This window comes from Mercurialis annua, linkage group LG1-X (assembly GCF_937616625.2).
Source record: "Mercurialis annua linkage group LG1-X, ddMerAnnu1.2, whole genome shotgun sequence".
Classification (NCBI taxonomy): domain Eukaryota; kingdom Viridiplantae; phylum Streptophyta; class Magnoliopsida; order Malpighiales; family Euphorbiaceae; genus Mercurialis; species Mercurialis annua.
The window spans coordinates 9,223,855-9,295,485 of NC_065570.1; the positions used below are offsets into that span (position 1 = coordinate 9,223,855).

At 31.0% G+C, this 71,631-nt stretch overlaps 7 protein-coding genes and 1 long non-coding RNA gene across 12 annotated transcripts; 6 read left to right on the top strand and 2 right to left on the bottom strand.

The window, feature by feature from the left end:
- The first annotated feature begins 1,885 nt into the window (after window positions 1–1,885).
- On the top strand, window positions 1,886–4,556 carry LOC126678160 (uncharacterized). Its single transcript, XM_050373054.2, has 6 exons — window positions 1,886–2,446; window positions 2,823–3,026; window positions 3,118–3,793; window positions 3,893–4,011; window positions 4,096–4,152; window positions 4,261–4,556. The coding sequence occupies exons 1-6, from the start codon at window positions 2,029–2,031 to the stop codon at window positions 4,290–4,292; spliced, it is 1,506 nt and encodes a 501-aa protein (XP_050229011.1). The 5' UTR covers window positions 1,886–2,028; the 3' UTR covers window positions 4,293–4,556.
- A 2,343-nt stretch (window positions 4,557–6,899) lies between these two features.
- On the top strand, window positions 6,900–13,284 carry LOC126686372 (nuclear intron maturase 4, mitochondrial). Of its 5 annotated transcripts, none has more exons than XM_050380421.2 (4): window positions 6,900–7,145; window positions 7,248–9,737; window positions 10,367–10,502; window positions 10,587–13,284. In XM_050380421.2, the coding sequence occupies exons 1-2, from the start codon at window positions 7,013–7,015 to the stop codon at window positions 9,554–9,556; spliced, it is 2,442 nt and encodes an 813-aa protein (XP_050236378.1). In that variant the 5' UTR covers window positions 6,900–7,012; the 3' UTR covers window positions 9,557–9,737; window positions 10,367–10,502; window positions 10,587–13,284. The 5 variants fall into 5 exon arrangements, with proteins under 5 accessions (XP_050236378.1, XP_050236370.1, XP_050236375.1 ...); XM_050380413.2 differs by having other exon boundaries at window positions 10,367–10,450; window positions 10,536–13,284; XM_050380418.2 differs by having other exon boundaries at window positions 10,367–10,450; window positions 10,543–13,284.
- On the bottom strand, window positions 11,246–13,051 carry LOC126686412 (fructose-1,6-bisphosphatase, chloroplastic). The gene is made up of 4 exons (XM_050380453.1): window positions 12,614–13,051; window positions 12,081–12,305; window positions 11,481–11,987; window positions 11,246–11,395 (listed from the first exon to the last, which is right to left on the bottom strand). Exons 1-4 carry the CDS (start codon window positions 13,049–13,051, stop codon window positions 11,324–11,326), a joined length of 1,242 nt encoding a protein of 413 aa, XP_050236410.1. The 3' UTR covers window positions 11,246–11,323.
- An 8,196-nt stretch (window positions 13,285–21,480) lies between the features above and the next one.
- Window positions 21,481–23,695, top strand: LOC126679114 (uncharacterized). The gene is made up of 3 exons (XR_007640819.2): window positions 21,481–21,814; window positions 21,896–21,980; window positions 23,443–23,695. It is a non-coding gene; the product is annotated as an uncharacterized LOC126679114 (long non-coding RNA).
- A 4,491-nt stretch (window positions 23,696–28,186) lies between these two features.
- LOC126676360 (uncharacterized) lies at window positions 28,187–30,592 on the top strand. The gene is made up of 3 exons (XM_050370546.2): window positions 28,187–28,352; window positions 28,843–29,169; window positions 30,237–30,592. Exons 1-3 carry the CDS (start codon window positions 28,286–28,288, stop codon window positions 30,374–30,376), a joined length of 534 nt encoding a protein of 177 aa, XP_050226503.1. The 5' UTR covers window positions 28,187–28,285; the 3' UTR covers window positions 30,377–30,592.
- A 2,170-nt stretch (window positions 30,593–32,762) lies between these two features.
- LOC126664977 (laccase-7) lies at window positions 32,763–38,344 on the bottom strand. Its single transcript, XM_050357618.2, has 7 exons — window positions 37,911–38,344; window positions 36,714–36,865; window positions 35,903–36,147; window positions 35,618–35,746; window positions 34,606–35,097; window positions 33,237–33,707; window positions 32,763–33,052 (listed from the first exon to the last, which is right to left on the bottom strand). Exons 1-7 carry the CDS (start codon window positions 38,001–38,003, stop codon window positions 32,922–32,924), a joined length of 1,713 nt encoding a protein of 570 aa, XP_050213575.1. The 5' UTR covers window positions 38,004–38,344; the 3' UTR covers window positions 32,763–32,921.
- Window positions 38,345–55,300: 16,956 nt separating this feature from the next.
- LOC126665883 (transcription factor MYB1) lies at window positions 55,301–57,771 on the top strand. Its single transcript, XM_050358818.2, has 2 exons — window positions 55,301–55,657; window positions 56,235–57,771. The coding sequence occupies exons 1-2, from the start codon at window positions 55,345–55,347 to the stop codon at window positions 57,101–57,103; spliced, it is 1,182 nt and encodes a 393-aa protein (XP_050214775.1). The 5' UTR covers window positions 55,301–55,344; the 3' UTR covers window positions 57,104–57,771.
- Window positions 57,772–61,019: 3,248 nt separating this feature from the next.
- Window positions 61,020–63,856, top strand: LOC126669510 (uncharacterized). Its single transcript, XM_050362998.2, has 2 exons — window positions 61,020–61,789; window positions 63,279–63,856. The coding sequence occupies exons 1-2, from the start codon at window positions 61,377–61,379 to the stop codon at window positions 63,517–63,519; spliced, it is 654 nt and encodes a 217-aa protein (XP_050218955.1). The 5' UTR covers window positions 61,020–61,376; the 3' UTR covers window positions 63,520–63,856.
- The last annotated feature ends 7,775 nt before the right edge of the window (window positions 63,857–71,631 follow it).

The following is a 71,631-nucleotide window of genomic DNA, read 5'->3' on the forward strand; positions in this document are numbered from 1 at the left end:
AACACCGAGCTGCTTGCGAACGGTTCGGTTCATTTACACCCCTACATATGGCTTCGCCACTAACCGTGGATAGAGATATAAAGTACGATGAAGAAATAAAACGAAAAACTACCACACTCATCTTAGACTACTCATAATATAGCTAAATTTTAAGTCAAGGCCATATTTTAATAGTTATAGTTGCTGATGATTATTATAACGATTATTTGAATTTAGTTGCATTTGAAATAAACACTTGTATGAAAGTTTAGATTTATGAATGAGTTTGTCGTAAAAGTATGCAACAAAAATTCAATCCAAAAGTGACAAGGTAAACAAACTACACCTAAATGAGATTAATAGTGCAGAGTTTTTTCGTTTGCCAAAGATAAAATATCATTAATGATAAATTAACTATGAGTCTTTAATCGATTATAAACAGTAGTAAAAAACAATTTATTTTATTCTCAAATCCAGTCACAACATCGGATTAGACAAATACAATAAAATAGGGCATTTCGGCTACTTAAAGTGTCATCCGAACAGTCTATTACACTAAAAATGAAAAAACTAAATCATAAATAGATCCAATTTAATTGAAGAAGTACATTACATATTTAAAAATACACGATAAGAAAATTCTAAAAGAACGCAAATTGATTGTATAATTTCCAAATCTGTGACTGTTCTTTCAAAAAGAAAACACTATATATTATGAATTGTTTATCCAACAGTTGGAACAAGTTCGTCTAGTAAAAGCTTCAATATAACAAGAGAAAAATTATTTAATATAGAAAATTAAAGAAAGAAAAAGAAAATAACACTAAAATTAAAAATTTATGATAAAATGTCATTTATTTATAGTGAGATCAAACGGCTTTATTTATGATAAAAGTCATTTTTTTATAAATTACCTTCATTTTACCTCTCCATTATTAATATTTTAAAGGTTAAAATACACAAATACATTTTTTTCATCAATGCTCAATTAGCTACTATTGTGAACAAATTTAATTATAATGAGGTTCAATTTTTTATTTAAATGAATAATAAAAATAAATTAGATAAAAAAATTATGTAACAAATTAAGTAGTAATATTATTAACTAAAACTCTTAGATTCATAAAAATATTAGAGTTTTTTTGTAACCGGCTTAAACATTATAAAATTAAATTAAGGTTTGAAAAATTCAATTTGAAAAGGTTATTTTAGTGTGATAGAGACAAATGCAGTTAGGTAATTGATATATTCAAAATAAAATTTAATTTTTAGGTTAGACGAATCGATTAAAATATAATAATAAATTATTTATTTAAAATAACAAATTAAGTTGATTAATAATATTATTAGCTTAATTAATTTAAATATCACATAAGATGATGGCGCGATTTCATCTGCGGGAGACGTAACCGCAACAACATTAAATAAAAAAAAAGATGGTTTATCTTTTGCGTTTTCAACTTCATTTCATCCCTAACAGTCTTCTTCTCTAATGGAGAACATAGTTTCTGGGTGAATTCGGCAAACGAAGTGAAAAAAAACTAGCAACGAACATGCATTCAGTTAATTAAAACTTAAATACCTAATCAATTTTAAATTCAAAATACATAAAATTTTATTTTATCTATTATTTTATTCAATATATTATACTTTTCAACAAGTTTACCTTCTAAACATGAAGAGATTTTTGAATACTAATAATTTAAATTATTAAAAATATGATTTTTATTAGTTAATTAAAATAATCACTTTTCACAATCTTGTTATCTTAATTTATTTATTCAGTTAAAAAAGTAAAATTAATTTAATCAAATCTCAAACGTTTAACCTCCCCGCCCAAACCCATGGAGGGAAAATCAAAAGCAAAACCTCGATATTAAACCCAAAACACTAACCGCTCTAAATAATACTTTCAAAAACTGGCGCCATTTTCACTCTTCCGCCAAACAAAATCCCCCCTCTCTTCTGTCACTCCCAAAATTCCCATTTCCAATCGAAAAACCCTAATCCAATTTCAATCCCTAATTCACCTTCCATAGGAACCAAAAAATGGGGAAGCAAACCAAATCCCAAGCCTCCCAATCGTTCGGCAAAGGAGACGTAACCCCGATGCAAACCGCATTCATTGTAGACCGATATCTCGCCGATAACAATTTCTCCGACGCTCGCTCCGCCTTTCGAACCGAGGCGGCTTCCCTCATTGCCAAATCGCCAGTTCAAGAAGCGCCCAAGAGTTTGTTGAGCTTAGGAGATATGTTGAATGAGTATATCTTATTAAAAGAGCAAAAAGTTATGGTGGATCAAGAACGGGTGCGTTTGGAACAGGAAAAAATTAGGGTTCAGACGCTTTTACATGGTATGCAAGATGTAATGAATGCTTATAATGTCAATGCACCTGGACCGTTGATTCAGAATTCTGCTGTGAGATCTATGGTGGTTCCTCAGTCTGGTCTTAGATCGTCTGCTGGTAATTGTTTTTTTATATAAATTTTGTTCTTTATTTATAGTGCTTGATTTATCTGATTTGGGCATTGTGTTGTCTTTGTAGTCTAAGATCTACTGAATTGCGCGTTTGAATATTAACTAGGGTTTTGCATATGTAGGAATGTGTTTGAGAAGTCTAGCAATGCTGTATTTCAACTTAATTGAATTCTATCTAGTTGATTCTTGTGTTTGGTTTGAGCTACTCAACTTACAGAAACGCGAAGAACTTTGAAAGAAATGAAATTATGTCACGGAAATGAAACGATTTTGCGAGAATTTTATTAATTAATAAAGTATGTTTGAGTATGAAATGTTTAGAAAATGGCCAGTGATATCGTTTGTTGATGCTTTCTCTTTAGGTTGTTCTATGTACACATCATCACCGACTGTTGTGCCATTTCCGATGGGCACAAATATCATTAATCAGCATACAAATATGTCTTCATCGGTTAAAAACTTGACGAGGAAAAGAGTTGGCTCAATTGTTGGTTTGGAGCCGTCTTCTGCTAATAAGAAATCTCGAAGCAGATTGCCATTAAATGTTAAGAAACCAGCCAACCAAGGTACACTTCTTTTGGACTTGAGTATGTGTAATGTTGAATTGTTATCAACTCTTTCTGTTTAATTACATGTTTTATTATTTGATGATTGCAGCAATTACACATGAAGCTGCACAGCCTGATAACGCAGCTACGACAAATGTTACTGCTCAGTCTTCTATGATCAAATTATCACCTCATAACCATGTACGTAGTTTTACAATAGGTCAAGGATCAAGCGTTGCTAAGAGTTTATTCAATCAACCTTCGTTGCCTCCCCCTACTAATTCAACTGGTCCTAATACGCCACCACGAGCAATTTTCACTGACAATGATCGATCTGTATCTTCAATGGGTGTATCTTCTTCAGCGTATTGCAGCAATAGCATTACTTCTCAAGTGACTCCTACAAATTGTACTGTAATTACATCAGAAAGACTTACTGTAAGCCCATGTAAACATGTGTCATACACAATGGAGAGAAACCAATGCATTTCTTCGTCCTCACCGATCAAGACAACATATAATAGGTTGACAAAGAGGGAAACTGTAAAAGGAAGACTAGATTTTGATATTTCTGATGTGGCACCGAGTGTGGATAAACCAATTGTTGAAGAGCTATGTTCCTCTGAGTCTGATAAGGAAGGAGACCCTTTTGACATTGATTTGCCCAATTTAGATGCATTTGGAGCTAACTTCTCTTTCTCAGAATTGTTAATTGATCTGGATCTTGAATGTGAAGGGCTTGGTTGCCCTCCAGTTCTGGGTGCTTCTACAGACTGTTTTTCAGGGTATTTTCTATTTGCTCTTTGCTCTTTGCTCTTTGCTCTTTCCTTCTCATAACTTAAACCTATTATTGCATATTTTCTGATGTATTGTTAATCATACAGGTCCTCACCGGAGTCTGGGGATGGTAATCTAGGGGATGACCCATTGATTTCAGATTTTTCGTCAACTATGACTGAGGCAATCTCAGGAATAGATACGAACATAGAGACAAACATTCAAGGTGAAGAATCGAACTCAATAACATCGTCTCAATGAAACTAATTCATCATTGTGCATAAAATTGAATGATGATTTTTTGTTTCAGGCTCTGATGCTCCAACTGCTATGAAGACAATATCAAATAACATTATCTTAAGCCCAGGTAATTTTTCGTTATGCTTATTTCCTTCTGTATGGAGAATGCTACTCGTTTCCTTTGTTGGAGGGCATTGATTCATTAATGTTTGTTTTCATATATTTGCAATTGCAGCAAAAACCAACCGAAGTTCTCCAGAGCAGTAAAATTACATGGCAAGAAATTGGATTTTTTGAAGATTCTGATGACTCTTAATCTGACTTATTCCCAGTACAGAACTCACTGATTCTCTTAACTATTAGCATTACAAGAGGCGATTTTTGAGTTCTTTGTTTGGCTTATTGCTCGAGTCTGACAAAGCATTTGCTACTTTTACGATATTATAGTCTAACCAATGTCTTTCTGTCATATGAACATATGATCACCCATGCTGGATAATACAACACAAATATTGAGTAGGCCTTTGTCAATGCTTTTCTTGTTAACTATTGTATCATATGTGCATTGAATTCATGATTCTGAATGGTATCTCAGGAACAAGAATGGATTAATCTTCACATATCTTATTGCATATGCACTCAGCTGCAATGAAAAGACAGATTCTACTGCATACTATATTGAGCTGATGAGAAACTTAAATGACAATCTAAACATCAAGACATGTTTGTATCTAAGGGTGTAACTGAGGCAAGTCGAGTAGAAATATTGTCATGGTCAAGTTTGACTTGAACTCGATCGAGTGAACTCGAGTTTTTTTTTTCATTATCATTGAAACAAACAGTCCTGAAGTGAGATGGAAGTAATTGTGGAAGATTCATAACCAGGCCATAAACAAGGAAAATGGTTTGTTTCTCTAAAATGAACAAAACAAATGGGGTGAGTCATAGAACACATATTTTTTGTATGTTTCACACTACTGAAGTGCTACTTCATTTTTGTGATCTGTTAGCAATCAAGCAAACAAACATGACTAGAAAGTTTATAATCCTACTCTAAAATTGTAAGAATACCTTTCATAAAAAAAAAATAAAAAAAAAATTGTAAAATTACCAAACTAGAAAATTATCGCATCTTTAAATTTATTTTCAATTTAATCGCGTTCTTTAAAAATTGTTATATAAAATTAACACCTTTAATTTTTTTTTTCAAAACTACCACTGTTTTAAAATTCAGGGAATTTTAACTGAAGCAAATGGAAAATGATATGGCAAAAAAATTGTTGTTAGGGTCTTTTACATATTAAATCACTATATTTTTTTTTTCAATTTTATCATTACCTTTAATTTTTTTTCAAATATATCACGGGTTCTCATATGAAGGTCACCGGATTTAAAACAATGATAGATTAAAAAAAATTGAGAAGTGATGGTTTATATGACAACTTTTAAATATGATAAAAAAATAGTGATTTAGTTTTAATTAATCCCTAAAAAAAAAAAACAAAGTTCAGCTTAAAAATATTAGGGGTAATTGATCCTAAGAGTACTCAAAATTTTGTTTATTTCATTTTAGTTATCAAACTTTAATTTTTTAATTACCACATATCAGTTTTGCTTTTTCAACAGAAGATTTTTCGGTCAAAAATATTTGCATAGCAGCTGAAATATATTTACCTAAAAATTTGTCATATATGTAGAATTTAATCTAAAAAAACTCATTTCAAATGGAACTATACTTACATGATAAGTTTTTAAGAAAAAATTAATAAAATCCGGCTGCCATATAAACATTTTGGCCACAAAAATCTATGTGTTGAAAAAAATTAAGTATGGTAACCTAAAAAGAAAAAATAAAATATAATAAATATAAAGCTTAATGCCTTAAAAAACCCCGACCATTTATCCCCTTTCCAATCCTATCCTGATGTTGAAAAATTGTCAATTTTACCCCAGTTTGCATTTTTTCATTTCAATTGTACCCTGAAGCATAAAATTGACCTTTATTTATTTGACAAAAGTTCAATAATTTTTTTTAAAAATGGTCAATTTAATATAAAAAGTTAATTTAATGCAAAAAGAGTCAATTTAGAGAATTTTTGCCAAATAAAAAAAGGTCAATTTTATGTTTTAGGGTACAATTGAAATGAAAAAAAATACAAAATAGAGTAAAATTGACAGATTTGCAACGTCAGGGTAGGATTGAAAAGAGGATAAAAGGTCAAGGTTTTTTTAAGACATTAAGCCTAAATATAATGACACAAAATGAAAGTTTAGGTACCCTCAGGATTATCATAGCATTAGCTTTCGAAACCAAAAACATAAAAAAGAGAAAATATTGAGTCAAATTTGTAATTATGCTAAATTTTGTTACTTGAATAGATATTTTTTTTTGGATTAAGGTCTGAAAAACTACCGACCTTTCAAATATTTTTCAATTGCACCCTCACCTTGTATTTTATTCAATAACATCCTATTTCGTATTTTTGGCTTTCAATAGCACCCCGACCTTGTAAAACAATCAATTTTACCCTATTTTGTATTTTTGACTTTCAATAGCACCATAAATTATCAAATTAAACTCATTTATCGAAGACTTATTTGAACTTTTTTAAAGTTAAAAGACTTGTTTAAAAGTGTCCAAGTAGAAAAAAGTACGATTTCACCTTTAAATTTAGTTTTTTTTTGAAAATTTTCATCCTTATAGTAATCAAATCATCTAATTTTTTTACTTTAGAGTGCTATTGAAAGTCAAAAATACAAAATAGGGTGCTATTGAAAAAATTAAAAGGTGAGGGTGCTATTGAAAAAAATTTGAAAGGTCGGTAGTTTTTCAGACCTTAAGCCTTTTCTTTTTCAAATTGGGAGTTTGGCACCTTTACCCATCACCACCATAGCCAAATAATTAAAATCAATCAACCAACATTCAATAGAAAAAAACCCAAGTAATAGCAATATGATGTGTTTGTAACCCTGAATAACCCCAGAAAATGAAGCAAAAGATTAGCTTCATTAGAGCTCAAATTGGTTGCTGTCAGCGGCAGAGATGGCACTGCTGCAATTACCGATATCTATGCACGTCGCCGGCAACGGTAAATTCCTCCACCGCCGCACCCTTTTCAGGTATGTTCCTCTGTTTTGGCTTATAAAATGATAATTTCTATTTTTCAATGTTTAGTTTGCAGTGCTTCTGTGCTCATATGTTTTTAAATTAATATGCGACAGGAACCCAGATAGAAAGATTGCACCTTTGTACAAATTATTCTACTTTTAGTGATAGTAATGGTGATAAGGGTCCAGGGAAGATGACATTAGCAAAAGATTTAGCTTTTCTAGTTGAGGAATCTTCAAACCTTGCCGAAATTAAACCCAAAACCAAGACTCGAATGGAGCTCAAGAGATATCTTGAACTCCGCGTAAAGAAGAGAGTGAAGGAGCAGTTTTCCAATGGGAAGTTTCATGATTTAATGATGAGAGTAGTTGCGAATCCTGAAACGCTACGGGATGCTTATGATTGTATTAGGCTTAATGCGAATGTTGACATAGCATTAGGTGACGACAATGTTTCTTTCGAATGTCTGGCTGAAGAGCTTTCGGGTGGTAAGTTTGATATCAGTGCAAATACTTTCTCTATATCGACAAAGGGAGAAAGTAAAGGAACCCTTGTTCTTCCGAAACTAAATCTTAAGGTTATTCAAGAAGCTATCAGGATAGTTTTGGAAGTTGTTTATAAGCCTCATTTTTCTAAGATATCTCATGGTTGTCGTAGTGGAAGGGGTCACCATTCTGCATTGAAATACATTAGTAAAGAAATTTCAAATCCTGATTGGTGGTTCACTTTGATTGTAAGCAAAAAGCTTGATGCGTGTGTGATTGATAAACTTATCTCTGTATTGGAGGACAAGATCATAGACCCTTTTTTGTATGATATAATTCGAGGCATGTATGATGCTCAGGTACTGAATTTAGAGTTTGGGGGTTACCCAAAGGGCCATGGTCTTCCACAAGAGGGAGTGTTGTCTCCTATATTGATGAACATATATCTTAGTCTTTTTGACCATGAAATTTACAGACTTTCAATGAAATATGAAGCTCTCAACTCAAGTTTAAATCTCCATGGAGAGCAGTTCAATTCTAATCTGCGGAACTGGTTTAGGAAACAGCTTAAAGGAAATGACGCTAAGAATGTGCCTCAAGAGAGTTCCGGTCCAGTAATTCATTCTTGTCGCTTCATGGATGAGTTACTTTTTGCTGTGTCTGGATCCAAAGATGTTGCTAGCCATTTCAAGTCTGAAATTATGGATTACTTGCAGAATAGTTTGCTATTAGATGTTTCCAGCGAAAAAGAAATAGCTGGCTGTGCTGGACCTCAAGCAATTCGCTTTCTAGGGAGTTTGATTAGAAGACGTGTGAAAGACAGTCCTGCTTTAAGGGCTGTTCACAAGTTGAAAGAAAAAGTTGAGGTATTTGCTTCTCAAAAACAAGAGGCATGGGATGCTGGTACAGTTGGAATTGGAAGGAAATGGTTGGCTCATGGTTTGCGAAAGGTTAAGGAGTCAGAGATCAAGCATTTAGCTGATAGTAACTCTCTCTTAAGCCAAATTTCTCGCTTTAGGAAAGCTGGAATGGAAACTGATCATTGGTATAAATTTCTACTTAAAATATGGATGCAAAACATTAACGCAAAAGCAGCATACAGTGAGGATTTTATCTTATCTAAGTATGTTGTGGAGCCAGCCCTTCCACAAGAACTGAGAGATTCCTTTCACGAGTTTCAAAAGTGTGCAAAAAAATATGTGGATTCTGAAACTGCTGCAACTCTTGCTCTTTTTCCAAATTCCAGCTCCTACTCTGAAATGGTCACTGAGATTATTGCCCCTGTTGATGTTATCAATAAACGTTTGCTACGATATGGATTGATCACATCTAAAGGGCACTCCTGTGTAAATTCTAAACTTATTTTACAAGATAAAACCCATATAATTGACTGGTTTTCAGGTATTGTTCGTCGTTGGCATAGATGGTATGGTGAATGTGAAAATTTTGCCGACTTAGAGCTAATAGTTAAAAATCAAGTCTGGCAATCTTGCATTCGTACATTAGCGGCAAAGTATAGAATTCATGAGAGTGAAGTGGAGAAACGATTAGATTTAGATACGAGCAGTATCGTTTTAACTCAAGAGACGGACCAAGAAAACTTAATTGATAATTCAAACTCTCTAGCTTTTGAAAATGACGAGGCTTTGATGTATGGAATTTCTTATAGTGGTTTGTGCTTATTGTCGTTAGCAAGAATGGTGAGTCAGTCACGACCTTGCAATTGTTTTGTAATGGGGTGCTCAGCTGCAGCACCAAGCGTTTATACTCTTCATGTAATGGAAAGACAGAAATTTCCTGGCTGGAAGACAGGGTTTTCGCCTTGTATACATCCTAGCTTGAATGGAAGGCGAATTGGATTGTGTCACCAGCATTTGAAGGATTTTTATGCAGGTCGCATTTCACTTCAATCCATTGATTTCAGTTCATGGAAGTGAAAACACTGAGAATCAATGAATGCTAATATGAAGGCTTTTAAGATGCCAATAGCCAACTGCACATAAACTTTGTTGGAACGCGTCTATATAGATTTTAAGCGCACACGATGAAATATTTTTTTGTTGCCTGAACCGTTACTCGGATATTTACATGGAAAGCCTTCTGCAAGTCCATCTTCAGGTTAGAATTGTTTGTTTGTAAGCTTTAGATTTTTGCATATAACTAATAGAGTTTGATTTGACATTTGCCTTTTGGTAAAAGTTTATAATAGATTACAGGGTCTCTGGGTCTTGACTAATTTGACATAAGTTGATGTCAGTATGCTATATGTGTGTATTACCATATGAATATTTGAGAAATTAAATTCACGAGGGGAGGAGGATTTACATGGGTACGATCTCTCTACAGAATGGGAAGCATGAAAGGGTAAAGTAATACTATCAACTCCATCAGCAAAGATTTGCAAATTGCACTGAGTAATACAGTTCCCATCAATGTTTCGTTGATATCAGATCTACATTTTAATAATAATTCTATAAGTATGCACATAAGTATTTCAAATTTATGAAACACTTGCATGTCCTCTTTTTAAAAAATAATTTGAAAGAAACCAACTTAAGCAAGAATACACTGAGATTTTTATTCATCGTGGAATGGTTTAATCATTTAGCCCGTTTGTATTTGCACATTTTCGTCATGCCACAGTTGTCATTTTGTGTTTTATGTAAAAAATGCTGTTTTATTAATAATATATTGTTAGCAGTACTACTACTATAATACTATTGTTGTTGATTTTTTCATACAATCAGATGGTATTGCAGCATATCACATGGAAATACAAAAGAAAGAAATAAGAGAGCTGTTAGAAGAGGTTCAAAGAATATAACTTTCTGGTAGAGTAACCCAAGTTCCTCTTTTCAGCCATTTGATATCAAATATTGGAGTGTAAGTTCATTAATAGACGCTGCTTCTTTGTAGGACGCAGGGAATACTTACCTAATCTGAGTTTCAATTCTTATGTACCTGCAGATGAAGATGGAGGGAGCAATGCCCCAGGTCTACCTCTCTAGCTTGCTTCTCAGCTTCTACATATATGTTCTATGTGTAAAATTTACTCATGAATTATTTTAAGTCAACATATCTTTGAAAATTTACATTATAATGGGTCCCTGAATCCATGAAAAATATACAGTATGTTATCTGTCTTGGAGTTTTGGATAAGCTTCTCTAAACATTGATTCTATGTTACATTTTCAGATTATTTTTTTAGCACGAGAGTGTCTTTAGTTGGGTCACTTTCTCTCTGAGAACTTATTTTTCTTGGTTTAAAGATTTAATAATTTTTTAGCATATCCCGGTTTAGATGAAATCATTTCCTAAATATATCAGGAACTTGAGCAACACGGAAAATGAGTCACATTTGTCCTTTGTTTCTGTGGCTGGTGCTTCTCTTTGTATGTGCAACTGCTTGTTTATGTGATTTTCATATTTTTAACTGCATGTTAAAGTAACTCGCAGACACAAGTGCTCTGAGTTTCCGCGGGAGTATTAGAAATGCATTAATTCTTTTGGATTCGTATATGCGATTCTGAAAGGGATATGCTCAAATATTTTTTTGAATCTTTCCTTCTTAGCAAAATTCACAATGATAAAATCTGGCGTACAAAAAATAAATGTGTGAGAGATGCTAAAAAAATAGCTTCCCCTTCTCATACTTTCAGTAATATATTTCTTCAGAAACTATGAAATAGGCATTTACAATTCACTCAAGCCAAGTATTTCTCCAATTTGTCCACTTCCTCCTGGCTTCCAATGTAGAGCGGAACACGTTGATGTATCTGGTGAAAAAATGAAATCCTTGTTATCGACATAAAAAAAAGTTTGAAGCATATGAACTGAAGAATGTTTTTACATGTGCTTTACCTCAACAGGTTGGATGTCGAGTACTCTCTGATGGCCGTCTGATCCTTTGCCACCAGCTTGTTCAACTATAAAGCTCATAGGTGCGCACTCATACAATAGTCTAAGCTTCCCGTTTTTACTCTTCGCGTCTCTAGGATACCCATAAATGCCACCATATAGCAGTGTTCGGTGGAAGTCACCGACCAAGCTACCTATGTAACGAGCAGAGTAGGGTTTTCCGCTAGGACCAGGGTCTTTTAGGTCATCAATGTACTTCTTCAACTTATCATCCCACATTTGGTAGTTTCCTTCATTAAATGAATAAATTTTTCCAGCCTTTGGTATTTGAATATTTTCTTGTGTTAAAACGAATTCTCCATACATTGGATCCAGCGTGAATGAAAACACGCCGGTTCCAATAGTGATAACAAAAATAACCGAGCTTGAGTACATGCAGTAGCCAGCAGCAAGAAGGTTATTTCCTGGCTGGCAGACATTCACAATACATCTCTGTTCTTCATTGTCAAGCTGCAATTTACGAAATTGTCAAAGAGTTGGATATTATAAACTGTCTTATGATCTCATTATCATATTATTTGTTTTCTTTAAATTTTCTCTTACAGTGCTATCATCACCAATATCAGCTAGGCACTCATCATTTGGGCTGTAAATTCCAAAAATGGAACCGGTGGACACTGCTGCATCAATATTCGACGATCCATCAAGTGGATCAAACACCACAATGTAGTTTCCCGAGTAACTCTCCTCCACTGCTACCGGGACATCCTCTTCCTCGGATGCTATGATTCCTGTGCGTCCGCTTGATCTCAAACAGTAGGAGAACACCTGTAAGTGCAACACTAACCAATCTGAGTAATTCTACCGAATGATTCATGCAGAATATATGTTGCCATTGAAGAAAGATACTAAAATTATGTTAGCTACATTTTGATTCGTACCATAGTATTTTGAAGAAGAGGTTAAATATGATAGTTCTAGAGCAATATTATGGAAACTAATGTTTAGTAGCAATCAAGATTTGCTTTCAAGCAAAGCATAATTTAGAAACCACAGTTCCGAGAAAATTTCCAAAACTATATTTCTTATATATGTAGTGTTTTTAGAATTTATAAAGTTATTTTGTATCGACAAACCTCATTTGACACCACATCTAGCTTCTTCTGATCCTCTCCTTGAATATTAACAGCACCCTGAACACCAGTTAAGTTAGAAATCCCGGCTCTTTGAACCAAAGAAGCAATCTGTTTACACGCCATAGAAATGCTAGAAAGCACGATAGTTAGTTCAGCATCAATGACACCAGCTTGTTCTTGCTTCAAAAGCCAAGTAGTCAGTGCTTGAATCTCGAACTTACTCTTTGTTTTCGTCACTATCTCAGAATCCGTGCTCACCGCCATACACTTAACCCCAGAAGCAACATGCTTTTTCTTGCTGCTACCGGTATTAGAGAACGAGACTAGTGTTTTTGTATCAAAGACGCATGATTGAAAAGGAGAGAGGCGAGAAAGAGACCGCGAGCTTGAGCTCGAGAAGAGAAGCTGAGAAGAGGATGGTGTAGTAAGAGCAACCATAGCTAACTTCAATGTCAAGGTGTTCAAGTTGTACTCTTTGTTTTTGAAGTTTTTTCTTTGTGTAAGAGCAGAGCAGTAGTGTGTCTGTGCTTGGATTTTGTTATTGTAATGTGAGGTGGTGGCTAACGATTTCCGTTGCTTTTAGGGTCCCACTTATCATCCTCTTTGTACCAGTTTTCTGTGATCATGATTTTATGAAGGGTCCAAGTGGACAAGTAGAGGTTATGATACAATTGTCACACCTGATCTTTTTGGTGCTATTGTTAAGGTCAAATTGGGTTATATATTGTCCAGCCCATTAAAAATATAAGATGGCTTGGACTTGAATCTTTTCAAGGCCACAATGGTGAAGAATGGAAACCATGGCCTCCCTTTTATGGCCCTAACTATGCAAGGGAAAATAACACATATGTGCCAAAAACACCAACTCTTTAAAAAAACATCAGTGCTAAAAAATAATTCACTCAACAAATTTTTTCTTGTTACACTTGTATGCTCTCTATATGAGAGCGACACGCCTCCGACCCTGCAAAAATGCGATAGCCTTCAAAAACATTAGCTTGCAAACACATCAGCGTTAATCATGCAACATAATAGTCATGTAACTCGTCAATCCTGCAATGTTTAAGTATACTAGTGATTAGGGGTGTGCAAAAACCGAATTGAACCGAAAAACCAAACCAAACCGAACTAAAATTTTAATATTAGTTCGGTTTTTTGGTTAAAACAGTTTGATTTGTTTTTTTTTTCAACCTAAAAATTTGATATTCGGTTTTCAATTTAGTATTAGGTTTTTGCAAATCGAACCCACCAAAAAACCGAATAACAAATTATTATTTTTAAAAAAAAATTATAATTTAAATGTTTATTTATACTTTTTAGTAGTTATTCTTTAATTACATGTAATATATAAGTTAATAAATTTATTATAATAGATAAAATATACAAATAATATGTGTAAAATAATTTATATTTTTTTAATTTTTTATATTAAAAACTGAAAAATAATAATTAAAAAATTGGTTTTTAAATGAACTAAATCGAATCGAATTTTTTGGTTCGGTTCAATTTTAGTTTTTGGTCTAATTTGAAACCGATTCAGTTTTGAATTTTGGCCTATTTTCGGTTTTAGTTTTTTTGGTTCGGTTCACCAAACCGACCGAAACCGACCGATGTACATACCTACTAGTGATACATTTTAGATATATTTCAAAAATGTTTTTGACACATTTTAAAGATAGTTCATTTTTTTTTTAAATATTTATTAATTTATGAGATGTGTCCGAGATTGCATTTGAGCTATTATTGAGATCTAAGTTTTTTTTGCATAAAATAGAAAAATTATAAGTATTTTTTTATATATATATTCTCAAATATTGTATCATACAATTTTTTAATATTTTTTTCATTATTCAGTCCTATGAACACTTTATTTTTGTAGATAATTTCACCTATTGAAAAAAAATAATAAGTGTGAAGTTATAATATGTCTTATACATAATTTATACGTTTTTAGAGCACGCGACACGTAAATTTCAATTGAAATATGTTGCAAATACTTTCCAGATGCACATATATTTTTTCATATATTTGATAAATATGTATGAAAATAATATTCAGATATGTTGGAAATACCTTCAAGATACATGATAAATTTATAAAAGATACACAAGTTTGATTTAAAATATCTCTGACGAGCTGGCATATTGCACACTTGACGCGTTGCAAGCGTTGACGAGCTGACATATTGCAGACTTGACACATTGTATGGTTGACGCGCTAAAATGTTATAGCGCTAATGCTTTAACGCGTGCATGGTGGTGATCTGTTGGAATATATGGTCCGGTAGGAATAATTGGTGTGGACGAAGAATGGATGGACGGTTATGAAAGTGTTAAACTCGGCGGGTCTTCAGCTGTCTGCTTGGAGCTAATCCTCTCCAAAAGGTCCAAGCCAACGGAGGGGGTGCTGGAAAATAATGTAGATGCTAATTGTAGCTGTGGTTGCAAGATTATCAGAGTTGGGTGTACGGTGAGCGATAGCCGGGGTCAATTATTCAGGACACGAACATCATACATTGTGGGAAATTTCAAGCCTAAAGTTGCTGAAAGGGGCATAGAAGGTGGTGATTGAATCAGACGCGCCAAAGGTTATTTTTGGATGTTAGTGTTAAATTATGTCAAATAATCTTTATATATCTTTTATATTTAGCATGTAAATTATATCCTGTATATCCTAAAGTAATTACCTTTATTTGTAGCCTAAATTATAGCATAACGATTGGCTTGTTTAGAAGTATATTATGAGCCAAAATCTATGAGAAAGGCACATATGATTTCTTACATGGTATTAGAGCCAATAAATTCTAGCCGTACCTCTACTGAAAAATAAATCTCCGCAACTTTAATACCTTCTCCTATTATTTTCTTTCCCCCTCTTTATCCATATAATGGCAGAAACTAAATTTCATCCTGCTCTTGCCGTTAACAACGTCAAGAACTTTATCTCTGTAATTCTCAAGATGGAAAAGCCACTACTTTTCATGGGCGGAGTTGTTTAAAATTCATTGCCGTGCATATCAAGTCATCCACAACATCATCGCTCCCACTCAATGGCATATTGAGACAGCGAAGGAAAAAGCAGTTGCACATGATGATGAACTCTGTTCACGCTTGTATGCTATAGTCATTTAATAGATTTACGATACGATCTCAAATGATCTTGTGCACAAAATTTTAGAGCCGAATTCTACTACTCAACGAGCATGGGAGCGATTGCAAAATATTTTTCAAAACAACAAGGGTTCTCGAGCTGTCTACCTAGAAAATCAATTTACTTATGTCCATATGGAGGATTTTCCGAATGTTTCTGCCTATTGTCAAGAACTCAAAATGCTATTATTCAAAGTAAGACGTGGGATTTGGTCCCTCGTCCTCCTAATGTGAATGTTGTTCGTTCTATGTGGATTTTTTGTCATAAAAAAATTCTGACGGTTCTCTTAAGAAGTATAAAAGCCGTCTTGTAGGTGATGGCAAGTCTCAACATGTTGGTGTAGATTGTGATGAAACATTCAGCCCGGTATTGAAGCCTGCTATTACACAGACTGTTTTTAGTCTTGCTCTATCAAAATCATGGCCAATTCATCAGCTCAACATCAAAAATGCTTCTACATGGATAACTTCATGAGACAGTTTATATGCACCGACCTATAGGATTTAAAGATCTAGTATATCCAAATTATGTGTGCTTGCTTCAAAAATCTTTGTATAGCCTAAAATTGAAACACACATATTTGACTCAAATCCTAATATTGTTGTATGCTTATAAATACACACTTAAAAATAGGGTTGAGATACATGAAATTCGTAATTCACTAAATTCATAATTGCTTGGTGAAGCAATAATGCTAGCATGCAAACACTAGTTTTGGTAAAGGTCTGTTCGTGTGGATACTTGTAGAGTACGCATTCTTTTGAAGGCGTTTATGATCCGAGGTAAGATATCACCAAAGTGAACCACCTCCTTCCTTCCTAAATTGTTGTTTGAATTCGATATTCAAGAAAATTTTAATCATACAACCTGTCTTTCTATTCGTATTACATGGATTTTACTTGGATTTTGACAAATATTTTGAAATTTCTCTGCATTATAAACCTAGAAAACCAAATTCAATAATCTTTGCATATTTTGTGTATTTAGCTTGTAAATTATTTTATGTATATCCTAAAGTAATTACCTCATTTATAGCTTAGATTATAGCCCAATGATTAGCTTCCATAGAAAGATATTATGAGCCAAAATCAATGAAAAAGACGAATAATTTCTTACAATTAGATAATTCAAATCGAGATGAAGCCGAGTTTTTTTATGTTGGATTGTGTGAAGTTAGCAAAATAATTTTTTAATTTTAATTTTATTTTTGTAAGATGATCTGTGAATTAGGTAATGTATGTGTTAGCGCAGTATGTCCGTTTTATACCGAGTTATCAGAGCCATTTTTTTAAATTTCTTATGTCTGTTTGTTGCTTATGATTTGAGTTAATAATGTCGATCAATTATTTAAAAAAAGAAAAGAGTGGTTCGATAATTTAATGGCTTTTTGAAGACTTCTGTTGTTGACTGAATGTAAAATTATGGTCAATTTTTGGGAAAATCAGCCGAAATAAACTCCACAATTCTTAAAAATGTATTTAAGTCTGAATGTTTCATCTTTGGTTTAATCACCAAAAAATGCCAAACCTATACGTCTTGTGTCAATTATAGCCAAACCTTTAAAAATCACCAGATTTAGCCAAACTTTATATGTTTTGTTTCCTTTTTAGCCATTTTTGAATCGAACCGGTTTTTCTGACACCGTGTCGTCCACGTCACCGCCAACTAAGCAATTGGTTGACATGACAACTGAAATATTTAAATAAGGTTTGGCTATAACTGACACAAAATGCATAGGTTTGGTATTTTTTGGTGAATAAAACTAATTTTAAAATTTAAATAATTAAATGATTAATTATATTATAATAAATTAATATATATTTAAAAAATAATATTTTTATTTAACGCTAATTAAAATTAATTTATTTTTTTACTAAATTTAAATAATTCTAATAATTATTTTTTTCATATTTGATGGATATATAATTAATTTAAATTCTATTAAAAACAAAAAATGTCATATTGATCTTAAAATTTATTTTTTTAAATTCCAGTGGTCGGTTCTTTGACACCGCCGCCGTTTGAGATCTAATTGTTCGTCTTCCGACGAACAATCTGAGAGTAATATACACAACAAACATACGTTCATAATTCAACTATACACACATAAACATAAAAATAATCACTGAATAGACTGCTTATTTAAAGGACGAGTGTAATTATTTTTCTCATTTTTTTCTTTAAAAAGTGACTTATTGTGGTGTAATCAATATATATCATGATGTTTATAAGCATAAATGCATATGTCATTTTACTCGGTATAACCAAAAACTTATCTTAATTTACACATAACTATTTTATTTATTACCTAAACCCAGTTATAAAAAGATCTCAACAACATTAAAAATAATAAATTAAGTTCAAAATCATCATGAACATTAAGCCTTTTCACCAAATTTAATTCAACATTAATATCTAAGTAATACATTAATTCATTTTTTTAATTACATATTCATTAAAATATATTATAATATAAATTTATTAGATTTAATTAAGTTTAATAAAAAAATTAAAATTAATTTTAATTAGTATTAAATAGGAAATATTAATTATTTTTTACATATATATAAATTTCATAAATGATATAATTAATTTACTAATTTTAAATTTAAAAATTGGCTTGAATTTAAAATTAGGGTTATTCACCCAAAAAATACCAAACCTATTTTTTTTGTGTCAGTTATAGCCAAACCTTATTTAAATATTCCAGCTGCCATGCAAGTCAATTTCTTAGTTGGCGGTGACGTGGACGACACGGTGTCAGAAAAACCGGTTCGATTCAAAAATGGCTAAAAAAGAAACAAAACATATAAGATTTGGCTAAATCTGGTGATTTTTAAAGGTTTGGCTATAATTGACACAAAACATATAGGTTTGGCATTTTTTGGTGATTAAGCCTTCATCTTTATCTTATTTTTTTAGCATTTTATGCTTTTATTTTTACATACAAAAAATACATCACACTTACATATTAAATACCTCAATAATATGGAAAGATCACATAAATATCCATAAAACAACAGTTTTTTCTTAAAATATGCACTTTCAAAAAAAAATTATTTAGTACCCAAATTGTTTTCAAAAATACCTAAAAAACTTTTACTTTGTACATACCGTATCGGGAATGTATTAATAATGTACGTATAAAAAAAGTATTTATCTTTTATAGTAAAAAAATCAATATGTAAAATGTGAAAAGATTTTTAGGTAATTTGTTTTTTGATTTAGAACGTGTTTTTGAAAATTAAGTGATTTTTAGGATAGTTTTATAAATAACCCCAAATATATATATATTACTAGCACATCTTAGATATAGAACCCACAAAGTAAAAACTTTTAGGCTCACAATGAGGTTTAAAAACAAAATAGATGCCTTTTATTTTATTTTTTAATTTTTCGACCGCTTTTAGACTATTTTTTTATAGTTTTTCTTTATTTTTTGCTTGATGTAATTTTTTTTATTTCTTCTGACGAAAGTTTTTTTTCCAGAAAGTTGTTAACTACGTCATTTGTTGATACTAACAAAATTATTATACATTGTTAAATGATGTCAATTATAAACTAGAATATTTTAATATCCGTCATTTTAAAATTTATCCTTTTGTTGAGTACTTCACCCGATTTAAATTAATGAAAAGTTTATGACGAATACAAATATAAAGAATTTAGTTATCTAGACAAAATAAATTAATTTATATAAAAATATTGTAAAATCTATCTTTATTTAATGTAGTTGTAAGTATCTTTTAAAATATTTTATTTTCTTTTTAATACATTTATTATAATTAATGAATATATAGTTTGTGAAAAAAAAAAATGAAAACAATATTCATCAATTGGGGATAAAAGGATTGTTAGATAAATTAAATAATTATATTTTCAAATGTAAAATTTAATAGAAATAATATATTAGTTTCTTAATTAAAATCTCGAAAAGATTAATATATAATAATGAAGGTAATAACGGTTTAGATCGATATTATTCTTATGAGTATAAAATTAAACTTTTCCTATAAGTTCTAAAAAATTACTATCGTCCCCTCACATTTTAGATTTCTTCAACTAAAAACCCTTTTAGGGGATTTATTTTTATAAAATATAAAAACTATAGAAAAAAATAATATATTTACTAAAAGTTTATAAAGAAAATAACAATTCAGACCTAAATTCATAGAATAATGGTAATTAACTTCAAAATAAAATAGAAAACGTGATCGGGGATCAATTGTTAGAATAATTAGAAAAGTAAATTGTACAAATAAAAAGAAAGATTAATAAGTTGTACTCCAAGGAAAAAGTGAGAATTTGCTCAGAAGTTCTAGAACCATGACACAAGTATAAATGAATTACACATTTATATGACACTAATGATATAGTGTCAAATTTGCGTAGCGGAAACTCCGCGGCCATTTGTCTACGGAGGACGACTCCAACTTAGAAAATTCATAGGTCTGAAATGTAGTCACTCGTCTCTAATTTGCCACCTTCATAATTACTGTTCCACGTAGAAATAGATTAATTAATTAGCTACGATTTTCTTCTAAGATGCTTATTTACGTAGACCTTGTCATCTAGCAGTATGTATTTCCTTGACTTGGACTTCCTAATGTCGCGCATTTAATCACGATGATAATGAGCAAATTTATTACTGTTTTTTTAGTTTAATGATTGATTTAGACTTCTTTTACAGCAAAAAGAATTTTTTTTTTTTTGAGGGAAAAAAAAGAAGTTTTATTTGATTTGATCTGATTTCAAATTATGTATTGCCTATATGACAATTCACGTTGAATTAATTATAAAAGTATAATAATCAACATACATAACATCAAAATTCAATAATTTTTTATATATGTATGCCACGTCAATAATAGTTACTATAAGATCGGATAAAATCTTTTGTTCGAAGAATATTTAAATTCAGTTATTGAATTAAAATAAATTAAAATAACCAACGATTAATTAAGTTCATTAACATAAGATTAAAGTACAATCAAGAAAGTCATTTGATATAAAATTTCACAATATGATCTTTCTAATTCTACTCTATTAAAGATATAATAAATAACAAAAGCATCAAGCAAAATTAATCAAAAATGAAAAAACTCAAGCCGTGCATCTCGCTAAGGTTGCCATCTTCGGTCACAAACGATGAATTAAGTCCCGTTGCGTGCGAGGGTCTTTGAGTACGAATCACTTTCGATTTACACCTTGAAACCACTAGATCCGTTGAAGTTTAGTATTTCTGATCATCTTTATCCATGAGATTCGACGAGATTAGATAGAAAACTCTTCAAAATCTTAGATTTACAAGAAATTGACTCTAAAATCCAAACAATCGCTATAGATTCTTCATAGATCTAAAAAGACCAACCATAAATTACACTACCAGAAAACCTGCCTTTTGTGACGGAAATTTGTGACGGAAAAAATCCGTCACAAATTAGTGATGGATTTGTTACAGATTAGTGACAGATTGTAAAATATTGACGGATTTGCGACGGAAATTTCCGTTACAAATTTTGTGACGGAAAATTCCATCACAAATCCGTCACAAATATTTGTGAGGGACAAATCTGTCATAAATCCGTCACAAATTTGTGAAGGAAACTACTCCGTCACAAAATTGTGACGGATTTGTGACAGATTTGTAGCTGATTTGGCGTCACAAGTATTTGTGACAGACATATCCGTCATAAATATTCAAATTCCGACCGTCTGTCACAATTCCGTCACAAATATGTGACGGATTTGTGACGGCTATTTCCACCATAAATCATAAAAAAGAAACAAACCCTAATTTCCCTTTGCCAAAGCCACTTCCTGTGGTAAAAAGGGACATTTTGCCAAAATTAAAAACAAAGATACCAATCTCTCAAATTAGATCCTACCATCACATTATCATCGCTCCTCTTTCTTTTTTCCTTGACCTAATTTTCTCTTTTCTTTCTCAAGTGCAAACAGTTGTGCTCCTTCCTTTCTCCGCCGCTGTCCAAATATGAAGCTGAAGCTTTCTCTTCCGCCTCCTGATAAAGAATCTTTCGCTAAATTCTTGTGAGTTCCTTAATTTTCTGTATAATGTTAATTATTTCGTATTTTTATTTTGGCTAATGATTGAATCTGGATCGGTGACAGAACTCAAAGCTGTACTTTTATGGATGGCGATCTGCTTGTTAATCGCGATAGGGTTCGTATTGTCTCTCAAATTAAACCTGAAGCTGTAAGTTTTGTCCAATACTGAAATCACCGGATAATGTCGTTGCTACAGATGTCGTTTTGAAAATTAACGCGAAATTCTATTTAGAAATTTTTTCCTTTTTACTTAAATTTGGCTTAGGTTAAGTTATGGACCGACATTTTTGAATCTTGGATGCAAATATTTGCACATGTTTTTTTGTTATTTTGCTTTAGTTTACCTCTCAGATAATTTTATTAAAGTTTACATTTTTGAGCTTACCTTCATTGATATTTTTATCCAATGATTTAGCATTTTATTTGCTAATTCTTGAATGAACATATGGATTATCATACTACTCGTCCAACTCTGTAGCGAATCTTGCAAATAATGTTTAACTTTTTTATATTTTTTCTGAAATGAACATGTATTTATGTTGGAACACCGGTCATTTAGAAATTGGAATGGTTTATAATAAGCACTGTCAGTAATTGTTAGAAACTTTACATTGTTTATGGTTGCTGTGGAAATTGGAAACATTATAGAATTGCTATTATGGACTTTAAGTTTAGAAAATTGAAAATTAGAAACATTGGTTGATGTGTGACTTTAGTTTAGTATTTAGAAATGTTCTATGAAGACATATTTGTTGCTTTGTGAATAGCATTAACCTTTTAATAGTGGACTGAGTTTCTTTTTCTTGTAAGATTAGCATTAGTTAGCAATTTTGCATGAAAAGTTGATTAGTTAGCATCAAAAGGTACTCTCTGTTTTTGGGATCCTTATTAAATGTAAAGTAGTCTAAAATTATACAGTATGTACATACCAAGTTCATTTTATGTCACTCCTTTCGAAATGCCATTTTTTTGGTAGCTGAAATGTGATTGTGTACTTACTAAAATGTTCTTGCAGCCTCATTTATTGTCAAGTCCTAATGAAATTGCTCATAATAAGGATATTCTATGGATCTTTTTGATGGCATATGATGCTAGAACTGTTAAGTTGAGTGTACTTGGACTTTAATGTCTATAAAAACTTATATCCCATGATGCAATTGCTCCCTCATATGTGAAGGAGATATTCTTCACATTAAAAGTAAGTATTTTTATATTTGGCTTGAAAATTTAGTAAATGCTTGGACTTCATGGAAATGGATCTTCTAGTGGTTCCCAAATTCTTATCTTCGACAGCTATGGTGGTATGTTATCAAATTGGCTAGTTTAAAAATAGCTTCTCTAGCTGATTAGTTTATTTATTTTAAAAATGACAATCATGTTCTTTTGTTTCTCTTGGAGCTGGATTTATTGATCCCGTCAATTGTTTTATTGAGTTGTGATTTGTGGAGCCAGCTTGAATTGAAAACTGGACAGTCTACTTTCTGTTTGTTGTTATTTTATATGTTTGTTCTTATTTTATACAAATCTATTTTATACTTTCTCAATTGTGTATCGCAAAAACTCAAACTTAGGATACATATGCTATAACTTTTCTTTCTACTGTCTTGCAGCTATAAAACGTTCGGGTTATATAAAATCAACGAAACTATCACGAACAGTGAAAACAAAAGCTGGAAAAGATATACCCCCAACGTCAATACCCTCAACACAACCAAGAAGACCGCCAGCTGTAGCAGTAGTTTTTGCAAATTTTTCTATTATATAAGCTTCGTACTTGTAAGAATCCTTTTATATATGTATAAATACTAGTCTGTATAATTGATGAATAGCTATAATTAATTTTATTTTGTTCTTTTTCCATTATTTATAGAAAAATCAATTAATTAAATATCATTGCATTTACAATAGTAATAATTTAAATAAATGGAAATCTGTATCTATAATTCATGACAAGAAAAAATGTTATCCGTCTTGTGACGGATTAGTGACGGAAATTTCAGGATCCGTCACTAAGCCGTCATAAATTTGTGACGGAAATGGCCGTCACAAATCAGGGCCTTCACAAATCCGTCACAATTAGTGACGGATTTGTGATGGAAAATCCGTCACAAATCTGTGACGGATTCTTCCATTATTCTCATTAACATTTGTGACGGAATTTTCCGTCACAAATCCGTCACATATTTGTGACGGATTAGTTTTTCCGTCACAAGTTATTTGTGACGCCGATTTTGATGACGGACAACAATCCGTCACAAATCCGTCACAAATGACGTTTTGTGACGGATTTGTGACGGATTTTTCCGTCACAAATCGCCTGTTTTTTTGTAGTGAAATAACCATAAACCAAACAAATTTCAACAAAAAAAATTCACTAAAGTAAAGTTTAAAAACGAGAATAATGATTTAATAAAATTCACCATCCATCTCATTTTCTTATGAGAATCAGTTTTATTCTTATTTTTTTCATTTTGCTTTTGGTATATATACTAAATGTTCTAAATGAGTTTTAATTATAAGACGACATTTCTAAATTTTTTACATATGAATTAACCTTTTTCAAATTGAAAAACAAAACTCTAAACTTTAAACGACTGTATAAAAATATGACATATAATTGGAGGACTTTAGGAAGCTAAATAAATAGTGGTAAATATACACAAGTAATGTTGAAAGTTGAGCATCTAGGTCATAGACTGCTGAAAATTTACCAACAGTCAAATACTTATTTTTATAATTTAATTTTTATGAATCCATTTTTTCAAATAAAAAAAAAAAAATTACTCTCAAATACTCTACATACGTCATAATTTACAATTTCAACAATTTATTTGATAATTAAATGATATGATCCTTCATTTTTATTTTTGTTAATGTAGTTCTTCTGTTCAATTTTGATCTTAGTCTACTAAGTCAAAGGGTTTATTAAAAAAAATTAAGTTCAATTTAGTCTTTAAACCTATATTTATAACCTGTTTAAATAAAAATTATAATATTATAAAATCTAATGACTTAATGACTTCAATTAAAGTTTTTAAATATTTATTGACATTTTTTAATGTTTTAGTTTTAAAAAGTAAATGAAGTAAGAAAATAATTTTTTTAAGAAAACAAAAAATTAAAATATAAAAAAATAAAACAAACTAAATTGAATCTCATAAGGATATTATTTTTTATTCATATTTATGTCAAAAATAAATATAAGAAGTAAATAAAAATTAAATATTTTAGTTAATTTTTTTGACTTAATTGACTAAATCCAAAATAAATAAAAGAATTAAAGTGCTAACAGAAATAAAAATAGAGCAAAATATCACTTGATTTACAAATAAAGTGGACAAAAATGTGAATTATGATATGGAGAGATAAAAGAGTGATTTTTTTTCAATTTTTTCTGGTACAAAGTACATGAGGTGTTTTGAACGAGTCTCAACTATAAAACGACAGGCTTTCACATCTGGACTATTCACAACTCGAGTCGGATAGGTCCCTTACAAAAGGTAAAGATTTAGCCCAAGTTTTAAACGGTTGCATATATGAGTACGATTCGAACCTATGACCTTACTTAAATTAGAAGAGCGCCTTACGAACTCTTTTACGCCTTGAAATTCTATCAGTTATATTTGAATTGTAAAATGCATAATTTTTTTGAAACTAATGATTGTGCATTGTCTGGTTAAAAATATTTAGAGTTACTGAATTTCTACTTAATTTCGAAAAATGCATTTGTAATTGATTTATATCTTTAAAATGACTGAATTTTAATTAGTTGATCAGTAATTATTTTTTTTAACAGAGATATACAAAGAAACATACTACACTACTATACTATTACAATATAAACTATACACATACTACCATTTATACTTGTATGCAAATCCGCCATGCACGTCATCCACACCGTGTTACGTTGAATGCATCGCCTTAACGGGCTCGCCAACTTGACGGAACGATGCCGCATCCGCTGCTTCTGACGCTTCTGATGCTGCTCCAATACCTTCAATAATTCTTCAAATGTGTGCTCCCTCTTGTCCACATGAGGGGTAGAACCCAAGACCTCTTGGTCTTATGCCTCACTCCTTAACCAATTGTGCTAAGAGGTCATTGGCAGTTGATCAGTAATTACTTCTAACAAAATATGGCTCAAATACTGATATGGAATCGGAATTAGGACTATATCACTTCTTAATAAATAAAATATCCACGCCACACTTGTCATGTCTGATTCATACACACTGATTTTTTTGGTTAAATTTTATTAAAACACCATTCGATCAATAAATTAAAATCCACTAATCTTAAATAGTTTAATCAATTTTTAATATTTTTTATTAAGTATACTAGACTTTAATTAGTAATTTTTAAAGTTTTTTTACCCATGTATCGTCCTAAGTATAAAAGAGTTATCATCTTGTTAATAGGTGTGGGCTTTTGTCAAATTTATTGTAAAAGATTTTTCATGGATTGGTGAGTTTCACGATGATATGAACTTGCAAAATAGAATAGATAATTTATCACACGGTGGTGGTCTGATCAATTTTTCAATGCTTAAGTCAGTGCTGAATTTAAAAGAGAATATTATATTTAAATTCTGTTATATGTGTAGACATATACCTCAGTCCTTTATATATTGATGAGTGAAAATCTCATCGAGTTCTAATGAAAGTGCTTTATTTTATGAAGTTGAATCTGAATAGAAAAGTATTTATATTCAGCATTTTTCCCATTTTAGGAAATAGGATTAAGTCCTAAATAGAGTAATATTCTTATATTGCAATTTAATCCCAAATAGGAAATTATCATTAATTCATCTAAAAAATTTAAGTCTTCTAGAATCTCCATTATTTATCGCTGTCATAGTTGATTTTGAATTTAATCTCTTAATAAGTTTCGTATCCAGATAATTGATCTTCTTTAGCGGCCAGATTTTAGAGGATTTAATTGCATGTTATCTTTTTGAACGAACTCGTATCGAACTTCAATTTTTGGCTGACGAATCTCGTAGGATCGACAATTTGCTAATACTGTTCGTTGGTTGTTGATTTTTAACTTGGTTGTTTTGTGGCGAGTTCTAAGGTAGGCTTCAGCGGACGTATCCTCGTAAGACTCGACTTTATAGTATGTGGAAAATGAGTTTCCATCCGTTTTTATTGTGAAGCTGGAATTATATTTGGATTTCTTTCATATAAAAATACCACTTTTTCTCAAATTATTTGAAAAATATGCTCGTTTTAGTTTTCTTTTTACAAGATACGCTATTTGTATATTTTACAAAAATAAGTTTTTGATGAATTCTTTTAAAAGCATAATCTTATAAATAAAAATAATAAAAAAGCATATTTTTTTATCAAATAAATATACTAAAAAGCATTTTTTTAAAAAAAGAGAGTAATTTCCTCTTAATACTTATGCGTCTCGCTTGACTTTTAAAAAACTAAAAAAAGACATTGAAAATAAAATTGTTATAAATAAAATTGGTATAGATAATTTTTATAAATTTATAGAAATTTGTTTTAAAAAATAATAATTTTTGTGTTTGATTTATTTTATAATTTTACAAAATTAGTTATATATATGAATTCTAGAATTTAAGGAGTTATTTGAATAATAAGAATAAAATACTTTCAATATTTAAAAACAATATATTGAAAAATATAATAAATATAAAATATGTATTTGATAAAAATAAAATATTTGATTAAATTATAATTATTTTAAATATAATTCTTAACTAATTTCATTTCAATTGAATTACTTTTTAATAATTAAATATAAAAATTCATTTAAAAATAAAATTTACATCAGAATTAAACTAAACACCATGTTATGCGAAAAGTGTCACAAACTTTTGCGCCTCGAAACTTCTCATTGGAAAAAAAAAATTAAAGGTATATTATAGAAGCTAATCCATGGTGTGAATTAGGAAACCAATGAGTTTTGAGGTATAAGAAAGTCAAGTAAACATGATACAGCCAAACACGTTATAAACTATTCTTATTCTTCTTATTACTATCAATTAATTAATTATATTTTTAAAAATTAGAAAATTGAATTTTCTTTTGACAACCACGTATACGTATCAAACAGAAACAGTGATGAAACCCAAGAGAAAAATGGAGAGGGCCAAGCACTAAAAACTTGTCAACCAAACGCGTTCCTAAATATAGAGCAACGCGTATTTTTCTATTTTAAGTTAATACACCTAACACAATCGTATAACCAAAGAACGTACACCTTTTTAATTCATAACATAAAGTTTTTATTTATACTATAATTTTATATGAATTATATTTAAAACTTAGTTAAACCCAAGCCGTACCTCAATCTCTATAAATAGCTCAACCGTTTATATTGTCCTATAAATACAAATCCTCTCATTTTTATTCTCTCAAACACACCAAACTTTTTTGCCTATTCTTCTTCTTTAACTTCTCAACAAAGAAATCATCAATTATGGCTTTTTTTAGATCATTGGCTTTGGTTCTTTTTCTCTCATCCCTCTTCCTTCATGCAGCAATTGGTATGTATCTCATTCTTTGTTTTTGTTTTATTTGTTCATAAAATCTATTAATTTTTATATATTTATATATATACAACAATGTCGGAAGGGAACTAACGCGGTAAGATAGACATTCGTCTTGTTTGGCCGCTAGTTACCTATTGTTTTCGCTTATTTCTTTAATTAATTGTAGACCTTTCTTTTTTTATAAATCGTCTCATCTTGCGTTTCTTTTTAGATCACCAACCGTTTTTTTCCTTTCTTTCTCTATTTTTTCTTCATTTTTTGATTCCACCATTAAAAAATTGGATATTGTATGTCTTTCTTTTCACATTAATATTTGAAATATGCGCATTCAAAAATATTTTGTGAATATTTGTTACGTAAAATGATTTATCAAGAATACCCACTTGTTAAATTTTTTAATTATGAATATTTTTTTCTTTCATATATGTTATTTTTTGACAAAATAAATAATGGAATGCAATATTTTGTTTTGTTCTATAAATAGGTGAGCTTATTTGCGAAGATTTGCCACAAGATGTGTGTGCATTTTCCATAGCAACATCCGGAAAGAGATGCTTGTTGGAGACGAATGCGAAGGCCGACGGGAAGGTGGAGTATCAATGCAGAACATCGGAAGTAGTTGTCGAACGAATGGCCGATTACATCGAGAGCGATGAATGTATAAATGCCTGTGGCGTCGATAGAAATTCTGTCGGCATTTCTTCTGATGCTCTTCTTGAACCTCTTTTCACTGCCAATCTTTGCTCTACTGCTTGTTACAACCAATGCCCCAACATTGTTGACCTTTACTTCAATTTGGCTGCTGGCGAAGGTATTTTAATTTAATTCTCTAACCATTTTTCATGACTATATAATTCATAATATTTTGATTTTTTTTCATTATTCTTTCACTATTTTTCAGTTAGGTCCAATTTCATTAGCATAGGAGTTGAAGTTAGGTGTGACTAACCATAATTTAATGTGAAACTTCCTTTAAGATTTAACTATGAATTTAGTGACAATAACAATTTTCAAAATAATATCACAATAAACGTATATCTCATTGGATTTATATTGGACGATAGTCGGTTTGATTGATGTCCGAGTCTTATTATATTATCACAATTTTTTATTAAGGTGAAATTTTATTACTTTTATGGTAATATATTTTTACTGATGAATATATGGTTTTATTACTTTTACTTTTTGGTTTTTCAAAAAAAAATGAAAATGATTTTATACCATATAGATTTAAGCATAATTTAATATTAATATTCCATAATATCACGTTTGAATGCTATCATAGTATATAATAAATAGTCATAGAACAAGAAATATATATGCATGAGCAAAGTCTATACCATTTTGAGGTTCAAGACTTCTTCGTCATCAATAATTCTTGATTGAACATACATATATAATCACGCCCATAATAATAAAAAAAAAATAGAATAATTTATCCACCCATAATTTTAACACATTTGCTAAATATATTATAATTTTTATTTTTTTATTAATTTGATCGAGTTTTGCCATATATATATACACAACTCATTAGAGCTGATTTGTCGCGATGTTGTATACACCATATAGGCTAAATTTCATACAAATAAACGTATAACATCACGACTTGTCAGCTCCAAAACAATCATGAATATATTTCATAATATTTTAAAAGTTGATAGACTAAAATTCATAAAAAAAACACGTGTATTTGTCTTTTTAAAGCATAATATGGTACATTTTCAATATTGTTTTTACTTGGCCTTCAATCAAAGAATTCTAGTCCCTATCTTTAAATACTATAAAATAGTTGATAATGTGAAAGATGAATATTATTCCAAATCCAAAAATGAGGCATAGTATCTTACACAAATTGTTTATACAAATATTTTGCAGGTGCATTTTTGCCTGATCTATGTGACGCCGCCCGATCCAACCCTCACCGGTCAATGATTCAGCTGATGAGCTCAGGTGTTGCCGCTGGTCCTATTTCCAGCGAGGACTTAGCCCTTGCTCCTGCTTCAGCTCCTATGTAAAATTATTAATTATTAATCGTCAAAATTTATCATTTTGCTATTATATAATCATTTTTCAGTTTTAATATTAATATTAATATTTTGTATAAGTTGAGAATTAGGAAATATAGAGAGGCATACTACTTTATACGACCCCGTTTACTGGTGTATTGAGTTGGGTTTGTTGTGTATTCTTATTTTATACTGATATTAAATAAAATACAGATTTATACTTAATTATTGTGATCACTTTTTTTTTAATTAAAACAGAACTTAATTGCTCGTGTGCAAGATTTAAAATTGTGTATCCTAAAAAATAATACTAGCTTAATTATGTAGAAATATTCATTTTTTTTATGATCCAAACTTCCAACATTATCAATTTTAATCTATTTTTTAATTTTTAATTTTAATTATAACTATGTATCCAAATTAAAAGGAAAGAATCTTCAAGTATTCTTTTTATATTATTTTAATTTGTATTTTATCATTAAATTTTTTTATCATAAAAGGCGTTAAATCGAGTACCCAAATTATAAACAGAGACTGAAGGCTTATTTTTTCAAAACCCAATGGTTTGAAAAAAACCCTCCATTTTTAGCCCTTTTACCATAACATTGTAAAATCTCTAATTACACTGAAATTCGTATCTTTCACTTTCAAATGCACCCCCAAACATTAAAATCTACACCTTTTATTTTTAATTGCACTTTCAAATATTAAATTGACCTCTTTTTCAATATTTCATATTTTAAAATAAATTCTAAGTAGTTCTCAACAGTGCTTTAAAAACCGAACCGGTGGCCGAACCGGCGAGGCCACCGGTTTCCGGTTCAACCGGTTTAATCGGTTCAATGACCGGTTCAACCGGTTTAATAAATTTAAAAAAATTTGAAAAAAATTCTGGTTAACCGGTTTTTTACCGGTCCAATCCGGTCCAACACCCGGTTTTTACCAGTTCAATACGGTCTAATCCGGTTCAGTCCGGTCCAACCCGGTCCAATCAAAAGATCCGGTTTTTCACCTTTTCAGACCGGACCACTGACCGGTTTGCGGTTCAACCGGTCCGACCGGCCGGTCCGGTCCGGTTTTTAAAACACTGGTTCTCAATGTTATAATTAAAACAAAAACTCATATTCCCTGAAATTTCAAAAATTAGCAATTCCACTCTCAAGTACTAAATAGATCTCTTCTCCATTTGAAAAAAGTTAAAATAAGTCATCCATTTTTAACTCTTTGTGTGGAAAAGAGTTCAAACGAATACTTTATAAGGGTTTTTATGAATTTTTCTCGAGTGAAAAAGAGTCCAATTTGATTTTGAAAGTGGAATTGAAACCCAAAAGTGCAAATTTGGGTGCAGCTGACAAAATTGCAACGTCAGAGTGCAACTGAAAAGTGGCTAAAAGGTGGGTTTTTTTGTGATTAAGTCTATAAAAATCCACCTCCGTTCTATTTGGACTTCACCGCCTTTACTCTGTAAGATTGATATAAAATCAATTCAATTAAATTTAAATTAAACAAATTTAATATACCATTTTTAATTTAAATTTTATAAAAAAATTCTGTCGTCTCTCCAGCTAAAAACTGAACCAGATCTGGTCGTCTTTCATGGGAAGATGAGGACCAGCTCATCTTCCTCACATGGGAGACGAACATCCCATCTTTTATGGGAGGAAGACGAAGCGTCTTCCATGGAAGAAAGACAACAACCAGATCTGGTTCGTTTTCCGTTGAACCATATTTGATTTTTTTTAAACGAATAGCCCCACAGATGTTTGCAGAAAAGACACGACAATATTTTAAATGTTAATATATACATGATTTAAAATAATTTTTTTAAATTTCATTAGTTATAGGGCGGGATGGAGGCAACAAATCAAGAGTAATATGACATCTTTTACTTTTTTTTAATAATATTTAAAATATCAATAATATATTTAGAAAAATAATTAAGATTTAATATAATATGGAGGTGGAGAATTTTTTAATTATTTAATTAAATTAACATTTTTTATTTTTTTCTCAAAAAATTTGATATTTTTTATTAATAACTAAAAATGATATATTAAAAAATTTATTTAAATTTAATTAAATTTATTTTAAATTAATCTTGCGGAGTTAAGGCGGCGAGGTTGAAGGATGGCGGATGTGGATTTTTATAACATAATAATATTCATTTGTATTAAATAAAAAATTATTATGGATTTTATTTTTATTTTTTTGAGAAAAAGACAATTGTGAATGAAGCAATTTCATGATTTCATCATGAATAATTTAATCAGAATATGTAATTGTACAATTTTTTAACAAAATATGAACTTGAGAATAAAAAAAAAGAAATTAAAACAAAAGACTCAAGTATTATTTTTTTTTATGGAATTTTAAAAAATAAGACATGAAAATAATAGGAACTTTAATTTAATTCTTTAACAAAAGTATAGACTACCCCTATAGTACTAAAAATTACATAATTGAATTACAACAATACTGCAGAAATATATGTGAAATTAATACAAACTTATACAAAAGAATCCAGCACTACTCGAATTGATTTTCATATGGAGATCTAACACTGAGGTAAATCGGCGGGTGGAGGTGGCAAGGTAGACCCAGGAGTCGGTCCATTCTGTACTATAAAAGCCGTTGCTAGTCCCCACGGCAAATGCACATCAAGATGACAATGCATAAACCATACACCTACAATATATATTCAACTTATATTACTATTGCCAACACTAATTAATTGACTAACCATCTCGATAAATATAATTAGTTTATTGACGCATACGTATGGATATGAATATGCATTCAGTTCAAACCGAACTAAAATTTCGATATTTTTAAACCAAACTATGTGGAGTAATCATAAGATAAAATTTACCTGGATTATTGGCAATGAATCTAACAACCGCCCATCCTCCAACAGGCACTCCAATAGTATTTCGTACTTGAGGATTAACAAGATTAAGCTTTGTAGAGCTCTTAACATCATCATAGTTTCCAAATCCTTGAGCCAACACATAAAAATTGAACCCATGAAGATGAATAGGATGATTCTCCACCCCGATCAACGCCGTGTTCTGCAACACCATTTGCACCGTCGTGTTGTACTTTAACACTTTCACACTCGTCGATTTCGGAGCGAAAAGCAACGACAAGTCGTTGCTTACGTTACCATTTGTATAATCAAATTTGACCGGAGGCTTATTGGGGAAATTAGGTTTATAAATCCCACTAATGTTGAAAAAGAATGCTTGTAACATTGATAAACTTGTAGGGAACTCAAATGAATGATTGTTCATGCTAGCTGATAATCTCTGTCCATTTGGTCCTTGACAACTAGCATTGTTACCTGATAGAGATATTAATAATAAAGTTATAATTAATTAACATTCATCTGGCGCTTTTTATATGTGGATGAATGCCTTATTAACATAGTATTAGAGCTTTTATAATCTAAATATTTAGAGTTTTTGACAATCCTAATTAATTAACAAAATACAAATATCTAAAAAAACTAAATTTACAAATTAAAGTGGATCTATAATTATTAAGAGCGAGCAAACAATTACTTTAGTTAAAAGTAGATTGATTTAACCCAAACCGATCTACACTATAATTTTATCCTTTTAACTGAATCCGCCGAATTAATTAAATTAATTGAAAGCATAGAAAAATAAAACCCGCCAAATTAATCGGTTATTTTAGTTAAACAAACCGAACCAGTTATTTTATTATTTAAATCAAATTTATCAAATGCATCAATTAATTTAATTTCATTATTTTTAATATTTATTCACACTTTAATTTTAATTGAAATTTTTCGTGCAAAATATCTTAAAACTGAGGCTGAAACATTAAAAAATATCTCAGCTTTACTTTTTTCGTTTATGACTCAAACTTTTAAAATCGTCAATTTTAGCTTTTTTTCAGTTTTTCAGTTCTAATTATAGCCATTTGTTTAAATTAGAGTGGGAAAAATTTCACATATTCCTTTCATATTTAAAAAATTTGATAATAAAAAAGCAAATTAGAACGATGTAAAGCAATATAAAGTATGTGAACTAATTATCACTCTAATTTGAATAAATGATTACAATTAAAATTAAATATAGAAAAATACGCTAAAATTGATGATTTTAAAAATTTGAGCCATAAATAAAAAAGATTAAAAAAATAGAATATTTCCGGTTGATTAAACCTAACTGTAAAGTTAAAGGGACTTAAAATTAGTTAATCCTTAATTTTACCTTGTCCTCCACAGGGAGCTAGTCCAAGCCCTACGGTCACATACATTTGCTCATCAATTTGACGTGGCACCGGAACCCAGTGTGGCCCACCCGCTAGCCCAGTGAGGTTGCTGTAGAATCCATGAGCTGTGAGTGTGTCATTGGTGGCCGGCATTACAGGCATGATGGGTGTCGCCACCGCGGAGCCGCCTTGATAAGCAAGTACGCCTCTTGTGGTTGTGTTATCAAACGGCACGCCCGCAGCACTAGCATATGGACTTGCAGCCATGTAATAAGACCCTACTGGCTGATCGGCCTTTAGAAGAACGTCCGTCGTCATTCCCGGACCGGTGACGACGACGTCGGTGACGTAAGGGTTAGTGTAGGCAGCGTCGACGGCGACAACTGTCATGTTGTGATTGGCTACTTTAAAGAAGAGCTGATTATTGAGTGCAGCGTTGATTATTCGCAGGAGATAGGTTTTGCCTTTCTCTACCTTAAGCTTGTACATCTCTGAATATTCGAGCAGAAAAATAAAAACAAAACTGTTAATTTAAAATGAATAATTAATTATAATTGAAATAGCATGCATGATTAAGGAACATAAAAAACTTAAATTTTTAACCACTTAAAAAATCTTAATGTTATCTTTTATCAATTTAAAATTAAATTATATATATGTTTATATTTTTATCAATTTAAACTTATTATTTTGAATTTTTTTATTTCAATTATAATTAAATTTCTATTAAAATTTATTTTAGTGAATGTCTATTATAATTAATTAAATTGAAAAAAAAGATATAAAGATTAAACAATCATGTAACAACTATGACGATTATTTAGCAAAATGCTCAATTGATCAAATTGAAGGAATTTAGTTAAAATTGAGCATAATTTTAATATTAAAGTAAAAACTAAATAAATCAAATAAAATTTGAAACAAAAGAATAAAAATGTGTACAAAGCATTAGACGTTTGATTTTTCTTTTTTGAATCTTGATTATGTCACTAATTAATTATAACCGCTTACGTTTCTGAGAGCAATTGTAGAGATCACCGGGCCATCCATTTATGGTGTAAGCATCTGAATTGTTGGGTGCACCACCGCTGGCAAGTGCCTCATTTTCGACATCAAGAATGTTAGCATTCCACCACTCTCCTGCAATATTAACATGAGTCACCACTAAGTAAAGATAATTTAACTTATGAAATAAACATAAAGTCCTAACTAATTAATTAGTTTGTAGTATCATACGAAAACCGAAATAAACATTAAATTATATTAGTATAAAAATATGCCAAATAAAATATTTACCTAATAAAATGGGGACTTCTTTGTCGGGTTTGGGAAACGGGTACGAAAAGGATCGTTTTGGACGGATAATAAGAGCACCATAGACGGTGGCTCGAAGGGTAGAGACATGGGCATGCCACCATAAGGTACCCTCTTGTTTTATGACTTTAAATTTGTAAGTGAACCTATTTCCAGGGATTATGGGGCATTGGGTTACCATACTAGGTCCATCTGCCCACCCACTAAGAAGTTGAAATATTCCATGCCTGCATAGCAATATCAAGTCAGATTAGTCATAAATTTAATGGATTTAATTGTATTAGATGAGTTTATATTATGATTCTTTATTATAACAGTATTTTAGGATGGGATTTGGTAGTTGTTGGAATGTATGTTTTCATGCCTTATATTTAATTTTATATTTTGCTTGTTATTGTTGTTTATGTGAAAAAAATAGAATTTGATAATTTATTGTTCGATCGATATATTATTAAACTAAACATTAAAACTTGAAAGCAACAACAATTCGCTTTTAAAATTAAGAAATGAGATAATACAGTTTGGAAATTTTGTGAAAACATATTCTTTACATCAATGCCACGTAGGCATCACATGTGAAAATTATATAGTTGGAGATTATTAAAATGAAATCATGCGTTTCAGGCCAAATTGGATAAAATTGAAGGTTCGGACCCTTATAAAATTTTCATAATAGGTTTGTCCTTTTTTGATCATTTGGTCTAAAAAAAAATGTAGGAACTAATTAAGGTAGTGATTTTTGACGATGCAAGAGTATTTTAGGTTTCTAAGTAAGAAATAATTATTGAATTACCAATGTATAGTGATATTGTAGGGTGACTTATTATGCACATGAACTATAAGAGTATCGCCCTCTCGAACGCGTAGAGTCGGGCCAGGGAGACTTCCGTTCATTGCAGTTATCACTTGTTCATTGCACAGTCGCCGGAGAGTTAAATTTTGCACCTGAAAACATACATATTCATCGTGTGAGTTGCATTAATTTCTTGAGCTAAAATCTTTCTCTGTCTTAACTAAATATGGATCATGAAGTAATAAAGATGTAGTAGTATGGTAATTAATGATTATTTTGGAGTTAGATCTTTGACAAATGATTCAAATATATGATTCATATGTTTTAAATAAAAAATAATTCTTTTTTTTTGTTTTTCAACAGAAGCATTTTAATATTAAGTTGACGTGACAAACCGACTGAAATATGTTTTTGAAATATTATGTTGAATTTTCATGCCAAAAGTCACTTCAAGAATACAAAAACATGTAAACTGATTTGATTATATATTTTAAAAATTTATTTTAGCTGGTTGTCACAATAACTTATTTTTTATTGGAACCTGAAATGAAAATTAAAGATATATGATATTGAGAGAATATAAATAAATATTTAGGTATTACATGCTATAGATTAATTAAGATCTCACTCAAACATTTAACTATTTAAAATGTCATCTTTAAATTTAGAAATTCCATACTAAAATACTATGAACAAAGGGTCAACGCGCCCTCTGAACTTGTAATACGGGATCATCAAACTCAATTTATACTTTTTTGAGCAATTAACTTCAAAACTATACATTTTTTGGTCAAATAACCCCATAATTTATATTTTTATTTCAAAAAATGGATTTAGGATAATTATATCGCAACAGTTAGTGAAGTATCTAATTACTTTTTTGCATCTCCCACCTCCGATTTGTATTTTACGCATTTTAAAAATACAATTCTAGGGTTTTTTGACCCAAAAATGAAGAGTTTTGGGGTTAATTGCTCAAAAAATATAAATTGAATTATATGAGCCCGTGTCACAAGTTTAGGGGGCGCATGGACCCTTTTGTTCGAAATATTATTCTCTTGTAACAAAAATAAGTATATTTGCAATGAACAAACCCTAGTTCCTACTAATTAATATCTCCTTTTTTGCATGGCTAATTACATATGCATATGCAAATAAAATAATGAACAAAGCACAAGAAAGTGAAAGGAAAGTTACATGAAATGAGTGTTCCACAATTGCAGCAGAAGCCAAAGAAGAAGCATGAAGAGCTACACAGAAAACGAACAAACATAGTAAACGAGACGTCATGTTGATCAAGGGGGCGGAATTAGAACTACCCAAAGACTAGGGTAGACTCGAGCCCCGGTTCACGACAGTTTTTTTTTTTTTAAAAGAAGCACGGTTTGTAGTGAATTTGGGACTAGAAGAAGGTCAAGTACGGACCATCAAAATGTAAAAGGTAAATTAAAAGTTAAGTCCGGACTGAAAAAATTCTAAATTCGCCACTGATGTTGATCCTGAGATTTAGAAAAGAATGTGAAGAGAAGAAAGAAGCTAATTATAAGAGCGAAGAAAAAAAGAGAAAACCTTTTAACATATTAGATAATTAATGACAGAGAACTAATGAATTTGTTTAGAACGTGGACAGATTATTTATAGCTGAATTCTACGTTGAATTCTCTCTATGTACAAAAATATCGTAAGCACAGACATATATTTATATAATGGATTTGATTGAGTCATAGTAGCTAGATATCAGGGTTTGCGTGTGCCGAGATGGTTAATAAAAAAAACAAAATTATTGAGTGAGATTATGGAATTTGAACATGGGGAATTATTGAATTAAGGCCTAATCACAAAAAAAAACCCCACCTTTCATGTTGAGATAAAGAAGAAGAAGAATTGAAGAAGAAGAGGAAGAGAAGTTTTATTAATCTTTAATCATTAGAGATTACAAGAGAAGCATAATCTGCTTTTATAGAAGAAGCAGATAACCGCCTTCTAACAGTCTTAACAGAAAAGGAATCTACTGTTAAAATAACTGCTGCTCTGTGACTAACTAACTAACTCTGTTAGTAACAACCTCTCAACATGAAACACATGAGTACAGCTGTATATGAGCTGGAAATTAGCAATCAGCTTCTCCTACTTGGATTGCTGACTTGGCAGCTTACTTGTATCTGAAGATACATCAGTAACTGCATTACCCCCTCGTAAGCTAGCATGGTAAATATCAAGCATGCCTAGCTTAGAAATAGCTATATCAAACAGTTGAGGAGATAGAGGTTTTGTGAAGCAGTCAGCTAACTGCAAAGAAGATGGAACTGGCAACAGATGAATAATACCATCAATGATCTTCTGTCTGATAAGATGACAGTCTATCTCAATGTGTTTGGTCCTCTCATGGTATACAGGATTATGAGCTAATTGAATAGCTGATTGGCTATCACTATAAACCAAAACTGGTTTGGAATGAGGCTGACCCAGATCCTGTAATAAGTAAAGTAACCATTGAACTTCACAGGTAGCAGAAGCAAGAGCCCTGTATTCTGCCTCAGAGCTAGATCTGGATACTGTATTTTGCTTCTTTGATCTCCATGAAATAAGAGAAGATCCAAGAAAAATACATAATCCAGAAATGGATTTCCTACTATCAATGCAAGTAGCCCAATCAGAATCAGTAAATCCTTTAAGTTGCATAGTGCTAGAAGCTGAGAAAAACAAACCCTTGCCTGGAGATCCTTTTAGATACTTCAAAACTCTATAGACTGCTGCAAGATGAAGTTTAGTAGGCTGGTCCAGAAACTGAGAGAGTTGCTGCACAGCAAAAGAGATATCTGGCCTGCTATTACAGAGATAAAGTAACTTGCCCACAAGCTTTCTATATAAAGTATTATCTGGCAATGACTCACTATCAGCAGCAGAAAGTTTTGAAGTTTTAAGCATAGGGGTTGGAGCAGGTTTAGCACCAATGAGACCTGTTTCTGAAAGCAAATCAAGAGTATACTTTCTCTGACACAGATTAATACCAGCAGATGTTCTAGCAACTTCAAAACCAAGGAAATACTTCAATTTGCCAAGATCTTTTATAGTGAATTGCTGGTGAAGAAAATGCTTGATATCCTGAACTGCAACCATATCATTGCTGGAAATTATGACATCATCCACATATATCAGCAAAGCTATAAAGCTGTTGCTTGTACTCTTAACAAACAAAGATGGATCAGCTGCTGCTGGACTAAACCCTTGCTGTAGTAATGCCTGAGTTAACTTTGCATTCCACTGCCTACTAGCTTGCTTGAGGCCATATATAGACTTGTTAAGTTTACAAACTTGTTTTGAATTAGCAGATTCAAAGCCTTGAGGTAATTTCATATAGACATCTTCATGTAGATCACCATGAAGAAAAGCATTATTGATGTCTAATTGAAATAAATACCAATTATGAATGGCTGAGAGAGCAAGCAAAGTCCTGATGGTAGTCATTTTTGCCACTGGTGAAAAAGTATCAAGGAAATCAATACCAGGTTGTTGAGTGAAACCTTTGGCAACCAACCTAGCTTTGCACCTTTCTATAGATCCATCAGCTTTGTATTTGATCTTATAGACCCATTTGCAGCCTATAGCATGCTTATCAGAAGGTAAATCTGTGATATCCCATGTATGATTAAGATTCAAGGCATTAATCTCAACCTGCATAGCCTGTTTCCAGCAATCCTGCTGGATAGCTTCATTATAGGTAGATGGCTCTTTGAAATTGGATATGCTGGTAGTGAAACAGTGATGAGAGGGTGAAAGGTTGTGATATGAAATGACCTGAGCAAGTGTATGTGGTATAGTGATGAATTTATTGGTATTGGTTGGTGGTAAAGAAACAGTATAGTCCTTGAGATGAGTTGGCATACTGATGTTTCTAGAGGATCTTCTAAGAACAGGGAAGTCATGTGCTGTAAAAACAGACTCTGGAGATTGAATAAGTTGCTGAGTAACATCAGTATGTGGTAATAAAGACCAAGAACTATTCATAGAAGGGGATGAAGGAGGTGATGGATTAACAGGTAAAGCTGTTGATGAAGGAATGAAGTGATCAAGTAAAAGAGAAGATGTATCTAGATGAATTGTATCAGTATTATTTGTTTTTGAAAAAGGAAATATTGATTCATAGAAATGAACATCTCTAGAAATCAAAATTTGCTTACTTTGAAGATTCAAAAGTTTATATCCTTTAATTCCAGTTTGAAATCCTAAGAACACACACTTGTAAGCTCTAGCTTCAAATTTTGTTTTGTGAGAATGTGTGTTTGTGGCAAATGCTAAACAACCAAAAACTCTAATGTGAGAAAAGGAAGGTTGTTTATTATAGAGTTTGAAAAAAGGAGTATCATTAGAAATGACAGGAGAGGGAGTTCTGTTAATAAGATAGACTGCATGTAGAATGCATTCTGGCCAGAAAGAAAGGGGTAAAGAAGATTGAAAAAGTAAAGATCTAGCCACATTAAGGATGTGTTGATGTTTTCTCTCAACAATGTTGTTTTGTTGAGGGGTAAAAACACAGGATTTCTGATGTAAAATACCATGCTGATGAAAGAAATCAGTCATGTTAAACTCTAATCCATTGTCAGAACGAATCACTTTAATGTTCTTCTGGAATTGAGTTTTAACAAAATAATGGAAATTTTGAATATTTATTCTGGCATCTGCCTTAGATTTTAATAAGAAAATCCAGGTGAATCTGCTATAATCATCAACAATGGTAAGGAAGTATTTGAATCCTTTGAGAGAAGTCCCTTGACAAGGACCCCAAAGATCAATATGTATCATGTCAAATATTTCTGTAGTGCAGGATTCACTTAATGGAAAAGAGAGTCTTTTTTGTTTAGAAAAATGACAGGAATCACATACATCCAAATCAGGAGAATATGAAATAAGAGAATCTATCTTCTGCAAAATTTTCAATCTAGAGCTAGAAAGATGGCCTAATCTGAGATGCCATAGGTTTGAAGAATTTGAAATTTTGCTAGAAAAAGCATTATTACAGAAAACAGATTTTTGAAAGATAAACTGATACAATCCATTCCTCTTTTCAGCTTGCCCAATCATCTTCCAGTTGGATAGATCCTGAATATAGCAGAATGAGGAATTGAAAAGGAGACAAAGATGAGGGTTATTAGTAAGTTTGCTAGCAGAAATGAGGTTGAAGCTGAAAGCAGGTACAAAGAGCACATCAAAAAGAGTTAAGAAATCTGTCAGTTTAACAGATCCTATATGGGTGACTGGAACTTGTTGTCCATTTGGGAGATTTACCTTTACACCAGTTACAGACTTATATGTGTCAAATAGATTGATGGAACAGATTATATGATCTGTTGCACCAGTATCTATAATCCAATTATTATGGAAATTCACAGCAGCATGCATACAAGTATGAATAACAGTACCTGATGTATGGTCTGGATTGAAAGAAGCAGAAAGAGTATTAACATGTGTTGAAGGAGGCACATTTGATGTTCCAGGTGGCTGAATCATGGCTAAAATCTTAGCATATTGTTCTGTGGTGAAGGGAAAAGGAGCTTGATTGCTGCTTTCAATTCTGTGTACTTCTTGCTGAGAAAAGTCAGTGTTGAAGTTTCTACCAGAATTTGCATATGACTGAGGTCCATTGTTTTCAATCTGGACAGAGTTGCTTTGTTTGTTCCTGAACTGGTACCCAGGTGGATACCCATGCTTTTTATAGCATATGTCAACAGTGTGATTGGTGAGTCCACAATAAGAGCACAACTGCTTCTTATTATAATATCCATATTTCTTGCTAGGATTAGGTCCTGTTCCCAGAATTCCCTTTCCCTTTGCATAGAAAACATTTGCTTCATTTGAAACTGAAGCATTATCAGCTTGATCATTGTGCATAGTATAACTATTCTCTGCTGGAAAATTTCCTCTAGCAGCAAAAGCATTGGTTTCAATCACAGCTGATTGTCCAAGGCCTAACTGTCTTTCAAATTGGCTAACCAAAGAAAAAACTTTGTTGATTGGTGGCAATGGCTCCATCATTGTGACTTGTGATTTGATTTGAGAAAAGTTTTCATTCAAACCTCTCAGAAATTTAATGACACGATCATTCTCAATATATCTCTTGATTATATCAGTTACTCCACAAGCACACTTAGTCAAGCATACACAACTAGGTATAGGCCTAAGATTATCCATTTCATCCCAAAATGACTTAACCACTGTATAGTACTCAGTTACAGACAGATTATTCTGTTTCAAAGCATATATTTCTTCATAAAGATCACCAATTCTTGTGGCATCTCCCTGAGAAAACCTTTCCCTAAGATCAGTCCATATATCAAGTGCATTATCTATGCAACCAATACTTTGTCCAATTGCACTAGAAACGGATCTACTAATCCATGAAACCACCATATTATTGCATCTTTCCCATATTTCATACATCGGATCAGTTTTAACAGGCACTGATATGGATCCATCAACAAATTTATATTTGTTTTTCGAAATTAATGCCATTCTCATAGCTCTAAACCAGGTATGATAGTTACCACCAACTAAAACATTGGGAACTAAATTCAGGGATGGATTCTCACCAGGATGAAGAAAATAAGGACTGGATATGGACTCTTCTGGTCGCAACTCTCGTGCATATTGATTCGCCATTGTTACTGCTTCAAGCTTGATTAATGATTAAAGATCAGAGTAATTTTGCGGAAGTATTCAGAAAACTAGTTTCATAGCTCTGATACCATGTTGAGATAAAGAAGAAGAAGAATTGAAGAAGAAGAAGAGGAAGAGAAGTTTTATTAATCTTTAATCATTAGAGATTACAAGAGAAGCATAATCTGCTTTTATAGAAGAAGCAGATAACCGCCTTCTAACAGTCTTAACAGAAAAGGAATCTACTGTTAAAATAACTGCTGCTCTGTGACTAACTAACTAACTTTGTTAGTAACAACCTCTCAACATGAAACACATGAGTACAGCTGTATATGAGCTGGAAATTAGCAATCAGCTTCTCCTACTTGGATTGCTGACTTGGCAGCTTACTTGTATCTGAAGATACATCAGTAACTGCATTATTTCAGCCCCTTTTCAAATGCACCCTGACGTTACAATTTTATCAGTTGCACGCTAATTCGCATCTTTGGTTTTCAATTCCACCATCAAGTACTAAATTGATCTCTTCTCCATTTGGAAAAAATTAAAATAATTCATCCATTTTTAACTTTTTGTGTAGAAAAGAGTAAGGGTTTTTATGAATTTTTTCCGAGTGAAAAGAATCCAATTTAATTTTGAGGGTGTAATTGAAACCCAAAGGTGCGAATTAGGGTGCAACTGACAAAATTGCAACGTCAAGGTGCAACTGAAAAGGGGCTAAAAGGTGTGGGTTTTTTTTGGTGATTAAGCCTTGAATTAATTATGCAATTAAAAGAAGAGGAAACTTCGTTATCTAACGGTTTAAGTTTGGCCAGCAAAATCTTCATAAACAAAGACCATGTTTTAATTTACCAAAGCTGATTGGTTGTGTGTTGTGAAGCAAATAAAGCTATTTTATTTATTTATTCATTAGAAATTTGTTTCTTATGATCGGAGAGAGAGAGGAACGATTGATTGTGGGAAGAATTAAACTAACGACCTAACAATTTACTGATTGATGTTTATACTATTTGCTTTTCATATGACGTCATTCACAATTTCGATCATTTTGCTTAGAAGTCAATGACGTTAGTCCTCGGTTTTTATTTTAATACTTTTAATATTATTCAACCATTTAATTGAAAAATTAATTTCAGTTTGGTTTTAAATTTATTTTTGATAATTATGAATAAGAATTATATTTTTATAAAATTTAATAATTTATTTAATAGAGCTCATTTTTTTTTTCATAATTTTTAAAATTAAAAAAAGAACTAAAAAGTTTATTTAAAAAATTAAAATATAAACACTTATAATAAAAATAAAATAATATTTATTAATCATTAGATATCATAAAATATAAAATTTATATTTATATTAAAAAATATTAAAAGTTAAATTGAATTTATTTTAATGAGTCAGATCATTAGTTTAATTGATTGTAATAAGAAAATATACAAAAATTAAAATAGTAAAGTAAACAAAAGGGAAATACAATTTCCTTTAATTTTTTAAACGTAAAAGAAGGCACTGTAAACTACTATCAATGTTGTTTTCATTATTATATTCCAAGATATTTGAAGAATTCCCATTACAAAATTAAGCTTTATGCATCAATATCTTTGGTATTTTGTTTTTTGTTTGAAACCAAAACATCATGTTTGAATTTTAAAACTATAGAGCCAATTCCAATACTTAATTAAGTTAAATACTTTATAAGTTAACGAGTTATCAATTTATTTCAAAAAAAAAATATCGAATTTTAAATTCACTTCAAAAAATTATAGAATTTTAGATTTATTTCAAAAGGCTAATCACCTTAAAAACTACCGACCTTTCATTTTTTTTTTCAATAACATCCCGACCTTATAATTTCGTCAATTGCACCCTATTTCATATTTTTATATTGCAATAGCACCCTAAAGTATTAAATTGAACTCTTTTCATTTGGATAAAGTTCAAAATAAATCCTTCATATTTTTAAAAAAAACTCTAAATATCATATGATGTTTTAAATTATACGTACAAACTCTCTTTTTTGTAGCAAAAAATATATAAATAAATAAAAGTCACAGCCTCCCTTCCGGATCCGCCGCCGCTCTCCCTCACCGCCTCCGTTCGAATGCCGTCCGTCACCGGTCTTCCATTAGATCTCGTTTTCCATGGGAAAGACGAGCTGGTCTTCCCCATGGAAAGACTAGCGAATCTACTGCTGGTCTTCCCCAGCTCGTTAGATCGTCTTCCCCATGAAGACCAGCAAATTCGCTGATCTTTCTTGGGGAACACGATATGGTCTTCTCCAAGGAAGACCAGATCTGCTGGATTTCCATTGAGAAAGCTAGAACCGAGATAGACAAGATTTAAAAAGAAGATGAGAACAAAAGGATATCTAAGATTCAGATCTTCTCTTTCAGCTGCTATCAGAAAAGAGCCATTTTCGTTAAACTATAACACCCCCAGCTTGATGCATATGGTGGCAAGAATGACCTGATGACACATTTAAGTTGTTTGCAGGTGCTAATGATGGGAAAAGACTCAGAGTCGGCAATATGTAAAATGCCCCCCCCCCCCACCACCCCCAAGAGGCCCATCCATTTTAAAGGAAGGGTCCATCCACATACGACGAGCTAGCAGAAGGTTATATATACCATTTGTAATGAGCATACGACGAAAGAAAAAAATCCAACTGTCTGAAAAAATGTTACAAAAACCCAAAAAGAGTCTAAAGAGTCTTGTCATTCATTTAAATGAAGAAATCATATTGGTCGAAATATTTGAATAATAACACAACAATAGATGCCATGAAAGACAACACCGCAATATACGGTTTCCGAGATAATTTAATTACCAACCCTTTAGAGAGCTATCTGTAATTGATCAACCAATCATAAAATTACATTAATTCTGACGAGAATTGTTTTTCTAATTTTTTTTAATTTGTTCTTTTTAGGCTTAATGGCAAAAAAAACCCAAACCTTTACAACTTGTTGCAATTATATCCAAACCTTTTAATTTTTGCAATAATATCCAAATTGCATTATTTTGTTGTAATAATATCCAAATTGCACTTTTTATATGAATTTTTTTGAGTTTTTTGTCATTTTTTTGGGACTTTTACTATATTATTATACATCAAAACATAATAATAGCCTAATATCTTAATTGAAAACAACAAGTTTAGCCATCAATTTGACTATTATTGCTACAAAAAATGCAATTTGGATATTATTGCAACAACAAAAATGCAATTTGGATATTATTGCAAAAATTAAAAGGTTTGGATATAATTGCAACAAATCGTAAAGGTTTGGGTTTTTTTTACCATTAGGCCTTCTTTTTAAGTTTTTTTTATCTATCTCGTTATGGTTGTACTAATATATCCATCATTCATTTAAAAACAATAATATATAAATATAAAAACTATTGAACTGATTAATTAACTAATTTAATAAGTGAAAAAAATAACTTGGCGGTTTAAAATATCGTCACGACTTAAGTTGCCGAAGTTTTTAAGCTGTAGAAATCTTTTGTTCGTTTTAATTAATCAAATCGTTTCCATACCCTTGCATTTTTCAATTGATCATATATAAATGAATAGTTTATTCTATTAATTTCAACAAATAATTAGACATGAATCAATTTATTTTGAAGAAGAAACATTTGGAGCTCTTCTGTCGCTGTGTTAGGTAGAAGTTGAATGTCTTTTTTTATTCATTTCTGTCAGATAGATGAGAGTTGGCCACTTGTCTTGCTAGTGATGTTTATGAGTCAAAAATCTATTGAAGATATATCTAATATCTTCTCCTACCACTTAAACTTATCGTATTTTCTGTGTCAGCTTATAAAATTCTTTTATTTTTTTAATCTCTTTTTTCATATAATTATATAAATTATAATGTTATTATTAAAAAAATTATAATAATTAATGTTTCCTTAATTTATATATAAAAGTCAATTGTCTGTTCTTAAACGGGACAGAGAAAATATCTATTATTTTTATTATTTTTTATTGACGTTTTAAAATAAATTATAAACAATTAAAAATATTTGTGTATCTGAATTTATAAATATTTAATTAATATAAATTAATTTGCTAAATTTTTTAGTGAAGAGTTCAGCTTTGTAAATTAGATTACTAAATTAATGGAATAATTTGATAAGATTAATGTCAAATTTATAACAATTATAAAAATCCTAAATTGAATGATTTATTGATAAACAAATATTACTTTCTCCATTCCAAAATAATATTACACAACTTTACTTTATTTTTTCTATCATACCTTTTATTAAATGTTATGAATTCACATTTTATATTAATAGTAATAAATGATAAATTTTAATTAAGGACAATATAAAAAAATTAACAATATAAATTATGATTTACAAGGAATATGAACAACTATTTGGGACAAAAAAGAAGAAGAAAATAGACTATTATTTTTGAACGGATTAAATGAACAACTAAAACAATAAAGGGAGTGTAAATTTAAGTTAAAAAATTAAGTAATTTACAATAATATTTCATAAAAATTAATTAATTCTATATTAAATAAATTTTATATTAATTATATATCAGTTAATTCAATATTCTCAGCGTCCATATTTTGTTTTTTGTATATATTTCTTTTCTCTAATATATATTTTTAAGGCTAGGAAGATTTTGCAAATAAATTACAAAGTGATTCGCATAATCTTTCTTTATACAGCAAGCACTTCACATAATCTTTCATTATACATCAAGCACTTCAAAATATATGTATATAAAATAGACCACACGCAGTTTCAAAAATGTCGAACAAAATTTTGCAGGCATGGCATCGTCCCAGGTTGAATTAATTAAAATATTACTTTTAAAAGGCAGAGTTTGTTCTTATCCTACCATACAAATTTGAATTACTTTAATATTTTACAAGTTTATAAAATTGAAATGAACCGAAGTAAATGAAGCAATACAGTTAGCTTAGCTATGGGTAAACCACTGGACGGTATGACAAAGATGTTATCCCAATAAATTATACTCCCTCCGTTCTTTTTTAATTGTCCATTTAGCAAAATATATTTATCTCTAATTAGTTGTCCATTTAGGATTTTAATATTATTTTAACTATTATCTTCCAAATTTACCCATCCCTAATAAATGACTCTATATTTTAACTTAAAAGGCATTTATTAACTAATAGGGTTATATTAGTATTTTTCTTTATAAATTAAGACAAAAGAATCACTATCTTGTTATATGCAATATTGGCTAAATGGACAAATAAAAAATAACGGAGGGAACCCCAAGGCGTATATGAGTTGGTAAGGCGCTCTTCTAGTTTAACTGAGGTCGCAGGTTCGAACCGTACTCATGTATGCAGCCGTTTAAAACTTGGGGTCAGAGTTTGCCTCCCGCAAGGGACCTACACGGCTCGAGTAGGGATTAGTCTGAATGTGGAAGGCTTAAAGGTGCCGTCTCATAGTTGAGACCCGTTCAGAAAACCTCATGGACCCTGTACCAAAAAAAAGAACGGAGGGAGTATGTTTTTCTATTCAAAGTAATTGCATAATTTTTTAGCGTTAGTTCAAACTTCAGATTCAAATTCTTAAAGACTCAAGTTTTTTCAATCGTTTGAAGTATATTAGCAGCGGAACAAGAGATACTGAGATGCAATTGGTGTCAGGAAATTCTTAACTCTTGAATTTTTCCTGGATATTACACACCTGTAAAATTTGTGACTTTCAATTTCTATTTTTGTTTCGTTTCTTTTTCGTAAATCAATCATAGTGTTTCAGTTTGTTTTTCATTTTTTGTAATTTGATCTACGATGTACTTTGACGATTTAGGTTGTAATCCGTCTTTTACCTTAATAAAATAACCTTCTTTGATAAAAAAAAAACATATACATTTTTTAAAATCACTCTCATTGACCTGACGACATATTAAATGTTTGTGTAAGAATATGTATAGTATTTTTCAAAGAACGTTGAATGAAATTAAAAATAAAATTGTACATACTCGACAAAATTACAACACATTAATAATTAAATTTATCGTAATTTAAGCAGACGCTTAAGGTTTTGAATCACTTCCGTGGCTCCAAATGATTTCAAATAATATCTGACTCACCCGAGCCAGCTAATTAAGAGCTTTCTTGCTCGCAATTGATTCGTGCATTCGAGAAGTAAAACATCTAAAACATTTTTACTCTAGCTTTAAAATCGAGCCTTTATCATCATGGACCACTCACGAAACACCAGTCCCTTGTCCTGCCTTAAAAAAGAGCAACATCCCATGTTAGTTTTGTGTAACTTTTTTTGAGGAACCGGTCATTTAAGCCGATAAGTAATGTTCTTTTTTTTTATCAGAATGACCAACTTCTTTTAATATGGCAGCAACGCCAGCTTCATTTCTATGAACCCGCAATTACCAACTGATTATGCAAATATTGCTTTATCATCAGATGACATAATATTAAATCCATGCAACGTTTACTCTTTTAAACCAACTCTAACGCCATGCATGCAGAAATTCAAAAACTTGCCAGGCATGCAGAAATTCAAAAACTAACCAACAAATTTTAGCAACAATGCATTCTTGAAAAATATAATAAATCAATTCTATTATTCTATCACAATCCTTGCAGTACTGAACATTTACTGCAGTTCTGTTTTGCTCAAGTAGAGGGGTTATATGGATGATTTTGTGCGGGTTTGGATTTGACCATTTAGGTTTGGACGGTTTGCGGCCGGACAATCTTGAGTTATAATTTTTTTGAGCAGTTTTGGGTTGAATTGGCTCACTTAACCCAAAAATTAAAATTAAACTTGAAGCTAGAAATCCAAAATCTAAATACGAAATACAAAAGTGAAAAATTGAAATCCGAAACTCGGGACTATAAATACAAAACTCCAAAGTCAAATTCCAAAATCATTTGCTTCAGATAAAATTTTGTGTTTATTCTGTTCAATTAGATATTATAAAAAATCATATTTTCGGCACCGTTTGATTTCAAGACATAAAAAAACTTTAATTAATTATGTTGTGAATCAAACCAAAATACCTGAATCAAAAACCGATCGAACCGACCAATTTCGTTCAGTTTGAAAAAAATAATTCTTTAAAATCTTTATTCATTTCAATTTTGAAAAAGGAACATTCTAATTTAGTTTTTTTGGCTTGGTTTGGTTTTGCACATGCAAACTTAAGTTAAGTTTTAATTTAAACCAAACCAAATAACCAAACCAAAATATTTATCAGACTAGCCAATTTGGTTTGATTTTTTTTTTCAATCGTAGTTGAGTTCGATTTTGAAACAAACAGAAAAGTGATCTGGTTTAGAAAATATAAAATATTAGTTTATTTGGTTATGTTTGGTTCAACTATATTGGTGTGTGAGTGGACATGTGTTTAAATCTCAGTTGAGCATCTCCACTTAAAACTAATTGGTTTTAAGTTGAAATTTAACATAGTTTTAAAGTCTTGTCCATTCATACAATTTCAATTTGGCCCAGTCTACGTGAGATGCGTGAGGAGAGATTGGTTGCTTGGCCCAAACTCGCTATGCGTGAAGGGGTGTGGTTTGATTCAATTCGGTTCAATTTGAAAATATAAAATGTTAGTTTATTTTAGGGCCCTCTCTATGTCGGAAAGCTTGGCGGCTAAAGTAGCCATAACGCTATCTTGGTAAGCTTTTCAAACTAGATCTTGTCGTTCTACCTCAGCCATATAAGCCACTTGAGCAGCTTGAAAAACGAGACACCTCAATTGTTAGTTTTATCAAAATAAAACAAAAATGAACTAATAAAACGAGATACAAGAAATGAGTAATACCTGCAGCGCCAACGAGGTAGAATAGAGGCATAGATCTTTTGGCTCGCACCTCTCATAGATAGCTCAGTCCAAGAGCAAGGTAGTAATCCGAGTCACCCCTAGCCATATCATAATTGTCCAAGCTAACCTCGCCTGAACATTGGGACCTTACCCACTCGGTAAACCGAACTCTAGACAAGTCTATGATACCCTCAGTACTGGTGGACAGTAGAGAACGACCGTGAGCTCAATTTTATGGGTAGTGCCTCTTGGTAGTCGGTCATTGCCAATATCCCGGGCAGTTGGACCATATACTAAGCTAGACGAGTCCAATACTATTGCCGGTTCGAAAGGAAGGGAAGGAGTACTCCACTGCCTAACAAGGATAGTCGGATTAGAAGAGCTATCTGGGTGAACGACGTTTAAAGATGTTGGTTGAGGCGCCGAGGTACCTAAATCAGCTATGTTTTTGCCCAAGGGGGTCTATAGGGCGGGAGTCTGGTGGACAACCTTTGGGTTCCGGGGCGGGTTTGCCGGCTTCTTAGCTCAGGATTTCCTCATTAGTTTCCCAACAAGACGGTTTACGTCAAGATTGTCCACTATCAAAAACAGAAAAAGCGATATATGACATTTATGAAAATTAATGAAATCAGAATAAGCAAGTAAAGAGAAATATGAACTGATAAAAAAATTTGGTTATTTCGGGGACCGTGTTTCCAAAAGTCAAAGGGGACAATGGGGCATATGTTATTAGCATGGCGTCTCGTTGGTCTTGGCAGCAGCGGTAAATACAGTCATATGCTTAGCTCGGTTTTCTCTGTAGTATAAACACTTTGTGATCTTTCGACCATCGTGTACTCATTTGTAAGGAACCCTTTTTTGGTCGAAATGGCGAGAAACCTGAAAGTAGTTGGGTTTCCATTTCTTGAGAGAGGAGGTTACCCTAGTAACCAGTTCATGTAGCTTATCTTTCCTCACTTCGTGAAATCGCATCGAGACATAGCTTTAGTCATTAGTTAAAGTGAACCAGTATAAGGAAGTCCAGAGCCTCATGGTCTGTTTTATCGAGTGTTCCCGTCATAAAGCTAAATAGCATGTATAATGTCGGAGACCGTTGAGGTGAAACTTTCCTAAAGGAATCCTATAGTATGCACTTAACTCGATATGGTCCGGGTCTAGAATGAAACATAGTCTGAAATATAAATGCTCTTGGGTTATCACCTTTGTGTCTTCTTGAGGCTCGTTGTTGCTTCGGGTATTTGAATGAACGAGGGTAAGTTCATATTCCTCAGGAATAAAAAACGTTGTCCTAAAGGCGTCGAGGTACGCCTGGGTGCACCGAGAAGGCACCATGTTGGCAGCAGCGACGTACACAGGAGTCTTAGATGTCCCAGCCGCATCCTCGAGTGCCTCAGCAGAATCGATACCGGGAAGTCATTATTTTCTAAGCTGTGACATTAAACGCTTTTTCTGTCTCGTTAGAAGCATGGTTACTACCCTCACCTATCATACCCTCGTATTCTAGACCCTTTTGTTGAAGAGTGTTCATTTGACATACCTTTAAAAATAAGAAAAAGATAAAAAAAAAGGATGAGATGTGAGATTAAAAGAAAAAAAAAGAAAAAATGAGAAGAATCCTAAAAACCAAAGATCAGAAAAAAGAAAAAAATAAAGAACAAGGACAATTATGAAGAATGTGAAGAACAATTTTCTAGAAAACTAGAAAAAGCAGAAGAACCAAACTAAAATAGGAAATTAAAACATGCACAGACCACAGATGATCCCAACACTAAAATTGACCATTGAATCAGAAATGAAAATAGTAGAATTCTGAAGAACTGAAAAAACATGCAAAATTCATTCGTAAAAAACCAAAAAACTAAAAAACACATTAAATATAACAGGCGAAAATGCAAAAAAAGAAAAAAGAAAGTACATAGATTCAAAGAGAACTTACAAGTAAATTGAGTTGGTTGAATCTGGAAAATCCAAAAAACTAAAGCAAAAGAAAACCACATAAACAAGCATGAAGAAAAAAAATGCCAAAAAACGAAGAATTTTTAGAGAATTCAAAAGTTTGAAAATTTTGGAGAATAAAAAAAATGAATAAGGGAAGAAGAAAAAGTAACAATTTGAAAGAGAGGAAGTTGAAGAATCATAAATTTATTTTTAGTTGCCTCGGTCAACCAAAAGATGCATTGATTTAAGCATTAAAGGTGAATAAATTGACACGTGACATAAGAAATGATAAAAGATAATGGAAAAATAACCGCCAAAGATCAAAGGACACTCCACTACTCGACCGCTCGGGTGCAGCTGTGAAAGACATGACCATGTTAGGTGACTTGTCAATGCCACACCTTATACGCGAGGAATGTGTCAACTGACAACCAACGCTAGAGACACATGTTAGTGCAAAACTTAACCTAATCTAAGTTTATCCACTCAAATATCTAACATATTGAGGGGATGGGTTAGTGATAACGTAGTAATAACACTTCATAAGGCGAAGCAACCTCACTGACAAATAATGTCTATAAGTCTAACAATAACTGGCACATCTCAAACATATTTACTGAGATAAAAATGCAGCTAGTCCTGAGATTAGAACATGCATCTATGTCAGCTCATTCGAGATACATAAGTCATAAACCTTTTCACAGTAGCCTATATATGCTACCGAAACAAGGCTGAGTATAGCTTGGAGAGCATACTCGCCAAACAAAACAAAAGGAACCACAGAAGATTCTCTAACACACAAGAACGTCCCTCGCGTTGCATGCACCTGACACACAATTTGAAGGCATAACAACATTTGCCAGCTCAGTTAACAGAAAGTGGGGTACCAAGGATGGGGAATCTTAAACGATTGGACAAGTGGGTCTGTATAAACCATATTAAGTCCAAACCATGAATTTATTCACCATTTTTACACTTCTTCTTTCTCTTTTCCTTTCTTTTCCTCACTAAACTGACTTGAGTGTCGGAACGAACAGCTTGTAAATCCCATCGATAATCCGTTTGACCTCTTTTCTCTGTCTTCATGTTACGTGGTATCTTGAATTGCTAATGCTTCAGTGAGTTATGAGATATGATCCTCCACTTTTAGGTTCGTTAACGTTTTAATTCTTCCGTTTAGTTTTATTGTTAGCATAAATAAAATTATATTATTATAGAATTTAATGATTTAATGACTTCAATTAATTTTTTTTATTGTTTTAACTTTTAGAAAAAAATAAACTCTCTTTGTCCCGCAAAAATAGAAAAGTAGCCTTTTCACAAGAATTAAGAAACTCGTTAATTATTAATTTATTAGAATATTCCTACAATATCCTTTAAATTTTTTAAGAGTGAATCATTATGGAGCTATTACATTTAATACCCATACAACATAATTATGAGGGTATTTTATAATGTTATTTCAAATAAACATAAAATATGATTATGTTTTCTATTTTATGAAATAAAAAATGACTACTTTTTCTATCTTTATGAGATGGAAGGAGTATATATATTTTAGTTTAAAAAAAATAAATGAAGTAAAAAAATTTAAATTTAAATTTAAATATAAGAAAAAACAAACTAAATTGGATTTACTAAGCCATTAAATATCATAAAATATATTTTTTTATTTATATTTATATCAAAAATAAATTTAAAAGTATAAAATGTAATATTTTTTATTAAATCTGTTGACTTAGTTGACTAACATCAAAAATTAAGAAAATGACATGTTAATGGAAACAAAAATAAATGGTCATATTGTTTGATTTTCAAATAAAAAAGACGATAGTATAAATTCTGACACATATAAAACGTCTAAAATTAAATATCTAAACACGTTACAAATAGTTGATCCTAAGAACCACCACCATAACTTCTATACGTAAATAAATTGTAATTTTTTAGAAATATAAATTTTATAGTTTATTACTTTCATATCTTACCTAATTCAGAATCATTAAAATATAATTAATATAGATTTTTATGTTACTGAATATTAACTTCTTGAGAAGTAATATCGTTTAACAAAGGAAATTCAATAAATCTCTTACTCTTTCTAGGATGTAAATGCAAAATAGTAAACTTGAGGCGTCATAATTCCTATTAAACAAAAACATTAGCCTATAAAAGCTATTATCCCTAGTCAGTGTCGTTTTACCACTATTTGACTCGTGCACTTAACTAAACACATATTTTGACATGAAGACAGTTATCGACATCGACGGCGCCAATTCGGGACGAGGCGGCAGCGGTGGTGGCGGAGAAGATGGCAGCGCCGCCAGTGGAGACGACATATTATTGGCAGTAGGAGACAATCAAGCGTGCAGTAAAGACCGAGTTAAAGGACCATGGTCACCTGAAGAGGACGCGATTCTTGGCCGATTAGTTAGTAAATTTGGCGCGAGGAATTGGACTTTAATCGCTCGTGGCATTTCCGGCCGATCTGGAAAGTCTTGCCGGTTGCGGTGGTGTAATCAGCTTGATCCAGCTGTTAAACGCAAGCCTTTTACTGGTAAAAGTTTTAATCTTTTTTCTGGGTTTTACTTGTTTAATGAATTTAGGGTTTGGATTAAGATAATTGTGAGTCTGAAGTGATGCCAATTTGATTTTTTGTATAAGTTAGAAAATTGGTATATGCATGTGAAATTGTTGAAATGTTAGTTCAAGTTCTTATTTTGAAAACTTTATTTAAGTTAATAGGCTATGTTTGGTTTGGTTCGTGGAATAGGTGCGGGTTGAAATAGCTATTCGACCTTGCATTTGTACTAATATAATCATGGAAGGGTTGTGAGATTATGATGTGTTCATACAGACACGCGTACATTCTGATGCTCGATGAGTGACATTAAACTAGTTTCTATTTTGTTAAGATCAGGTTTTGTTGTTTCGTGTGTACCTAACTTCAACGTCGTGTCACCCTAATAACTCTACTCGAGCACTGATATCGTAAAAGGAGAATGTGTTTTCTGTTTTTTCAATTGAGACATAATTATTTTGGAAGGCTTATGTGTTTCTACTTGCAAAGCTAAAATTATCCAATGTGATAATGCTTCGTAGTGAACAAGGTTTATGAACTAAATTTATTGCAGATGAGGAGGATCGCATCATAGCTGCAGCTCATGCAATCCATGGAAACAAATGGGCGGTTATTGCAAGACTTCTTCCGGGGAGAACAGATAATTCAATTAAGAACCATTGGAACTCCTCTCTAAGACGCAAGGGTACAGAGCGTCACAGGAAGAGGTTTTCTTCTATAAAAATGGACCAAGTTGCTTGCGTGGACAAAGCGGAAGCATCATCTGAAGAAACTCTTTCTTGTGGGGACGCCAGTTCTTCCAAATCATTGGAAGGAAAAGAAGTAAGCTCTCTGGATAACGTAGATGATCGGTGTGAAGAAATGGCAGCGTCACAGATTCAATCAATTAATGAAGCAAAAGAAGTGCCTACTCTTTTTCGTCCTCTGGCACGTGTCAGTGCATTCAATGTCTATAATTCTATGGATGGCTCAGAAGTTGCTTCACCATGTTTAAGGCCAGTTCCAGTCAATGAACCCGTATTTCAAGCTTCAACACCATATGATGGGATCTATAAATTTCATGATTGGGTTTACAACGAGCAGCTGGTTCCTCACCATTGTGGCCATGGCTGTTGTGAGGCACAAAAAGGCAGTGATCGTCACAATACTCTGTTAGGCGCAGAATTTGTGGATTTCTTAGAATCCCCATCTTTTTCAAGCTACGAGTTAGCTGCAATAGCCACAGATATTAGTAACCTTGCTTGGCTTAAGAGTGGATTGGAGAATAACAATGTCAGAGTCATGGGTGAAACAGTTAGCAGGATAACTCCTCATGGATCTCAAGTGCGCGTGAGACGTCTTGAAGAAAGCAGAAGAAGTAGTGATTTCCCTTTTGATGAAGAGAAGAGCAGGTTAAGGGGTGTAGTAACCGATATGCCATGAGCATAAATCAGTTTCCGTTTTTGTATGCCATGCTAACATTAGGGTTTTGGATTGACATGAGCAATTGCATCTTCGTGTATAACAGGGTGTTGCAAGCGGATAGAACATGATTCAGAAAAAGATTCGGAATTCAACTCGGCATTGTGTGATTGAGTGACTTACAATTTCTTCAAAAGCTTGCCATGGATAATAACATAACCAGAAAGAAGAAAAGAAAAGGTGCAACAGGTAGGGGTGGTAGGGGTGTGCAATCAGTTGTTCAAACTGAACCGAAATTTGAAATTTTTCCAAAACCAAACCGAACTGAGCTTATAAGGATTTAAAATTTCAAACTGAACCGAAGAGAAATTGTCGGTATGGTTGATTTTTTTGGTTTGGTTCGATTTGTACCAAAACTTCACTGAAAGTTCTTACGTCCAAAACTGAACCAAAATAAAAAAAAACTAAATTTTTTCAATAAGGTCAAGCTGAACCGTATTATTTGGCTATTCGGTTTGGTTATGTTTTTGCACACTCTAGAAACAGGTGTTGCTCCACAACATTTTCTAGTTACCATGGGACCCTGAAATCAGTTCCTGCTTTCAGTGATGTATAGAATAACATTCTGATTATTACCAAGGCCTGAATGCTTTTGATTACGGAATAACAAAGCCGTGAATTTCTGGGAATTTGTATTTCTTTGGTTGCATTGGTACAGTTCAAGAAAGGTGGGAGGGGTAAACATTCAAACTATTCATGGAAGCCATTAATTTGAATGCATGAGTGTGTATATAAAAATGCTCTCAAATCTAGTGTCATTTATTATAATCATGAACACATGCATAATTTGGAGCTCTGTATTTAAATCCTGCTTCAATTACTGATTTAGTTTAAATTATTGCCCATTTTCAGTATCGCTGTCTCTGCGATCATGTGTTGTGAATTTAAACTCAATAAAAGTTAATGATAATTCATTCAAAAATATAAAGTAAATAGCAAAATAACAAAAGATATTTTAGTTAATGGTTCAAGTAATCTAGTTTTTTACTGTTAACGTTTTTCGTCAGTTTTAATGTCAACACAAAATCAGTAACATGTAATATACTAACTAATTTAATTTTTTCAATCTTTTTTTATACTAATTTTTATTTTCTCAACATTGTTTCTTTCTAATTTTAATGTTTTTTATTTTATTTCACGTATAATGTGGTTTTCTTTCTTAATGCTAAAATCAACCAAATATCAACACAATATCAACACAAAATCAACACAAAATCAACACTGTAGCATTACAATAATTCATCATTATTTTCTTTTTCACTAATGCTAAAATCAACAAAATATCAACATAAAATCAACAGAACATCAACACTTTAACAGTGTAATAATTCAACATAATTATTCGTCTTCTTTCCAATGTTAACATATCACTATCCAGTCTCAGTTAAATTTTTATTTTTTTTAGTTTATTTCACGGATAATATTTTCTTATTTGTCAATGATAAGACCAAACAAATGTTAACTGATATTAACATAAAATCAACAACACTGGAAAATTACAATAATTCAGCAATTAACCATTATCAAAAAATCGCGTTGCTGAATAAAAAAAACGCAGAAATACAACTAATCACATTAAAAATGCAGAAATAACAGATTTTTATTTAATAAAATCACAAAATTATTTTATATAACATGAAGAGCTAATGTTTATATATGTTTAATGATGAAAAATTAATGTTATATAAAAACAGTAAAAAAGAAAATAAAATGTAGATCTAAAAGAAGAAGAAGAAGAATAAGAATAACAATAAATTTCAGATCGAAAATTAAAATAAAAAACGACAATAAGAAGTAACGCAACAACAACAAAAAGAAGTCATTTTACAATATCATAAACAACATTTTTTCTCGCCGAAACGTTGTGCGAATCTTCAGCACCAACAACGGCGAAAAGAGAAATAATACTAATGAGACTTGGAGCGATGTCAAACGGAGGCGTTGAGAGGGATGTATGAGGGCGACAGATCTGAAAGAGTTGGAGGCGTCTGTGAAATCTGAGAGATTGAAGAAATAAGTTGAGAGATATGAGAGAAATTGATGCCGATGAGAGAAAAAATAATTATAATTATGTGAGTTTTTATTATTAGTGTTATATATATAGTGATAGTATAAAAGTAATAATATTTTTCGTGTGTGGTAGTTTAGGAATATGAAACTCTAATGCATATAAAAGTAAATATGGTTAATGTAAAAAAATTACAAATTTTACATGTTTTTTCATTTTAATCACGCAGTTTAAATTTTTCCATTTTTATGCACGAACTATCACTTTTTTTTAAATTCTTGCATGGTGCTGAGGTTGCACTCATTTATTGGTGTAAAATGACCCCCATCTCAACGAATTACACCAATAGAGACGTGACACCTCAGCACGGTGCATAAATTTGAGAAAAAGTGGTAGTTGTGCATGAAAATAAGAAAATTTAAACTGCGTGATTAAAATGAGAAAACGTGTAAAGTTGATGAATTTTTATGATATTAACCCAACTAAATATATGCCAAATCTTGGTTATTTGGATAAGAAGCCCATAAAAATACAGTCCAATCAGATTGGACTAGTTGACCCAAATTAAATAGTCGGTAAACTGGTGATCGACTCGGTTGATGTTAAACCATGTATAAATTTATTATTTTATATATAATTTACTTAATTGGTTTAACTGACGGCTGGATTAGTAGTTATACTGGTTGAATTGGCAATTATACTAGTTGATTCAACGGTTGAACCGCCGATCCAACCCAATTAACCGGTGGCTTCGATGTTTCAGCTTCTAATATAAAGGTTTAAATTTGACGTTAAAAATAGAAAATAATAACATTGTTGGGTATTTTATTTTTATTTTATTTTAAAATAAACATTTCTAAAAAGTTATTTTTGAAAAACTATAACTTAAATTAACATTTAAAATAATCATGAGTTTTAAATTACATAAATGCTCCATTTTATAAAATATTATTTATTATATAAATTTTAAATTATATCAGAAAAATTATTACTCTTTCTATTTTAATTGTTAAATTTTGTTTTTAGATGGTCCATTTTAATTGTCAATTTTGATTTCTATTATATTTTTAGCTAGAATTTGTCATCTTATCTTCTGTTTTTTTATTAATTTTAAAACAGTGTGAAGAATAAATATGATATAGAGATATAAAAATAAAATAAAATTTTAGTAATTTTTTTAAAACAATGTATAAATACAATTGACATTTCAATCCATTAAAGGCAAAAATACTGAAAACTCCCCCACCTTTGAACTTTTTTTCAATTCCACCACTACCTAGGAGAATTTTCAATTGCACCCTATTTAAGGTTTTCAGTTTTCATCTGTATCCTAAAATAAAAAAAAATTAATAATTTAATTAATTTAAGGATGAAATTATTAAAACCAACTAAATATAGGGATTGTATCATTATTTTTTTCATTTGAAAAATACAAATAAATTAATATATGAAGGAATAATTTAGACTTTTTTCTAAATGAAAAGATGTCATTTTAGTCGATTGGGGTACAGACGAAACTGAAAACTCTAAATAGGATGTAATTGAAAATTCTCCTACGTGGTGGTGCAATTGAAAACAAAGTCAAAGGTGGGGTGTTTTAAGTATTTTTGCCTAAATTTAAAAACAAAACGACACTCTAATTTTATTAAAGATATAGAATCCGGATTCCATCCCAACACCACCAAATCCTCCCGTGTCTTTTTTTTTACCATAAGGTGTTTTGAACAATTCTAATTATAAAATAACATTTTTAAATTTTTTACATTCAGATTAATGTGCGCTGGAATGGGATAAATTCTCTACATCTCTTTAATTCTTCTTTGTCTTTTAATTTTAACTTTATTAAATAAAATATATTTTTCCCACTTTTGTCATTCAATGAAATCTCCTTGAATTAACATTGAAATTTCACGTCAGTTCATAGTCCAAAGTCTCTTGTCTTCCTCTCAAAGACCAAAAAAACACCTTCTCTCTCTATCTTCATTCATTCCTCACTTATTAATAAATTAGTTAGCATTCAATTAAAGCTTTTACATGTAAATATTTTAATTTTTTTGTTGTTTTGTTGGGTTTTTGAATTTGGTGAGCTAATGCAAATAAAATGTTAATGGAGTTGCAGAAAATCCCACCTAATACAGTACCCATTTACTCAAATCTTCAAACTTTATAAGAAAGTTTGATTCTTTGTCATCCATAAGAAAACCCAGTTCTTCAAAACCAATAAAAATGTCAGCTTTAGAAATACCCCACAACTTGGATTTAGAACAGGGCAGTGATGGAACATGTTTTTCTGATGCAGAAGATGACGGGTCTTGTTATTCTCAATTCTATTCAACTACAGCTGATGATTATAGTTTCTCTTGTGTGTCTGATCTTGAGATTCTAGACAATGGCGTTGGTTATGATTCGAGAAGAGTTTCATCAGTGTCTGATTGCTCTGTGGAGATTGAAACTGGTGTGTCTGAAATTAAACTGCATTTGGGTGTTGTTGAGAGAATTTGTAGGATTTGTCATTTGGGTTTAGAGAGTAATAGCCATGAATCCGGTATTCCTATTCAATTGGGTTGTTCTTGTAAGGATGATTTAGGTGCTGCTCATAAACAATGTGCTGAAGCTTGGTTCAAAATCAAAGGAAACAAGTAAGTACATAGTAAAATTTTTCCTTTTCCTTTTCTTTTTGTTTTGATTATTGTTATTTTATTAAAATTGGTGATATTTGGTTTTGTTTGTTTGCAAAAGATGGTGAATTTACCCTGTAATAGTTTGTTTATAGAGTTAGTTAATCTAGTTACTAGCTGGGTAGCACGGACACATAACGGGAAAACGGGACATTTGGACACCGACAAGGCGAAGGCGAAACGACACTGGTTTAAGGTTTTCTATTAAAACTGAAGTTTTGTGTCCAAACACTAAGTGTCAGACATGTTTCCGAAAATGTTGATCGAGTGAAGTGTACATGCTACTAGGTTACTAGTTAGTGAAATTTCACTTAAATTATTCAAGAATTGTTGGTGATAAGTGTCTGCCAATAGGGAGTCTGAGTTACTATACAAGAGGTTAATACTTAGCTAACTTTTGATCATTTAATATTGAAGAAATGAAGAGAGATTTTGTCCAACATTAGAACAATTTTATGGAAAAAGTAAAGCAAAACATCAAGATTCTAGTTCTTATGATATGTCTAATTGCACCGACAATTTAGTGCCAGTCTGTCTTCTTTTTTTCCATGTTTAGGAATCTTTGCTTTGCTCTTTTATGACTCACATTTCTTTTTGAGTATGGAGATTTGACTCTTGTTGATGTGGACATTTATAATTGTTATAGATGCTTATTTACTGTAAGCAGTCCACCATATAGAATTATTATACTAATTTGCAAAATGAAGATCCAGACATTTTGGCAAATGAAAATTGACTTGAAATACCGAGTATAAGGTGATTTTTGTATGCGCACTAAATGATTCTAAAATTAGGTAGATGGTTCTTGCGATTCTTATGAGATGCTTGCAAATGGTTATTTATACACTTAGATTGGTTGTTCTTTAATTAGAAGGAACTATGAAGGACATAGCAAAGGGATCCGGTGGGGAATTTTTTTCTCGAAATTGAACACGAGATGAAACTACTTGGTTTAGAATCCATGTCGGCTTGTAATGAAAAGAAAAAAACATGCTGTTTGTAGTAGTGGTCAGAAATTGCATTCGATATTTCAGCTTTTAATTTCTTGTGATTCTTTATCCGAGCAGTTGTTGTGTCTTGACTTGATAAACGGTGACTTGTTTGATGCCCCTATTTTTCGGCTAGCTGTATTCTTGCTTACATTATTTAGCCTTAAGATATTTATTGTAATGCTGCTAATGCAAATTGACATCAACTGTTTCTGCTTTTCTTTACATCCCTGCTGCGGTTTTTTCTAATATCAGTTTATCGAGTGCAAAGTTGAGAAGTAGTGTAAAATCTTAAAAGTTGAAAATATGATCGCATATCCATAGTTTACCTAATTGTAACTTTCATTTCACCACTTAGGAATATTGTAGTTGCTCGATTTAGGTCTTTCTATCAATAAAAATTTCTCATTTATGTATTAGGATCTTTCATATTTATTGACTTTGTTTGATATCATGAACAGGACTTGTGAGATATGTAATTCAATTGCTCGTAATGTTGTTGGAATACATGAGAATGAAACAATAGAGCAATCAAATGAGGCAAGTAATGCTGTAACAGCAGCTGCAGTCTCAGCTTCAGTACCCCATTCAGAGACACGAAGCCTCTGGCGCGGCCACCGCTTTCTTAATTTTCTACTTGCTTGCATGGTATTTGCATTTGTCTTATCATGGCTCTTTCACTTTAATGTTCCCTCATCATAAATGTAAAAAACATTTTCATTGAATATTAAGAGGCCGCCTCCTCTAAACCCTAAATCCTCTGCAAACGAGCAAAGAAGAAGAAGAAAAAAAAAGATAGTTAGAGACAATGATGTCAAGTAACAAGTATATAAGTAGTCATTTACATATTTGTTCTCAGTTACTACAACATCGAAAGCTTATCATATATCTACAGATGCACACTCGTTATTGTCATTGTCCGAAGTTGTTTATGGACTAGTACTAGCTTAGAGATCAACTGTTTGACTCAATTTACTACTAAAGCTTTGTTTTCCTTCAAAATTACTATTAATTATAAGTACTTGGACGTTGGATTTGATTTGTTCCCTTGTCGCAATTCTTGTTTGATCGGTTTGACTTAGATGTTCATGGGTCTGGTTATCCGGTCTGCTTGCCAAGACCTATCTCCTAGGGCCGGGTTTGAGTTCCAAGCTTAGCCTGAGCCCCTGGAAAATGCCCGTGCATATTTTTGTTAGTACTCATGTAAGCACAAAAAAGTCCGGTTCGTACCCACATATATCGAGTGTAAAGGCCGGGATTATGTAGCAAATATAAAAGGGTTTTTTTACGCAAATCCCTCAAAAGAGGGTCTCATTTATGTTAGTGACTCATAATATTTTTTTTTGCAAAAATCTCTCAAAGAAATAAAAAAGTTTCTATTAATCCTTCATACCCCAAAAATAAGTGAATTCATAATAGAACATGACAATCTTACCCTTCATTAATTAAAACACGTGAAAGTGGTTGATTAACTGCATGTTGGATTTATAATAGAATAGGATAACCTTGCCCTTCATTTGTTAAAACACGTACATGTTATCTACACTGCAAGCAAAAACTTACTCTTTTTTTTATTTTCTTTTAAACCCTCTTTTTATAACTGTTCACGCAGGCAAAAATTAAAAATGTCTCCCAGGCACGTGTAGTTGCAAACAAATTATCTTTAAAAAATTTACTAATTAAATGTAATATATTTTGGCTAATTGAAAAATTTGAATTTAATATATTTTTATTTAATTAAAATTGCCTGTTAATCTTTTTGAAATTAAAGTTGCCTTTGAGCTGTATCTGCCAACTTCATATTAAATTCTCATCAAATTATTTGTCTTCTTAACACATTTTAAAAATTGAATTTTTCGGTGATATTTTGTTAAAATTAATATGTAAATCAAAAGATAATATCTTCCCATTAAATTCAACATGAATTTTTTTAATCATGTGCCATGAGTTTAACTTATGATTGGTAGTTGATTTTAAATTAGATGTATTGTTATCACTGCTAATACTTTGATTTAATAGTTCAGTTTGTTTTATAGTCTACCTATTAAGAATGGACCTATTATCAATTAAGAGAAATAAATTATTTAACTAATTTACTTTTGATAAGACTTAATTAGTTTTTTTTTTTCAGGTTTATTATAAATTTATTTTTACTATTATAAATTTTTATTAAATTATTTTAATTAGACTCAATTTATTTAAAATTTATCATCTATTTATCAAAAAAATTGTTTCGAATTAACATTTACATTGAGTTGACAATAGATTCATACTGAGTTGATATTTGGTTTACATATATTGAGGTTATATTAAGTTTACATTGAATTCATATTAAGTTAATTTTTAAAATTATAATAATTTACAAAAGAAATTATTTCGGATTGACATTGAGTTGACATTAAATTTTCATTGAGTTGACATTGAGTCGAGATTGAGTTAATATTAAGTTTACATTGAGTTGATATTAAGTTATATTTCAAAAATATAATAATTTACTAAAAAAATTACTTCGAATTGACATTAAGTTTACATTGGTTTGATATTAGGTTTATATTGAGTTGACATTAGCTTGACATTGAGTTTACATTGCTGATATTAAGTTGACATTGAATTTATATTGAGTTCACATTAAGTTCACATTGAATTTATATTGAGTTCACATTAAGTTCACATTGAGTTCACATTGTTGATATTGAGTTTACGTTACGTTCATACCGACCACAATATAATATTTTTTAACAATTTTACCTTCAATTTAATTACTATTACTTTATTTGTCATTTTATATATTTATTTTAATAGTGTAATTTTTAAATAAATTAATTTAATTAGAGTGAGTTAATTTTAAATTTATAATTATTTTACTAAATTTTTTATTTAAAATCAGTTTACATTGAGTTGATATTAAGTTCACATTAAGTTCATATCAAGTTTACATTGAGTTTACATTAGGTTTATATTGAGTTCATATTAAATTTACATTGACCACTAGGAATTTTTTTTAAAAGTTTCTTTCAATTTAGTATTAGTTTATATGTCACTTTAGAAATTTATTTGATTATATCAAATTAATTTTAAATTTATAAAAATTTATTAAAAAAATTATATTAAGTTGACATTAAGTTTACATTACGTTCATACCGACCACCTTAGATTTTTTTTTAAAATCACTTTTACTTTACTATTAGTTTATTTGTCACTTTATAAATTTATAATAGTGTAAAATTTTAATAAATTAATTCAATTATAGTAAGTTAATTTTATATTTATAATCAGTTTACTAAAAATTTATTTTAGATTAGTTTATATTGAGTTGATATTAAATTTACATTGAGGTTATATTAAGCTCACATTGAGTTGATATTAGGTTCATATTGAGTTTATGTTAGTTTACACCGACCACTACGAGGAATTTTAAAATGTTTACTTTCAGTTTACTATTAATTTATTAGGCTTAAATGCACCAAAAAATCACCAACTTTCGCGTGTTTTTGGTATGTAATATAATTTTTTAATTTCGGGAAAAAGGTAAATGAACTTTCAAAATTTTGCAATTAAAGACACCGACACCATTTTGAATGTAAAAAGGCACTGTTTTAAATTAAAACGACACCTTTTAAATGTAAAATGACACTATTTTTCAAAGAATACACATATGTGGTCTTAATTGAAATTATTTACTTTAAGTTGACATCAAATTTATACCGAGTTTGCACTGACCATAGCGGGTCAGACCACCACATATCTAGTTATAAATAGTTTTAATTAAATAATATATCAATTTATTTAATACAAAATTTATATAAAATTACTATTATATATTAAAATAAATATATTTTAATTAAAAATTAATAGAAAGGAAAATTAAATGGAAAATAATAGACATGTGACCCATACTTATAATTTATAACATTGTAAAAAAATATTAAATACGAAATTAAAAAAATATAACTACAATTAATAGATGAGCAGATGATGCATGGGGGACTAGTCAATATTAAAATTTATTACCTTAAATTAATTATCAATTTATAATAATATTTTATATTTATTTAATATAAATTTAATTACACATAATTATTGTAGTATATTTTAAGGAGTAAAAAATAATAGACCTGTTATTAAATATTGATAATTAATTAGATAATTGGCGGGACAATGGGGTTAATGACGTTTTTATTTATAAAATTAAACAAAATTCTTAAATTAACCCCAGATTAAAAAAAAATTCCCATTTATATCATACAGACCGCGGAACACTTAAGCGGTTTGGGGTAAACCGCGGAAGTGTTCCGCGGTCTGCACATGTGGCTCCACCTGGATGCAGGTGGAGCCACGTCACTGTAAACCGCGGAAGAGTTACGCGGTTTACAGTGACACGTCACTGTAAACCGCGGAACTCTTCCGCGGTTTACAGAGGGAATTTATTCCCTGTCAGAGGGAATAAATTCCCTCTGACCGAGTGGTTGTAGACCGCGGAAATTTTCCGCGGTCTACACCACTATATAAGGGGGAAATCATTCCCCCTTATTCTTCACGCAACCTAAAAGAAGAAAAAGAGTGAGTTAGAGAGAGGTTAGAGAGTTTTAGAGAGATTAATTTATTGTGAAGAAAATTTTACGGAGTCTATTCTCGGAAAGGGATATTATTTTTCGTGGCGGATATTATTTTTGGCGCGGAATATTATTTTTTTGGCGCGGAATATTATTTTTTGGCGCGGAATTATCGGGTGAGTCTTTAAAATTTTAGATATATTAATTTTTAATTATTGAATATAGTTAGATTTAAATGATGTTTACTTAGATTAAAATAATATTTCAAATGTAGTTAGTTAATATTATAGTTAGATTTAGTTAAAAATTCTAAAAAATATGTATTATAAAATAAAATAGATTAATGTGTAAATGTAATTGGTTAGGTCTAGACAGCATGGACTTCCACAGACAGGACTTTCCAACTTCACAGGGTACACAGGACTTTCCAGCTTCACAGGGACTTCCACAGACACCTGTGACTACAGACTTTCTGTCATATGGTAGCAGTTGGTTAGGTCTAGACAGCATGGAGGCGATGATGTTCCGCCAATAAGGAGAATTTGTTACCCCGCCACCAACAACGACGAGTACGGCCATTCCCCAGGACCAGCAGGGTGACGACGGAGCCGACGACGAGGACGCCGATGCAGGAGAGGGAGATGGTGATGGTCGCCCAGGTCGACGTTACCTCACCATCAGTACAGGCCGTCGGGCGAACCGTAACAGAAACAACTTGCGCTCGAACCTCCCGGTCACTAGCAGATATGACGATAGGACTCCTAGGTGATTTCTTTTTTGTACTTTGTACATTATTATCTGATGTAGTAATCTTTTTTAATTTGTAATTTTTAGTTTATTAAATATGTTATTGTTATGAAGTATAAATTATATTTGAATATTTGTTAATATAATTATTTTGTAGTATTTTATAAATTTATTTTTGTAGAATGTTAAAAAAGTTAACTAATTCAATTGTTTTAAATTTAAAAAAGTCAACAATTAAAACGTATAATTTTTTTAACCAAAGATTGTTTTATTTTCAAATAAATAAAATATATTAATTTTTTTTTTAAATGATTGGGAGAATTTTCTCCCAATCAGTGCAGCCAGGGAATTAATTCTCTGGCTGCACAAAAGCAAACCGCGTAACACTTACGCGGTTTGCCACGTTGGCAATGCAAACCGCGTAAGTGTTACGCGGTTTGCTTTTGCCTATGTGGCTCCTCCAGCGAGGAGCCACGTAGGACAGACCGTGGAACTGTTCCGCGGTTTACACAAACCGCGGAACAGTTCCGCGGTCTGGAAGGTATAAAATGGGATTTATGAGTTTTTGGGTGATAATTTCGGAAATAATTAACAAAAACCAAATTTAATGGTCATGGGACAATGAGCTGTTTGAACAACAAAAATGGAATGTTTGAACAACAAGAATTGGATGGATAGCAGTGGTGAGGAGTGTGGGGACAATAACCGCATGAATAGGTGGCATGCATAAATAAAAAAGAAAATAATTGTGTGTAATAGAAATACCATAGTTAAAATACACTATATGGGTAAAATAGGAAAGACAACTATTAAAAGGTAGAGATAGAAACTTATTTCTAAAAAAAAGGGATTTTTGCAAAAAATAAAAAGCTGGGTCACTAACATAAAGATTTGAGTTTTTGGGTGATTTGGTGTAATTTTCTCAATATAAAATCCAAAGGCTTACATAAAAATTAGTAAAACCTGCCAAGTCCGGCCTTATTTTGTTGGGTTTCTGAATTTGGTGAGCAAATGCAAATAAAATGTTAATGTAGTTGCATAAAAGCATACCTAATACGAGAAATTTTTAGGTACACTCAGTCCACCACGTCATCCGTGTACTAAACCCTATCACATTATGACACGTCATTAAAATAATGGTACTATCGTAATTTACTATTCAAAAGTGTAAATAAGTAATAAGTAAAATTACGATATTGCCATTATTTTAATGACGTGTCATAATATAATAGATTAGTCCACAGATGACGTGGTAGACTGAGTCTACCTAAGAATCTCTCACATAATACAGTATTCATTTACTCAAAACTTCAAACTTTATAAGAAAGTTTGATAAATTTAAGAAAATAAAATTAATATTAATAGTAAGAAAGTTATAAAATAAATAAATTTTAGCTAAATAATATTAGTATTAATATGATAGTAAAAAAGTTATAATTGTTAGATATTGAGTCAAATAATTAACAAATTGATATTATTAGATTTAACTCCTTATGATTTTTTATTTTTTTATAATATCTCTATATATTTTACGGCATAAATTCATTAAAAAATAACAATTGACTAAATACAAAAAAAAATACATAGATTAAATTATAAACTATTACATAAAACTCAATAAACTATTGAATATATATAATTTTTTAAAATTTAATAAACATCAATAACTAAAAATCAATTATAACTTACTATTTTTTTCAATTGAATTGATTAGTTAAAACTTTAATTTATAACATTTCATTTTAAAATAGAAAGATGGTAAATATTTTTATAATATTATTGTCAATTTTTTCTATTGTCAAATTTGTAAATTGAATTTTGACACACTCATAATTTTGACACATGAGTGTCACAACTTATATTAAGGCCTAATGTCTTAAAAAACCCCGACCTTTTAGCCCCTTCTCAATCATACCCTGACGTTGCAAATTTGTCAATTTTACCCTATTTTGCACTTTTGTGTTTCAATTGTACCCTGAAAAATTAAATTAACGTCTTTTGCGTTTGGAAATTTGTTTAAAATATTCTACATGTCTCGCATATATTAATTATATATTTTTAAAATTTATTTAAATTTAGTTAAATTAATTAAGAATTTAAATTAGTGTTAATTTGATTATGGTTTTTAGTTAGTTTTTAAAAATAAAGGACTTATTTGTACTTTTTTGAATAAAAAAGAATTTAATTTCATGTTTAGACTTAATTAATTGAATGATTTCATCATTTAAGTAAAAAAATTAACAAAAATTAAAATATTGGGGTACAATTGAAAACGGAAAATTCAAAAGTGGGTAAAATTGACAAATTTTCAACGTCGGGGTAGAATTGAAAAAAAGTTTAAAGGTGAGGGTTTTTTGAGTGATTAGGCCTTATATTAATTAAGGTTTGTTTAGTTTTATTTGTGGGTGAAATATGCATGTATAGGAAATTCTTTATTTTGAGAAAAGGGTGGGGTCCCTCAAAAGCATAAATCTGCCAGTTACAATGGATTTTGATATTCTCAGTTTTATTCAATTATAGCTTATGTATCTGATCTTGATATTTTAGACAATAGTATTGGTTTTAATTTTTGAAGAATTAGTATCTCATTGCTTAGTGAATATTGAGATTGGCCTGTCTGAAACATGGATTTAAATTACGGTAATGGCCGTAGTCGCGGCCGCGGCCGTATATAACAGTAACGTATTAATAACAGCCATAATATTGTGTGACAGACTTCCGAAACACAATTTTTAAATATTTTTTTATAAAGTATGCGGAAATAACATATTTTAAAATAATAATAATGGAATTTAAATATACAATGTCTAATAAAATAGACTGTACAAAAAAATACATATTTTATTTAATATTTTATACTATAATCGAAATTTAATTTGAGTGAGTAATTTTTTAATAATTTTATTTTGTAAAATAATTACATGCTGTTAAAATTTAAAATACAATTACTTGTTGTATTAATTTCTTTATATAATTAATTAATTGATTTTTTGGTAGATAATTTAATAATTAATTTAATATTAATGTATCTAATTAATTAACTTACCTAAATAAAATATTTTAAAAAATAAAATTAATTATTTAAATTTAAAACTAGCAGAAAAAAGTTAATGAAATATTGAATTTATCGCATTAATTATTAATAACTCAGTAAATAGTAAATAGTAAGTTTATGAATAAAGGATTACTTTCATCTTCAAACTTACGTCAAAGTATCAAAAAAGTCCAAAACTGGAAAATATGATCACTTATACCCTGAACTTGTATATTTTTTGTCAAAATCGCCCTCCTCACTCTCACCTTAGAGAGTGAAGTACACTCTCCGATTTTGAAATATAGTTTTGTTGGCAAAGTGGTTTTTGATAGTAAAAAAATTTAAAATGGTTCTAATTTTTTTTAATTTTTTGCTTTTAACACATAATAATAAAAAAAACAATTTATAGTAACTCAGGATATAGTAAAAAGAATATATTCCTCTGGAAGAACAGACCCAGCTTCACGAGGAGCATTGCTC

Excerpts from the sequence above, each read along its gene's own strand:
- LOC126669510 (XM_050362998.2), top strand. The coding sequence starts at position 61,377 with ATGTCAGCTTTAGAAATACCCCACAACTTGGATTTAGAACAGGGCAGT. Across the intron at positions 61,790-63,278 it reads TTCAAAATCAAAGGAAACAA|GACTTGTGAGATATGTAATT; the intron begins GTAAGTACATAG and ends TATCATGAACAG.
- LOC126686372 (XM_050380421.2), top strand. The coding sequence starts at position 7,013 with ATGAAGCAAAAGATTAGCTTCATTAGAGCTCAAATTGGTTGCTGTCAG. Across the intron at positions 7,146-7,247 it reads CACCGCCGCACCCTTTTCAG|GAACCCAGATAGAAAGATTG; the intron begins GTATGTTCCTCT and ends AATATGCGACAG.
- LOC126664977 (XM_050357618.2), bottom strand. The coding sequence starts at position 38,003 with ATGACGTCTCGTTTACTATGTTTGTTCGTTTTCTGTGTAGCTCTTCAT. Across the intron at positions 36,866-37,910 it reads TTGTGGAACACTCATTTCAT|GTGCAAAATTTAACTCTCCG; the intron begins GTAACTTTCCTT and ends GTATGTTTTCAG. Across the intron at positions 35,747-35,902 it reads AGAAGTCCCCATTTTATTAG|GAGAGTGGTGGAATGCTAAC; the intron begins GTAAATATTTTA and ends TTAATATTGCAG.
- LOC126676360 (XM_050370546.2), top strand. The coding sequence starts at position 28,286 with ATGGCTTTTTTTAGATCATTGGCTTTGGTTCTTTTTCTCTCATCCCTC. Across the intron at positions 28,353-28,842 it reads CTTCCTTCATGCAGCAATTG|GTGAGCTTATTTGCGAAGAT; the intron begins GTATGTATCTCA and ends TTCTATAAATAG. Across the intron at positions 29,170-30,236 it reads CAATTTGGCTGCTGGCGAAG|GTGCATTTTTGCCTGATCTA; the intron begins GTATTTTAATTT and ends AATATTTTGCAG.
- LOC126678160 (XM_050373054.2), top strand. The coding sequence starts at position 2,029 with ATGGGGAAGCAAACCAAATCCCAAGCCTCCCAATCGTTCGGCAAAGGA. Across the intron at positions 3,794-3,892 it reads TCTACAGACTGTTTTTCAGG|GTCCTCACCGGAGTCTGGGG; the intron begins GTATTTTCTATT and ends TTAATCATACAG. Across the intron at positions 4,012-4,095 it reads CATAGAGACAAACATTCAAG|GCTCTGATGCTCCAACTGCT; the intron begins GTGAAGAATCGA and ends TTTTTGTTTCAG.
- LOC126665883 (XM_050358818.2), top strand. The coding sequence starts at position 55,345 with ATGAAGACAGTTATCGACATCGACGGCGCCAATTCGGGACGAGGCGGC. Across the intron at positions 55,658-56,234 it reads TAAACGCAAGCCTTTTACTG|ATGAGGAGGATCGCATCATA; the intron begins GTAAAAGTTTTA and ends AATTTATTGCAG.
- LOC126686412 (XM_050380453.1), bottom strand. The coding sequence starts at position 13,051 with ATGGTTGCTCTTACTACACCATCCTCTTCTCAGCTTCTCTTCTCGAGC. Across the intron at positions 12,306-12,613 it reads TAGATGTGGTGTCAAATGAG|GTGTTCTCCTACTGTTTGAG; the intron begins GTTTGTCGATAC and ends TTGCACTTACAG. Across the intron at positions 11,396-11,480 it reads TCGACATCCAACCTGTTGAG|ATACATCAACGTGTTCCGCT; the intron begins GTAAAGCACATG and ends TTTTTTCACCAG.